At 41.9% G+C, this 70891-nt stretch overlaps 3 protein-coding genes across 22 annotated transcripts in view; 1 reads left to right on the top strand and 2 right to left on the bottom strand.

Moving 5' to 3' along the window:
• Positions 1 to 13956: 13956 nt before the first annotated feature.
• On the top strand, positions 13957 to 58784 carry LOC138111713 (rap1 GTPase-activating protein 1-like). Of its 20 annotated transcripts, none has more exons than XM_069017988.1 (24): positions 13957 to 14128; positions 22339 to 22432; positions 22887 to 22922; positions 28132 to 28179; positions 29291 to 29329; positions 29445 to 29636; positions 34616 to 34719; positions 36808 to 36886; positions 37175 to 37228; positions 37319 to 37402; positions 37951 to 38051; positions 38680 to 38809; positions 39066 to 39221; positions 41448 to 41519; positions 41708 to 41794; positions 42464 to 42598; positions 43978 to 44124; positions 45327 to 45430; positions 47703 to 47819; positions 52517 to 52643; positions 52732 to 52834; positions 55788 to 55873; positions 56027 to 56097; positions 58075 to 58784. In XM_069017988.1, exons 3-23 carry the CDS (start codon positions 22905 to 22907, stop codon positions 56048 to 56050), a joined length of 2007 nt encoding a protein of 668 aa, XP_068874089.1. In that variant the 5' UTR covers positions 13957 to 14128; positions 22339 to 22432; positions 22887 to 22904; the 3' UTR covers positions 56051 to 56097; positions 58075 to 58784. The 20 variants fall into 20 exon arrangements, 14 of the variants coding, with proteins under 14 accessions (XP_068874089.1, XP_068874173.1, XP_068874119.1 ...); XM_069018072.1 differs by lacking the exon at positions 13957 to 14128 and adding an exon at positions 14214 to 14276; XM_069017954.1 differs by lacking the exon at positions 13957 to 14128 and adding an exon at positions 17139 to 17442 and having other exon boundaries at positions 47706 to 47819.
• Positions 58785 to 58918: 134 nt separating this feature from the next.
• GSTK1 (glutathione S-transferase kappa 1) lies at positions 58919 to 66519 on the bottom strand. The gene is made up of 8 exons (XM_069018096.1): positions 66346 to 66519; positions 65704 to 65785; positions 64832 to 64960; positions 64378 to 64478; positions 63926 to 63961; positions 61139 to 61255; positions 60529 to 60622; positions 58919 to 59225 (listed from the first exon to the last, which is right to left on the bottom strand). Exons 1-8 carry the CDS (start codon positions 66409 to 66411, stop codon positions 59185 to 59187), a joined length of 666 nt encoding a protein of 221 aa, XP_068874197.1. The 5' UTR covers positions 66412 to 66519; the 3' UTR covers positions 58919 to 59184.
• A 4045-nt stretch (positions 66520 to 70564) lies between these two features.
• Positions 70565 to 70891, bottom strand: part of LOC138119444 (antigen WC1.1-like) — a 16315-nt gene continuing 15988 nt past the window's right edge. Inside the window, exon 15 of the mRNA XM_069031339.1 lies at positions 70565 to 70891. This exon is cut by the window's right edge and continues 5 nt beyond it. Coding sequence (XP_068887440.1) covers positions 70664 to 70891 — 228 coding nt within the window. The 3' untranslated portion in view covers positions 70565 to 70663.

Here is a 70891-nt window from a genome sequence, read left to right as displayed (position 1 = left end):
TGCTATTACTTGCCCAGAGAAATGGAGGAATCCTCTTGACTGGAAATATTCAAGACAGAGCTGAGTCCAGGCCCCAGCTTTCAGTAAGAGGTTGGATCAGATCATCTGCCCTTCCAGCCTAGACTTGTCAATGTTTCTATGTTTTGAATATTTTCTCCTTATAATTGCCTTTTTGGCTGCTGACAGATAAAGGACCTTTAGCTTTGATTGTTATCCATTCTTTGCTTTCAAGAGAATTCTTTCGAAGATGGCAGACTTAACACCCACATAAAGGGGAGAAAGTCAGGATTCTAGTGTGTAGCATGTCATTTTGCAAGGCTATTATTTAGATGGAAAATATGATTTCCATTTTGGGTTGGCTGGTGTTGAGAACACCTTAACTGCTAAGGAAGATTTGAGAAAACTGTTTTGACAGCCTCTTTACACAGGCATCATGACTGACCCATGGTGGAATCTGCACGTGTCGGTACAAACAGCGACTACCTTCTAATCAGTGTAGCTGGTGGTTGTTAGAAACATTCCTCAGAGAGAAAAGATTTATATCCTACTGATTTGAGGAGGTAATTAAAGTTATTCCTCCTGCCTGTTCTCTATTTCCTCCTGTCCTCCTTGCAGTGATTCAGTGCTCAGGTGATGTCTTGCTGAACCAGCCCAGCCATCTCAGCTAGTGGGAAAGTACTTACATTTTTCCAAAGTGCATTTACTGGACTTAATCTAGTCCTTGTATCATCTAACCATTAGTTCCCCATTAAAGGGAAGCAATAGGAATGCATAGCCAGAGTGGTGGAGGAGAAGGGAGGAAGAGTGGGAATAATTTCCAGGGCTGTAGTGGCTGTCATTTGATTGACTTGACCCAAACCATTGGAGCAGAAGGAAATTCCTTTTGGATGGAGTAAGCCCATAGAAAGGTGTAGAATCTAAGACTCATTTTTTACTCAGCAAAGCCTGTTAGATATATCATGGATTACCAGCTCAGCCTGATGACTTTAGACAACTCCTAGCTCTGGTATGTACACTGACTACTGTCCAAAGGCCCCAGCAGTCTGACCATTGTTGAATCCCCCTTGTTAGTTCCTACAGAAGGCACGTCAGCTGTGTGGAGGGAGCTGAGGCACTTTGGTTGTCTGTACATTCTCCTGTGGGGAGTAGGCACTGCTTTGGGGCTAGATCTTTTTGCTAAGTTAGTAGAAAGTCAGAAAGGTGAATAAATGCTTCATTATTTGGTGGAAGACTATTTCTGTGATTGGAAAAGCTGTATTTGATTTGTGGATAGGTAGAAAGATGTTGGTTTTGCTGACAATCTGTATAGTAGTTTTGATTAGTGCACCATTTTTAAAAATACTCCTAGTTATGAAATATCAGGATGAAAAAGGCTAGAAATGGTAGGTCTCTGTTGAATTGGTTGTTGTTCGTATTGATTGCATGGGTTTATTTCTGTTGAAGTTCAGAGTTCAGTAACTCCTGTAGAGTTTACCCATGCAGTTCATGGATGACTGTGCTAAATCTTTAGGAATTATTTTTATTTATTTACAAGCACGCATAAAACAACAGTACTTTATGATGCAGCTGTGTGTGCATTAGTTGAACATGTTTATAATGTGACACATACTGCTTTATTGGTTTAAGGATACAAAGCAGAATAAATTCCTGTGAACTAACCTTTGCAATATGTTTTCTAGCAGAAAAGTGTTTCTACATGAGGCCTTTTAGCATTTCTGAAGGACTTCGGAAATTTTTATCTGTCTGCTGTTATGGTTCTCTCCATAGTCTGGTTCAGACTGTCACTGGGATCCCTAACAAAGAAAAATTGACCACACAGCTGCATCAAGAAGTTTCTGGTGATTAAAAGGCACAGAAAATGTAGTGGGGCTTGGGTAAGGCCTGAGAGATATCACTCTGCAGGGTTTGTTAAACAAGGTGTTGAAGCCTGGGAGAGTAAACAAGGACATTTATCCTGCCATCCTAAACTGTCTCCCTTTCATGTGCAGTAGAGATTTTTTTTTTTTTTTTCAGAAAGCTTTCTGTTCTTTGTTGTTTGGTCATACTGTGGGAACCTTCATTTAACAGAATATTTCTTCAGTTAGGATCGTGAATTTATTTTTTTTATTCTTTCTTTGTTTCTTCCAGTATCTTGTTGTCAGCCTCTAGGAAGCATTTCACCTTTCCCCTGTTTCATCTCACTATCTACTCAACCTTCTGCCCCAACTGCTACTAATTAACTTAGTACCTACAGTAAGCTCAGTTATCAGCTTGGTATGCAGAGAAGCTTGCTTTATTCCCAAGGGCTTGTGACGTGCACGATTAATCTGACTGTAATCGCTAAGTCTGTTCTTCCCCATAACCTTGTCCTGAGCAATTTCTGAGAACCTAAGCAAGTACTGGGGACAAAGTGTTACTGAACCACCTTTTCCAGTCTTGTCTGTCTATTCTTTTGTCCCCCAGGTTTTGCATAGTCACTTTTGTGACTAAGCAAATTGCATCACTGCATTTTATCTAGAGAGATCATGGGGCAGTCATAAACTCTGGTTGATGTTTCTGGTCAGTTAAATGTTTTAGGCAGGAGAAAGCAAAACCCCAAGGAAAGCAAAATGCCTATGCTTGGATATTCAAAATATGTATGTAGCTTTGGAAAAACTATTTGTGTTTGACCTGCCAGAGCTTAATGGTCATACACTTCTTGGGAACTGGCAATCTCTGTTTCCTTCCAGCTTATTCCAGTTCTTACAGGACAGTGATTGGAAGTTATATGCGTAGTCACTGTGTGGTGGGTTTTTTTTTGGCATGGCTGTCTTCTACCTGCAGTGGCTTTTCTCTGTAGACCAGGGATGAGATGTGGTCACGGAAGGACTGATATTACACAAAGAGCTTCTACTGCTACTATTAATTCCTCAGCTGTCTTAAGGATGCCTGAAGAGCATAAATGTACAGAGATTTATTACCACCGTTCTAGGCCCTAGGGTATATCACTGTGTCCCGCAGCCGTAGGGAGGAGGAGGAGAGAAGATCCAGCAGGCAGGAATTGTGCAGCAAGATTGATTTATTTAATTATTTTACAAACTCTTTTATAAACTTTTTTCTTCATAGTCTAATTGGAAAAAGGATCAGCCACCCCTTGGGGGTGATTGGTTAAAATCCTAAAACATCCATTGTCAAAATATTTTCCTACTGTACTGTAAAAAAGACTTTTCAAGGGTGCAGGTGTTTGGTTGTTTACATAACTCTGCTACCTCTTCTGTGAGAGAGAAAAGTCTCTCACGGGCTTAGAAAATAGCAAGAAAATCCTTGCTAGCAGAATTCTTGTATCCACAGAGATTGAGTCAGAGACATCTGTTATGTTGTGCAGAACTAAAGGATTTCTCTTTTCTGAAAGTGGGGAGTCACATTTAAGATGTGAAGTGTTTTCAGGGCTGTCTGCACACCTTACATTCCTAAGTATTTAAAATTAACAAAGCAGCACCTCCTTTTCCTGCCGGGAGAGGAACAGAAAAGAAACAAGCATTTACCAAGATGATATGAGGGGTTTTATATCCTCTTACAGACTTTTAAACTCATTTACATCAGGTTTTGCTTTTTCTCTGGGAAAAAAAAAAAGTGAAGTCTAGAAACTTCCTCATCTTTTTGTTCTGAGTTCTCCTTAGGGCAAGCACTTTAAAATTGCGAGGTTTCATTAGCACTGGTAAAACTTTCTGCAGCTGGTTTAGTTTAATGGTAGAGCCCCGCCTGATCTAAATTATTTACTTTTTGCTGGAAGACTTTGTACACTTGTGTAGAATCTCTGCACACTGCAGTACTTCTACTGAGATGTTACTGTATGTGGGATGTAAATTAGCAGTATGCACTTCTCTGAAGGAATCCACCCTGGTGACTGAAATGCTACTAAATGGGACACTACAGTGACCTTTCCTCTCTTGCTAATTTAGAGATCCTAATGTGGATCAGACAGAGGACGAAATGGCTGTGACTAAATGTCAAGAAGGAGGGCAGTTAAGATCCTACTGCCACAATATGGTGAAAGAATCACGTGGAAATACTGTGGAAATTTCCATAGTGTGGAAAGAGCAAGTGAGCAGAAAGAAATAGTTGTAAGATTAAACTAATGACTCAATTGAGAATAGTTAAAAGAACACAGGAAGATAATTTGCTGTCATTCTAGACTGTACTAGGTGTCTCTGGAAAGAAGAGAAAATAAAACCTGTGTGTGCTGAGCAGCTTTACTGTGGAACATTCCTTTTCTCCAGACGTAATTTCACCATTCTAAAATAGGAAAGTTTTCAGCCAAAGGACATGAGATGCAGTGAGAAAAGTTAATGTGTAATTGCCACAGAGTTTCTGTTCCTTATCTTCCTCCCTGGTCCTAGCGACATGTTCTTGCTGCGTATGTTGCCAAACCTGTTATACGCTGGAGCCCTCCCTGACATGTTCGGAATTGCTAACAGGGCATAAACAAGTAAAAAGGGAAAAAATGCTATTTTCTCTTGTGTCAATACACTAACAGTCACAAAAACGTGCAGAAAACGCCAGTATGGCCACAGGAGAGGAGAAAGGACCTCATAGCCTATTTCTGTGTTGAAGAAAGGGGGATGCCCTTTTCCTTTCAACAGCATTAGATGGTTTTGCTAGGGAACCACACATGAAATATTTGGGAATTACCACCCAACAGTAAAACACAGTATACTTGGGTTGGAATTCAGCGACTATGCAACTCACTGTGGACTAAAACATAATAGACATGAGAAGATGAGAAAGAGGTTGAAGTGCCTGTTGCAGAATGTAGATTCTTGAGCAGGAATTTGGCATTGTTTCCTGTCACTAGTGGGGCCCACAGTGTCTCTCCATAAGGTGCTCCTACATTCCTATTGTATAATGTTGCACTTTCTTCAGATTTTTTCAGTAAATAGTGGGGTGGGAGAATGGGGAAAGTGTTGCCAGACAGAGAAATCACTTAACTATTTTATTGATGAGTTGTGCTTTGGAGAAGAAGAGTACACTGCTGTTATTGGTACTGGTCCCTCTCTGAGTGCTGTGCTTTGTAGCAAATGCAGCACAGAATCCCACATGCTCCTTGATGCCTGTTCTCAGCCTAAGGTGCTCATAGTCTAAAGCAAGTGTGACAAAGCCACAGAATAATTTACCTATGGAAGACCAGACAAAGATTACTTAGTATGAAAAGAAACTCTAAGAAAGAAAAGAAAAATGAATAAAATCTAGTTTAGTAAAGATAGGTTTTGCCTGAAAACTAGATCTATAACTGGAATCCTTTTTTTTTTCTTCATTAGATATTCTCCACTCAAGGGCAACACTGTTTCAGCCTAGTTTTACCACTAGTTTTCACTGCACTTCGATCCAGCCACGTACCATAAAGGCAGCACACCTCAGAGAGAGGAAACTCAATCTGGTTCCTTTTCCTGCCTCAGGAAAAATGGGTGTTATATTTCAGTTACATCCCTGCAAATAGGCATTCACAGGGGTCAGTGAAAGAGCAAATATGTAATTTTATGAAAGCAAATAGTCACATGAGCTGAAAGGAACACAGTTTTTATCTTGGCATGGTTCTCATTCTGAGCTGTCAGTTTATTTAGTGATACAGCCAGGTTTTGTCCAGTTCTGGCATGAATTTGCATTCCTAATGGACACTGCCAAATTAGCAAGAGCACGTGATAATGCATTTCTGGTATGTGCCATTGTCATGCCTTGTAGTGTTGCAGTTTGTATGGCATCTGCATTGTCACTCTGGTACATTCTAGAATGTCATTGTGACAATGTTTCAGATGTTTGTTCTTGTGGGGGCAAACGACTGTTTCCAAGGTCAACCATCAGCTGCAGGGACAGTGTCATAAAAGCAGCATACCACATCACTGCCAGTCCAGCCTGCTCCTTGTAAATTAGCACTGTGAAAGCAAGACACCACCTTTTGCTTTCTCCTGAGGCGGCAGCAGTAGTGATCCTGCAACTCCTATTGTTTGTGAAGGGGAACTCTGCATTATCAAGGCTTCTGTTGCTGAGAGATAGCTTTCTAGTTCACTGTAGGCAACAAAAAACCAGGACACTCAATATGCGGAATCAACTGTATACCTGGTTGAAGTGAGGGCTTTGAGAATTTATTAATGGTGATGAGTGTGCAAGTCTGCTTGTTCCACACTGTACCGGTTTCATGAGAAAGCGTTGACTGGTTGCAAAGGGTCTTTCTGTGAAAATGAGAAGATTGCCATGGAAGGGAGAATTTCAGGGTGGAGTGGTCATAGTTTGTGGATATTTGTGTTGAAGTGAAGTCATAGTGAAGTCATATTTGATGCTGAAGATGATCCTTGTGATGGTGCCTCTGTTTCTTGAGAAGAGTTGCTACATTTACTGGCTATTGGCAACCTCTGATTCATAGAACTATTCTGTGAAATCCCTTGCAGATGAAAGATGTCAGAGTGAGTCATGAGAAGGTGATAACTATTTGAAAAGCTCTCATTGACATTTGGTGTATGAGAGATGTAGTCTTGGCTGAAGATTTCTTTGACTATATTGGCAGTACTGATGAGGTATATATCCTCCTTCACTGCCTGCTCTGTTCCTCCCTGCTTCCTCCAAATATTGTCTTGTTTGATTAAAAAAAAAAGGATAATAGTCTTTTATCAGAATCACCATTATATGACCCTTTACTTCTCACACTTGAATGTGTGCCAGTATGTGACACCCAGAGCTCTCACAAGTTTCCAGCCTACACCTGCTTGAGATCCATTGATATTGACAAAATCCCCAGGTTCCATTAATATTGATGAAGTTTCCAAGTTTCTGATACATGGTAGTGCTCCTTTTACTCAGATTCTCCTGCTGATGAAGCTACTCAGCAACAACTTTCACTATCCCCAAGACTTCCTAAATTTGTACTTCAGGCACTGTTATGGCACGAACATTTGGCCATCTGAAGAAAAGATAAAAGGCCTCCATGATGAGAGCTGACTCCTCTGCTTCCTTGGCAATATTATGTTCACCTGCTGTTTTTAAATGATATTTGCAAATTAGGGGACAGGGCAGAATGAGGATTGTATGGAGATGAACTGATTTTCAATTTCCTATGAGCACTGTAAAGGCCAGATGATTTTTATTTATGCAAAATCCCTGACAATTGTTTGCTTGTATTGAGGACTATAGCTTTCTGCATGTCTTGCTTCTGCTTGCTGCTTTCCTCTTGCAATCCTACCCTGAAGTGTTGTTCCACGGCAGCCCAGCTATGGTGAACTTCATTAAGCTTGCCTCACAATTTCTAAAATTCTGAACTTCAAGTACATGAAACTGGTACCATCAGTATCTACCATGTCAACACACTTCCATTACGGGGCTGGAGAAGGCAGAGATACGTTCATTTCCAAAGAAGGGCTTGATTCAGAGATTATGCTCCTATTTTATATTTCATTAATTTGGAGGGTGAATATTTTTTCTTACAAGTTGTGCTGAAACTAATAGGTCAAACAAGCAGTGTGAAATTTGGCTGTAAACATGTTTCCAAACAAAACAAAGACAAAATCAAGGCTTGTTGTGAATTGTGGCTCTCTAAATGGAGAAGTTTTGGCTAGAAGTTGCCATAGTAAGAGGTTTTTGTGGTAGGTCAGTAAGAAACAGTGGAAATGGAACAGCTTGAAGAACATACACAAAATGGTGAAAAATCAAACCTGACATTCTCCAGATTAATACTGGATGTATGCTCTTGAATGAGCCAAAGGGAAAAGAAATTACTATTTTGGGGTGATAGATGAGAGACTGGTATTAAAACCAACAAGGCTGTGGTTAGGTGATCTCCCACATTTGACATGCCTATGCAAAAGTCTTCAGGATGAGAGAGTTGCTGTTGCTGATCCTAAACTCTCTGGTCTGGCTGTTGACCCTTCCGAGTTATCTCCATAGCATTCACACCAAGCCAGCTGGGCTGGTTAGTTGAGCACTAACAAAGTGTAAATATTTACTGCCTAACAAATCTAACTTCTCTCTTTTTGGTAGAGTCCCACAATTGATTATAGCTCTGCCTTTCATTCCACAAATATATTTATATCAGTATATATAAATATATTTATCAATTCTTAATATTCTTTGAGAAGGAAGGAAATATATTCCCCTCCTTTAATTACCTTTTAGTTTGTGCAGCTCTACTTGCTGTTAAAAGATTGCTGTATTTTCCCTGTTCCCTGTATTCTGTCACCAAAGCATTGCTGGCATTCTTTATTTCAGGTCTACAATTTATTGAAGACCACTTGCTCGCTGAGAATGCCTCAATGCCTTTTATCCCATACTCTGCTGGTTTGGGCTGTGGTAGAGTTAATTTTCTTCAAAGTAACCATGACACATGATGGAGCCTGCTGTCCTGGGAATGGTTGAACACCTGCTTGCCCATGGAAAGCAGTGAATTAATTCCTTGTTTTGCTTTGCTTGTGTGTGCAGACTCTTTACCTATTAACTGTCTTTATCTCAACCCATGTGTTTTCTCACTCTTACCCTTTTGATTCTCTCCCCCATCCTGCCACAGGAAAGTAAGTGAGCTGATTTCACTGCAATCTACTAGGATTATTTTTACTGTAGCAGTTCAGCTCCCTGCAGTCTGGGAATTCTATTGGATTCTTACTAACCAAGGTGCTCTATGCAGGCTGATTTTCCAGTGGTGCTTGTCCTCTTAATGCTATCCAGGCCACTGATGTGCTTAACAAACTGGCCATAGAATATATATATATTTTTTTTTTTTTGTCATTTAAGTTTGATGTGGAAACACTGTTTTGTGAGACATGTTGTTTGATAGTACTCCTAAATGTTTAGGGGGCACTTGTCTGTAACAAGTAAACTTGAAGCCATAGATTCCATTTTTACTGCTTGGCTGACACACAGAATATATGTATTTGATAAATGTATGTGTACCTATAATGCACAGCCCACACATGCCACGTAGAACTGTATCCTAGTGTGATATGTACTGTGCAAACACATTAGGACACATATTTAACCATTCACAGAAGCAAAATGTCCCCCACATTCCTAATTAATAGATTTTCTAGGTATTTAGGGTTAGTGTATGGTTCCTAAATGTAGACACTTTCTTACTGCATCTCATGAAGTGATTCTTTTTAAGTAGTTACATATTCCAAGTATTTGTCAAAGCAAGTATCACCTGTTCTCTGCTGTTGTACATACTTACACTACTGGACCCTCCTTATTCTCTGTGTGTCCTTATTGATTAAGAAATAAATGATTCATTATTTTGTGTCCTAATGCTCTGCATAAACCACCCTGACTGCTTTCCAGGTGGCTTGTTGATGTGGAATAATTGCTAGGTGCTTTCCAGTGAAATTCTAGTTAGTAATTAATTGTGAACAGTCTGCACATTGTTTGTTTACTATCCTGATTCCTGTAAGTAACGATGTCCTTCCCTTGCCCTGACTGGAGAAAGGCACTGTATCACAGGCTTTTCTTCGATTGTCGAATAGTGGGAAGGAAGAGGGAAACAAGGAGATTGTTCCTGTAACTGGCACTGACTTCTGATTCGGGTAACCTCAGATCAAATTCCAGTTGCTACAAAGCCTTCAGCCGTGACTTTATGCAAATCCTTTCACTCATTGCAGGTCTCTCTTTTAAAATGGGGACTGACTCTTATTTTGTGCCTTGGAAATAGGGCCAAGATTTTCCTGAGCTAGCTCGCATCCTCCTTCAATGAAAAAAAAAAAAGAATAGAAATGTTTCACTGAAGTACAAATGTTTCACTGAAATAGATAATTTCTCGGTATTTCAGGTGTTGATCATGTCTAAGAAATTGTCAGCACGACCCCCGCCTGTATAACTGCGCCGGGGGTGTAAGTCCTGTTGAGCGTCCCTGTTAGGGCACAGCAGCCGGTTGGCGGGCGCCCCGCTCCCGCTCCCGCTCCCGCTCCCGCTCCCGCTCCCGCTCCCGCTCCGCAGTGGATCGTGCCGTCCACACTAATCAGCACCGGCTCCCGTTATTAAAGGGGCCGCCGCACCGTTCTCATTTCCCAGAGGAGGGGGCCCGCGTGCTCTGTCCCCGGGGATTCCGCAGCTCGACGTGGTCTGACGGGGCCGCTGCCGCCACCCTTTGTGATGCAGGCAGCTTTAACCCCTTCTGCGCCCTTCAGAGTTGCAGGAGATGTATGTGGGGAATAATCCCAGCTGGTCCAGATTATCTGGACAGAGGGAAATTGCACCTTTATCCCTAAGTCTGCAAAAGAAGCATATTTGTCTGATTGCCTTTTCATACAGGCATTCCTCTGTTGTCCTCATCTGCACTGCATCCCGTTCTGACCTCCCTTCCTTCTCATCCTATGTGTCTTTCTAGCAGTCAGTGCCACAAAAAATCTTTGTGCTTCCTGTCCTTTTGTTTGGATTAAGCAGCTCTTATTCCCCATGTTTGAATACCATTTCATCACTACAAATTGTTAAACTTGTTGATCCCACCCTTGTGCTTTCCAGCCTTTCCTCAGTCTAATGACTTGCCTCTCTGCTGTCCATCAATCGGTTTTAACATGACCTTGGCAATCCTTTCACTTCTCTGCCTTGATTTCATATGTCATTCACGGATGTGAACTGTCTTTGTATATTCAGATATCACTGCTTTTGAAGAACTGGGCTTACTGAGAGTGTAGAGAGTTTTCCTTTGTTAAATGTATTAGTTAAAGCCAATTATGAAGTTAATGGTGCAGTAAAGCCTAGAAGTAAGTCCTTTCTCTTAACCATGATTATTATATAGATATTGGAGTACTGTTTGCAAAATATGGTCTTTTAATTAGAGTGCGTTCCTTTGCTAGAGCTGTCCTCACATCTTGTGTTTTCCATCTCCCTGAGTTATCCTCTTGTTGCACCCCTGTGATATATGTCCAGGGCAAGACTTGCTGGATGATACGAACTCTGATTATCCAAGTACTTTCACATATGCCAAGAAAATTTTTACCTGCTGAATGATTAGAGAACTTGATTTCTGGGTGGAAGACATCAGTGAAGAATTTTGACTTGGTTACGATCTGATACACTGCAGAACTTGAAGCTCTTACATATTGTGCTGAAATGATGAACTCTGAGCTTTTGAACGCTTTATGCCATGGATTTTCTAACATGCAGTGAATAAAACCATAGAATAAATTAGTATGAAAAGGTCTCATTTAGGTCAACTACTGTGCACAAAATGGTCAACTTCAAAGCTAGAAGGGCCTTGTATATACATCTTCTGAAGATCTCCAAGAATGATATTACTCAGTCTCTCTTAGCACTTTTTAGTACTGAATCACCTTCATAGGAAGAACAAAATTTTCCTTGAATACAGCTGAAATTTTCCTTGGTGCAACCTGAATGTTGTCACTTGTCCTTCTGCTGTGCCTACAGTGATGAGCGTAGATGTCACTTCTGTGGAGGAGCTGTTTCATCTTTTCTGAATTGTGGCCATTCCAGTCATCTCTGAAATCAGCAAATAATCCCATAATTTCCTTCCTAATGAATTTCCCCTGTTGACAAATATCCAAAGTTATACTGTCAAAATCCCCCCAATTCATACAGTACTGACAGACAGATAAACTGATAAATATTTCTCATATAATTAAGTTTTAATAGCAGGCAACTTTGCTCAAAGCTTGAAAATAAACTGAGTTGTTATCTAAGGGCTCTGCTGAGAGATTCATGCTGCACTGTCATGGGCCAGTTTAAAATTCAGTTGCTTGCAAAGGAGTCCTGCCATATCCCTTTTCCATCACTAGCCACTTGTTCCAGTCCCGTTAATTGCACCAGCACTGGCATTCAGGATATCATCTGGATCCACTGGCTGATCAGAGTGGGCCTCTCCTCTGTCAGCATGGCATGCAGGCAGCTCAAGCTGTTTATATAACTGTACTGATGGACTCAGAGCTCTGTTTCCTTTTTCTGACCCTGGGCGATAGTGAGGGTCAGTATTTCTGTGCCAGTTTATTCTTATGGGGAACACTGGTAATAATGGGAACCAGTATCAGTAATGTATTGTGAGATACTCAAATAAAGGTGGCAAGGAAATGGGAAGACTCAATCAGTTTATAATCTAAGGGTGATTTAAAGATTTGTATAAATGGCAGGATGTTATAATTGTATTGATTAGGTTATGAATAATACTAATTTTATATAATACTAATAATACTAAATCATATATAGTATATGAATTGTATATATATGTAGTATATAAATTGTATATTGTATATAATACAAATAATACTAAATTGTAAGATACCAAAATAGTCATACAATTAGTCCAAATATGAGTCTAATATTCAGAAAAAAATGTGTAAATCTATGTTCCTATATCTGTAGGTAGATGCACAGGTATTGATATTTGCTGCTTACTGAAAAGCCAAAAATGACTGCTTTTCTAATATTTACAATGCTGATTTTCTTACTTTTATTGAGTTTTACCATGTCTTGTTCTTAGTCTACTTTTCTGGAAATAAAGCATACTTTAGACAGTTTGTCTGTGCATGTATTACATTATCCCTTTGTAACTTCCATAATAGTTACCTTCTACCAAAATGAGGGTATCAAGGTCTCAAAGATAATCTGTTGATTTGATTTTTCTTAAAATTATGTTCTGATAATTTGATAATTATCTCTTTGATAATTATATCAAAGAGAATTTTTTTCCTATTACTTCAGAGAAAAGGTTCCTATAAATTTAATTAAAATAGTCAACTGGGAAAAAAGATCCAAAGGAGGTAAAGGTATCAAAGTGAACCTCATCAAAGATTCAGCACAAGAGAAGGGTCTTGTAAGTGCTCCAGCAGACTGAATTGGAGTTCTTGGACCTGGAACAACTGCACAAAACAAATCTTTGGAAAATTTGTTGTGGTTCCATCTGTAGAACTTGGTGGTTCCAATGCTCACATGAAAACAAAAAGGTGATGACTTTTTCTTTATCTAAAATTAAATATTTCCAGCCTGCAGAATTGTGGAGAAATGCTTGACAAAGCTTGATCTGTAGAGTTTTGAAAACAAGAAGATAATTAAAAACAATCACAGTGCCCTCTTAAAAAGAGTTGCTGGTTTTCAGGAGTTTTACTCACAATTGTGGTTTCAATACCAACATTTTCTATTAGGCATTTTATTTTTAATGCCATTTCAGGAAACTCTTTACTACTTCTGGTAAAATTCCTGCAGACTTTTTTTTTTCAAAAGATGGGAAAAGTTAAATAGGGCAGAAAAGCCTTGATGACCTACTATTTGAGCATCCTAGTGTGGTGGGGTTTTTATTTGTGGTGATTCTGCCACAGCTATGGTCGTGGGAAGAATTGACAGAACAAATTACTGTGACATGTGAGATGACACAGCAGGAGGGTCCCCCAGCAGACTGATGGGACCAGGATGATTCAGGGTGAGTTACTCCTGTGCATAATGGAGTGGTTAATTTGTCCTGGGACTTGAACCTAATTTTGCTGTGAGGCAGATCTAGAACATTCACCCAGTTGTGGGTAGTAGCCCTCTACAAAGGCAAAATGCTTTAAACACCCTGACCTAGGTCTGCCAGAACTCATTTTACCTTTGCCGAAGACTGGTACCACGTAAGAATCCTTTAATTATCAACAACAATTGTGACTGAACAATCATTCCAACCCACAGGTCCATCTCATGACTCATGATTTCCAAAAGCATTTACAGAAAGTACCATGTCATCCTGTCCCCTTAAATTATCCTCTCCCAGTGCCTTTGCTATGGGACTACATCAGTACTACGTAATCATGTTTCAGATTTTTCCAGTCTTCTACTTTCCCTTCCTACTCTGACCTTATACACATGAATTCGCATAACCCAGTTCACTGTCACCAAATAACTGTGATTATACTTGAGAGGACTAGAAAAATGTGCTTTTCTATGGTAAAAAAAACACCAAAAAACAAAACAAAAACCCTCTCTCAGTTTTAAAGGTCATCCCTGCAGGTCTGGGATTAGAAGCACAGGGAGCAGGATGTGGATGTACAGAGCTGCCTGTCTTCCACCTCTGGAGCTGCCAGTCTGTCCCCTTCTGCCAGGGCAAATCTTCTCTGCTTAAGAGCACAGCTGCTCCACAGGCTGGCTGTTCAATCGACAATGATCTCTAGTTTCAAGTGTGACAGCACCGACCTGCTCGATCTCCATTCAGCTGCAGGTGGGGGCAGCGGAAGAGAAAGGGAGGGAGGGAGGGAGAGGGAGGACACTGCAACCTACGTGAATAATTGATAGTGCAAGGAAAGGAGAGCAGCTGGGTTCCCTGTCTCCATCTGCTCACCAGCTGGGGATGAGAGATCCTTGCTCAGGTAGGGGATGAACAGCTTAGCTGCTTTTATTCTCATCTTGCTTGCAATGCCAATTAAAAATATTTTGCATCTAGAAGGAATGGGAGCAAAGATAGGTGGGGGAGGGTTGATCCAGATCTTCTCTGCTGCTTGCGTGGCGTTGTGTAATGGATAGAGTTTGGGGCAGTTTCAGCCTCATCAGGGAAAGTGTCTGTGTGCTTTTTAAAAGACATTGTGCTATTCTGCATTGTGTAGAGAAGCAGTTGCAGAGAGAGAAAGGGAGAGTGGAGGTGGGGAGAGCGGATGTCTGTGTAGGAAATGAAACAAACTAAAGGGATAGAGGGGCATGAAACAGGGTCTGCCCAGACTCAAAGGAATCCCACCCTGATTATGTCAGTCCTGGACATAAAATGAGGAGTCCAAGTGCACTGCGGGAGGTGCTGTCTGTGCACACCCGGTGCTATATTTAGAAGCTGTGTGCACAGATCTGTGGAAACAGCTGATGTGAAAACATGTATGTTTCTGTCTGTGGATGCAGCTATGAGTTTGTGTAATATTGAAATAAAACTTAAGAAATTACAGGTTTTGCCCTGAAGAGTTTACCCTTGAAGGATATACTGCTGTGTTTATGTGGTACTGCGCAGCTTCCATGGAGCTGCTGATGTTCTTACAATGACTCAATTAACAGAATTGCAGGGACCAGTTTCTGTGTTACAGCTAAGACAGGCTTTTCCTATGAGAGCAAGATAAAATGCTCATAAAATTAAACACATGGAAAAAATCTGCTAACAAAATTTGGGAAAATACATAGCAAAAGGTATAGACACCAATTACTGTAATACATATATTAATGTGCCTACAAGGATACCTGAAAGAACAAAAACTTATATGCCAGTCCCTGAAACATGCAATAACTATAAAATGTATAATAATCTATGCAAGTATGGACACATATAGGGATTAAAATCTGAGACTGTGAGTACACTGAATTAGTCATATAAGAATGCAAGTATCAATAGGAGCCGATTCTACTTAGTACAACTCCAGGCTTACATTAGGTGATATTTTTGCATCAGCAGGGTAAATAGTAACAGTAGTTACCTTGATTGTAAGTTGAGGAACAGAAAGGGGTCCTGTGATTTGCCTACATATGATTTATTCATATTGTTATTGCTAAAGGAGGCTAATTAGAGCAGTAATTAGAGTATTTAGTAATTGTTTGCTGTTTTGCTTATGCATGTTGAGGGCTTTGTACACAACTGGAGTTAGACAGAAGGTTAGGTAAAGCTGTGCGACAGTTAAATGAAAGCTGGGCTCAGTGTGGTTTTGTATGTGAACAAAGTTGGCTCTTGTCTGTCGTGGCAAGCTGCCGAAGAATAAGAATGGCAGAAAGACCTGAGCCTCTCTGTGTGCTTTGATTTCACCATGGCCAGGCTTGATAGTGCTGCTGATAATGACCCTGAGATGGGGGAGGGCAGTAGTTACTGCTGGCAGCTCTCTCTAACAGCAAAAAATAATGTCTCTTCCTCCTTCCTAGATGCAGCAGAAATGGCAAGCTTGGCTCTTTGCCTTGGTCCAGTCACATCTCTGCTCAGAGATTCAGGTGAATGAGTAAGACCTGCTTGCTCAGAGGGCAGCTGCTGTACTTAGTGCCCTGGGCCCATCTGTGAGGCATTTGGGTTGGAGTGAGGGTGTATTAATTGGCCCATGCTCCAGCATCAGATCTTCTGGGGAATTAAAAGAGGTAGACAAGAGGAAATTGAGTCACCTGGACTTCATGCAAGTTACTAAAAACAGCAAGTGGGCCCTTTCTTTGTCCATTCAAAGTTGTGATCTATTTTGATTCCTTGCTCCTTACAGTCTCTTTGCCCACCCACAGACCCTTGGAGTCCTCATAATCATTTCCATGCAGGTCTTTCATGAGTACAATTTATAGGAAGCATTATTATAAAAATGCTGCATTCATCCCTAAAACTTTGATATAACTCCTTGCTCTCTGCATTTTCATTTTCTTCCCCATCTCTATCTGCTATCTCATATTTTCTGTCTGGTCTGTCTGCATACTGTTTGCACTCTTCTTTTGCATCTTTCCTAGCTTTCTGGCAAATTCTGTCTCCTGTTCTGTGTTTCCTTATGTCCCCTTCGTGAGTTAGAACAAACCCAGTGCGAGGCTGACATTTGGCGTAAGGTTGTAGCTGCTGCTTTTTTAGGTCTTGATGTAAAGAGAAAACATGACATCATCCTGTGGAATTAAACTGACAAGCACAGGAAAAAATACGTGTCCAGAAGAACTCCGTGTTCTCATTTAAACACAGGTACATGCATATTCTTGCTGTGACAGACCATGTTCTCATGCTCAGTTTGTCAGGAATGATGATCTATTGATGAGTCAATGCAAATACATGTGGTTAAGGGGTTTGTGACCCCTGAAAATTTGAGCTTCCCTAGTTTTCACGTTGGATCAGTGTGCTATTTCATAAGGGGTGCAGAGCCAAATCTCTGTGGTACTTGATGTATGTCAGCTCCAAATGCCAAGGATTTGGATTTAGTGGATCTAATATCTTCCTAGCCTTCCCTTGAAGAGAATGGAGATTTCTGGAGAACTGCTTTGATGCTCACTTTCCTCACTGGACACTGAGAGCCTGGAGATATGAATTTGTTCTACAGCAGAGTTGAATAAGGGACCGCTCTGCTGTCCCTGTCTAGGCTGTGCTTGTGCTACCCTCACGGACAGCCCGGAGAGCAGCGTCCCTGGCTCGGCTGTCCCACCAGCTGCTCCTGCATGCTGTGCGCCATCCATGGGCTCCCACAACGGGGGGCTCCAGGGGGAACCGCTCTGCCACAGCGGAGGAGGGGCAGAAGTCATCACCCCATCCCCCCTTGTCTCCTCTTCTTCCATCCCTCCTCCTCCTCCCCTCCGTCCTCTCCAGAGCCGCTGCCCGCCGGGCCCGGTCCCGGCCGTGCGGGTCCCTTCCCTGTCTATCCGGTGAATCCCGGCCCGGGAGGAAGAGGAGGGGTGGGGGCGGGAGCCGCGGCTTCGCAGGGGGCCGGCAGGCAGCCTGTGCCCTTCTTCATGGCGAGGCCGGGGGAGAGCAGGCTCCCGAGGAGGGAACCCGGGAGCTGACTCAGCGGAGCAGTCCAGCATGTTTTCCCGGGAGCACGGCTTCCCTGCCGGAGCCAGCGGAGGGTAGGTACCGGGACCGGTGCCGGCGGCCGCGGGGCCTGGGGCCCTGCCTTTCCCGGGCAGCCCGGGGACGGGGCAGGGCAGCGGCTGCCGGCGTTTGGAGCGCAGTGCTGGAGCAGCAGGAAGAGTCCTTGCGGGTTGGCTGGAAGGGCGGAGAGCCGGGGAGGGGAGAAGGCGATGGCCGTACCCAGCCAGCAGGTCCGGCTCTGGCTGTGGGCCCGGCCCTCGCTCCCTCCCTCCGTCCCTCCCGGCCCCGCTCCGGCCGGGGGAGGCGGGCCATGGGGCGGCATCGGGTGCTCCTCTCCCGGGAGGGAAAGAGGGAGGCTCGGCGGGCTTTCTTCTGCCGTCGTGGAAGTGGGGGATCTCTCCGATTGGGACTTCTTAATTAAGATTAGTTTCTCTCTGGAGTTCTCCTTTCTCTTGCCCCGTAGGGCAGTACCTGGCAGGCAGGAAGAGCTGGCGGGGTTCTCCGGGCCCTCCCGGTACTCTGCCCACCTCTTTGTGGGTGCACGAAGTCCTTAGCACAGGCTGCCCACGAATGGGAGCGGTGGCCTCCACGGGAGAGCAGCCAGAGAGGAGTTCGGGTGGAAGAGAGGTTCCTTACTGGAAGTCAAAGTCTGCGGGCAAAAAGTTTGTGACCAGCTGAGAGCAAAACGCCTTTCATCTGTAGTGGTTGCGTCCTTTTCCTAGTTCTGCTTCAGTAATTAATTCTCTTGAGTTCTAGGAATCTATGTGTAAGCAAATTTCAAAGCTGTACGGGTGTTCTGAGAGTAGGGCTATTCGTGTCATGTTTTCAGCTGTCTCCACCAAATACCTAGCAATTGTATTTGGTAAAGCAAACGGATGTCTAAGGCAGGAACAAGGGAGTGAAACAACAGAAGGTGTTGCTCAAGAGAAGTGGTTGTCCAGAATTTTCATTACGAGCATTTCAGGCCTGTTCTTCTCTCACATTACCTTCAGTTCTTTAGAATTGCCTGTCCCTTCTAGTGAAGGATTTAAAAAATGTATTAGTATCTCCCTGCAAGAAACTCTTATCAGGCTGGGACACCAGTTATTATACTGATTGTTGTTCCATAGATAGCTGCAAATCATGCTGTGGTGTTTCTCCTATTGGAAGGCTTCCAGATTAGCAGAAGTATTTACAACAGCTGTACACCTGCTTCCCTGTGAACTTTCAGGAAAACACTTACCTGAGGATTTGGGGCACTTGTCTTTTAGAGTTCAACAAAACCCCGTGTGCTCTGGAATATTTATGAAAGAATGTATGAAATTCTGTCCAATTTGTGTTTTTCTTAGAGCAAATATTAGCATTGACTATGTTATTGAACTGGCTCAGCTACAGCAGATAGCAATGATTTTGGAAGCTGGGTAGAGAGATCCCATGACTGAAATAGCAGACGATGCTGCAAGACAGGAATAGAAGGCGTGAGAAGAGTTGTAGTGGCTTAGAGATCTGCACAGGTTCTTCTTGTTCTATTTCAGAATTGAGAGTGGAATTTATCAGTGGATCAGCATTACCTACATTTAGTTTGACTGCCTGATTGAAACTGATGCACTGGCTACTGTCAATAGTAAAATCCCAATTTAGCCTTCTGCGTTTTCTAGGCCTTATGCTTCCCCTTGTTGCCGTGTCCTAAGAATAAAGCTTCAGCAAGTATACATTTGCACATAAATATTCCTCTCCCAATCTGCAGAATTGCTTTCCTTTTTCAGAAGGATGATGTTCTTCTTTTCTGTGATCAAAGAGTTTGAAGTTCCAATTTTAAAAGAAGTATGTTCCCTTTCTGTAATACAGTCTAGTGCTTTTCATTCCAGAAATTAAAAATTCCAGAAATTGAATGTGAACTTTAAAGCAATAATTATAATAGCCCAAATTTTTTGTGATATTTTATTAAAGATAATGTGAAATCTAAGGTATTCTCTTGAATTTTTAAAGGTCCAAGGCATATTCCTAATTTGGGATAATTACAGAATTGTGAACATCTCTAAATGTATGGTAAGACTGATGAATTTGGCATCTTCTGGACTCAACTGGACAATAGAACTGTACTAGGATTCAATGGTAAGGAACAGTTTCTGCCCAAAGTTTTCCAGTCAGTCCAAAGTGTTGAGATGAATTCATGGTGAGAGGACAGGGGCAGGACTGGCCACACACCTCATGTAGGAGCCGCCAGATTTCCGTGATGCAGGTGTGTATTTAACTCCTCTGTATTTAACTCCTCTGAATGATTCAGCATTCAACTCAGCAACAAAAACACTAGCATGCAACAAGGCCCCAGGACATCCAGTTGCACAAAAGGTTCTATTGTTGCACTTCTTTCTGAAAACAAGAATTTATCAAATTAAGCTCTTACCTTTTTAGGGCTCACAGAACAGAAGCTTAAGAGACAGTGAAAATGTTTCATCTACTGCTTTGGACATAAATTTTGCTCATCCCAAACATTCTTCAAGTAAATGAATAAGATGATAAATAAAGCATGTATTAGTATAGTATTAATATTAATTTAAAATACATTTGCCATCAAACTATTTCAATATTTATTTTAGGTTGTCAAGACTAACTCCTACATCTTCCCTCCCAGGTATTTTATGGCATTAATTTCTAGGTGCATTACACAGATCTCTCTCATTCAAATTTCAGGAGAAAACTGTGGGATGGAAGCATTGTGTTACTTTGTGTGGAGGAGCCTATATGCAAGTTACATGATGCCATTGGGCCACTAGAATGAATTGTGAATTGTCAGAGAGCTGGTGAGCGTTATGATTCTAAGAGCTTGTGATAGAGTAGTTTCAAGATTACAGAAATATGTTGTACCTCCATCCGTACAAGAGGGAGTGTAGCCACTGCTTTCAAAGCAAGGGTCTGCATGACCAGTCTCAGCATGGAAGCAGTAGCAGTCGTGCACCTGATAGCTACAGGACAGCAATTCTTGATTGCATTATAGGATTATTATATGTATTGTGTGATGGTTGTATGGCCAGTGATGAATGGTGTCTCTCGGGCTCTGTCTTGGGACTGGTGATCTTTAATATCTTTTATCAATGACAGTGGTACTGAGTGCACCCTCAGCAAGTCTGCAGATGACACAGAGCTGAGGGGTGTGGTTGACACAACAGAAGAAGGGACCATCCAGAGGGACCTGGACAAGCTTGACAAGTGGTCCTGTGAGAATCTCGTGAAGTTCGACAAGTCCAAGTGCAGTGTGCTGCACCTGGTTCAGAGCAATCCCAGACATGGGCACAGACTGGGAGATGAACTCATTGAGAGTATCCCTGTGGAGAAGGACTTGGGGGTTCTGGTAGAGGAAAAGCTAGACCTGAGCCTGCAGAGTGCACTTACAGCCCAGAAAGCCAAGCATATCCTGGGCTGTATCAGAAGAGGAGTGGCCAGCAGGTTGAGAGAGGTGATTTTCCCTCTCTACTCTGCTATTGTGAGACCCCACGTGGAATACTTCACCAGCTCTGGGGTCTCCAGCACAAGAGAGATGTGGACCTGTTAGAGTAGGTCTAGAGGAGGCCACAAATATGATCTGAGGGCTGGAGCTCCTCTCCTACAAATACAGGCTGAGAGAGCTGGGGTTGTTCAGCATGGAGAAGAGAAGGACCAGGGCAGACCTTCCTTCTAGTACTTAAGAAGGGCTTATTAAAAAGGAAGAGCGACTTTTTCCCGGGCAGGTAGTGACAGGACAAGGGGGAACAGTTTTAAACTAAAAGAAAAGAGATTTATATTATGTGTTAGGAAGAAATTCTTTACTCAGAGGATAGCGATGCATTGGAACAAGTTGCCCAGAGAAGCTGTGGATGGCCCATCTCTGGAAGCGTTCAAGACCAGGTTGGATGGGGCCCTGAGTGATCTGATGAAGTAGGTGACATCTGGTAGAGGGGTTGGAACTAGATGATCTTTAAGGTTGCTTCCAACCCAAACCCTTCTGTGATTCTATGACTACATAAAAATCACATTCATGATTGCATTACAAAGTAAATGAGTCCTGTCTCTTGTAAACCTGTGCTTAGTTCCCAGCCTCACCTATGTGGCCTTCACCATGGCTTAACCTCAGTTTGTGACTGCTAGTAAAAACTGTGAGTGGCATGGAATGTTTATTAAGTAACAGTAGGAGAGGTGCAGCTGGCAGTGAGACTGTAGTGCCGTGGGCAATGCTATATATGTCTTCTAAACTACAGCATATTGTTTGTATGGCTTTTTATTTTCTCTTCTATGAATGTACACACTTCTCTGTTTGTACACACTGCTGCTCCAGCAGGGACCATAGTAATAACATATTTTCCATAGCAGATGTGCAAACAAAAGCTCACCTAATCTCCATGCTGGCTGTACCAGCAGTGGTAACACAAAACTGTGTCTGCATCTCTGTGGGGTGTTACCAGTTCTGTTCTAGTGCCATCTCTGTTATGCTCCTGTCTTTGAGACTAATACCCAGGCTGTGGCAGCTGGGGCTGTCCTTTAGGTGTTGATTTCAGTGGTGGTTCAGAACTACTTTCATCCTTTTTGATATGGTTCTGTTGTGAGATCTGATTACAAAGCTTCTCGTGAGACATGTCTTTATTGTGCTCCAAATCCATGATGGAAGAGGAACTTGGCAGAGAAAGATCATTCAGCACTTACATGACAGTTGTGAGGAAAATATTGTATGTGAGCAGAGACAGAGCAGTCAGAAGCCAGAAAATTTTTGCTGCTACATCCAGGATGTTTGCAAGTTCAGCTGCCTCTGGGATTCTCACAGGGAATGACAGCTTCCTTATAGGCAAGAAATGGCCTGGGGAGAAGAATGGTAAGCAGAAGGCAAAGGAGACACTGCAGGCAAGCACTGACATGTTGAATTCTCTTAAGAGTTAACTTTATCTTTCTTTTTTATCCTTTTCTGCCTCTGTCTCTTGCAGGAGGTCTGAGGAGGCAGTGCAGGGTTTCAGTGATGTTATAGACTCTCCCACTGAAGGCTTTCCATGTGTCCTCACTCCTGCTGTCCCCAACAAGGTAAAAGCAGACCACGTTTGGCCCAGGGTTGGTGTGTGCTTTGAGCAGAAGTTACGTGTGCTGAAGAAATGACTGAAACCAAGCTTGTGTGCATGCATGTCTTACAGCTATAGTTGCCTCCTTCTGTGAGAATCCTAAACTTGCTAATTTGATCAGTTCTTATGCCATACTGTGTCAAGTCAATCTGACCTATTGAAATAGAGAAATTCCTGATACCTAACTGACCGGGCATCAGGTCAAGCTTTTGCAACACATACTGAAGACAATTTGGCCACTTGTTTTGTCCATGCTGCCAATTACGGAAGAACAATTCCATCATGTCTTCAGCAAACAAGTAGTTCCTTTGTTATATGGAAGGAACTGTTGGCTCCTTCAGTATCCGAGTCACCAGAAGATAATGTTAGCTTCTGCAAATGTCTAATTACTTTTCCCTGTTGTCTTTCCCTTTTCACAGACTGCGGACTTGTTTGAGATGATTGAAAAAATGCAGGTAAGGAGAAGTAATTCTGTCAAACTTTGGGATCTCTTAATTTTTTGTGGCAAACAAATAATCAGCTACTGTTTGTCCTGTCACTTCACTCAGAATACCCTTTGATGCGGGCTTGCAGAATTTTTAGGTCTTCTAGGCTCAATCTCTTACTCTTCAATGGGATTTCAAAAACATTTTTCTGTGTTCATTTTTCCAGTCAGCATGATGGAAGCATTAGACACAGGTTATTATAATTCTGTCTGTTCTTTGCAGAAGTGTGATTCTGAGAGAAAATCAAAGTTGCAATAAGGTATATCTGGCATCTTCTTCAGGAAACTCTGTTCTTCTGGGTAGCAGGTATAATGACAGGTGATTAATGGGATGTTAACCTAACTGCATTTAGCAAGGTCAGACAGTTTAAAAAATAACTACTATAGGTCCTGCCTTTAACTTGTGCAAGAAAGAAGGACTTTGGCTTAATTCTTACACATTAATACGTGCATTTAGCTGCATATATAATGTTCTAAATTTAAAATAGGGCCGAGTTGGTTTTTTCCACTTTTCTGTATCAGATAAAGAAATAGTAATATAATGATATGTTTGTTATATGTGTTAAATATCTAACAATGAAGTCGTCAAATTTTTCAGATTATGTGTTCTCAGAGCATCCTTGCCAGGTTACCAATAGTTTCCCTGAGTGGTGCACCTTCTTTAAAGTGCTGTGCTTAACCTTGACCTAACATAACACATAGCATGGCACATAACTCCTGCCTTTTATTACGTGCAGAAATTAAACTTACCAAAACCAATTAACTTCTTTTCTGGAATTTGGGTAATCAGATTATGAATATGAGGAAAATGCCAGACTTTAGTGGGACTATAAAGGTGAGGAGGTAGAAGGTAGCAGCAAAATGCTGAGTATGGAGTTATGAGGCTGAAGTCCCATTTGGCAGACTGGGCAGGAGGAGTGTGGGAGGGAGGGGCTGAAGGTGTATCTGCCATGTATTCATGTGTAGACAGACACAGACCTTGCAACCAATTTACTGACATCCAGACTATGTTTGGGATGTATTCTCACTGCTTTAGAGTAGCAAGCTCTGTAAGTGTGCCTGGCTCATTTAACTCTATGCAGGGAAGTAAAGCTTGAGCATGTAGGGCTGCTTCAGTTCAAGCACATATTGAAAGGTTATGACAGTCCTTCCCAGGCCTTTTGAAATATGGATAAGAGAGAGTCACTACCGTGTGTCCCACAGGGGAAGACTGTTGCTTAAGATTGTCAGTGTTTCTCAGCTCCCAGTTTACCATATGGAAAATCTGACTGGATTTGCACCTCTTTAGTTAGAGAGATAACAGGGAGGTGATGAGAATTTCCAAGGCATGCAGACTGCCTGATTTTGCATCTATGATGTTTTCTTAGCTGCCCGTTGTTAAGCCTTTATAGCATTTGTGTTTTTCTAGTTAAGCTTGTTTTGTCACCTGACTTTCACTAGGAGAATCAGTAACTGTTGTTTAACAGATTTTTTGAAAGTTAAATGTTTTCCAAAAGAAAAAATTATCCTAATATTTCTTTCTAATATTTTTATTATCTTTTTAAAGATTTTTACTAATTATTCATTCTCTTTTGTTTGTTTTGCTTTTCCTTTCCTTCCATATGACTGTGACTATCCTTTAGATTTGTTGAACCATTCTTGAAAACGAAATATGGGATTTTCATAAGCAATCAAAGTGAGTAAAAGACGAAGCAGGAGACTTGAACATTTCTCCTATAAAATAATAACAAAAAAGCCTCAGGGTAGAATTGATTTTTGAGTACTTTAACAATTGGATTGGAGTATAATTGTTCAACTGAAAACTAGGATAGCCATTTCACATTTTGTGTGATGAATTAACAGGTAAAGTTGTGCTCTCTTTTTGCACTGAAACCAACCCCGAGATCTGGGAAAGAAGTTTGCCCTTTTTTTTTTTTTTTCTCTTTTTTTCTTCTCTTCAATTTTATTATACATTTCTTGGAAATAAATGAGCTACTGGTCACTTTCTTCTGTGCTTACAGACATAGTGCAGTCACAACAAATACTGTGTTAAGGACACTTAGTAATATGTTGTTCCTGGATTGCTTTGCAGTGCAGGCAATTGGAAAACAAGGAAATTTTATTTCATCCAGTAAGCTCATATATTTCAGATCTTCGTATGTTTGCATAGCCAATGCCTCTTCACTTGACTGCTTTTGTTCACTACCTCTGTTCTGCATTCTTATGGTTTCTTCATGTTCTTTAGTCTTGTTTTCTCACAACTACTTTCATTGTTCTTTTTCCGGTATCCCCTTTTGTATCCAAGTTGCCTATTTTGAACTAGGCTGCCTCAAGGCACTGCTCTTTCCCCATAAAATATGTGCATTATCTTGTATTGTTATGCCACGTTGGACCCTGACTCTGGGTCTGGACACTTTTTCTCTGTCATTCATTCTTCCATCCTGCTCAGGCCAGGTGTTTCCCCTGTACAAGACCTTGGGAATATGAGATTCCCAGACTGGTGCTGTCTCCAGTAAGCTACCCAGGGAAACAGTGAGGGAAGGCTTTTCCTTAAAGGCAGTGCTGCAAGCCAAACCAGATCCAACCAGAAGGATATCTCAAGGGGTGGCTGAGACTGCTGCAGTTTATTCCTCTCCCTTTTGAGGAATGACAGTGTTCATCCAGCAGTTGTTCTCCCCATGCTTTGACTCTTCCAACAACTTGTGCTGTAAGTTTCCTGCGGTCCTGGTTAACCTTTAAAATAAAGCTTTGGACTGTACAGCCCAGGGCTGCATTATTCTTACCTTAAGCTTCACTCCAGAGGAGAGGTTGGTAGATTTGAACTTATGTCTTCTGCTTCCAGGCTACCAGGAGCTTCCTTAACAGTGCAGAGTCATGGAATGTGCTGGTACATTCCTGTGCTCTCTATAGAGGCTCTGATACAGAGCTCCTTTACAGCAGCCCAGAAAGTTTTTCCTCAGGCCTTGCTGAGATACTGGTCTCCTACCAGGACCTCCTTTGAAACTGGAAAATTCTTGCCATTATCAGATCTGCCAAAAATGCCAAGGAAGGAGAGAGAAATATTAGAAAATTGCAATTTCCCAATCTCCATTTTCAAGTGCAGAAAGCTCACTGTGCACAGCAAGTGTGTCCCAGTACTTCCCACAGTTTGTTGCTGCTTTGTACCTATGTGCCCCTCCTGTCTCAGTCCTGTTTTGACAGTGCAGAGGACTTTCTGTCTGTTTTCCAGATCCCTGTTTCAGAACCTGGTCTTCCTTGTGAACCTCAGCTCAGAAGGTTGACAACTGAAACTCGAGACCACATCAACAAAACACTCTTTAGCACTTACATTCCATGGACTACACTTTTTCACCTTCACAACTTCCCTAAATGCAAAATGGTTACTACCTCTGCAAAATATAAAGATCTCTTGTCACCCTGTGTTCCATCTTAATTTCACAACTCACCACATCCTAATAGTTGGTTGTTCATTTTGTCAGTGCTCTGTACTGACATCACAATTCAAAACATATATTCTAAAGTTTTGCTATGAAGAGTATTTCCAGCCTGGTATTTGTTTAGTCTCCACTGCTGAAAACACAAAAGAAAAACAATTTTTTTGGGGAGGGTGTGTAACTGTCTCAAAGCTCAACTTTTGTGGTTTGATCTTGTGACACCCTGTAGATAACATGTGAAGCCTCCTTCTCCTATTATAGCTAAGGAAAATAATTTGGTTTTTTGTTATCTGCTCATTGTTCCTTCCTTGCTTTACTGTGTTTCTATATTTAACCAATTGAAATTTGTTGTTACTGCTACTTTTTGGGATTGAACTCAACCTCAGACTTCTGAAGAATAACCTCATGCATCTACAACTAGTCTCCCTTACCCTGAAGTTTAGCCATACTGGTTTAATTCTGATGTTTTTAAGAGTTTTTTAAAGGTGTTAAGCATTTGTTGTGTACTCAAGGTCTGGCTCTTCATGATTTCATGAAAGTTTAGGTTTTCTTATGGCTTCTTCTTAGGTTTTTTTTAATAAACTTTCTCATTTTCCTAAAACCTTGTTTTTATGTGAAGTAGATGTTGGGTTTCTTTCTTTTTTTTTTTTTTTTTCTTTGTTGCTCCTGCAAAGAGCATCCTGATTATTATGAATCCTCAATAGTGAGATTGCTGTTGCTCAGTGTTAGTGGTGCTATGGTAGCAGTTTTTGCACCCTGTACAGCTGGAGCATTGTCCAAAAGTTTTATTCCTGAGCCTCCTACCTCTCCACTGTAGAGCTCCTCTGAGATTTACCTATTTTTACCAGAATCTAGTTGACAAGCTAGTTCCACTGTAGAATATGTGCACAGGCATGGCTGTTATCAATCCAATCCTGCTCATTTCACAACAAAGTCAAGAGCTGCTTATCCTGTCTGGAATCCCTGGTTAGCCACTCCATTAAGCAGTCACTGATGGTATATAGAAATGTAGTCTCAGCATCATGTTCCAGTATGAGAGTTCCAAGATTTAGGTGACAGTAGTTGAATACTCACGTACTGCGTGTAAGAGAAACCTACATTTTAAATCCTGGTCCTCACCTTCCTACCTGATGATGCAAATTCTGCTTCTTACTCTTCTGTCTGTGAGGCTCACTTGGACTATGGCCTGTTGACCCTCATATATTTGGGTCTGGGCCTCTGCTCAGTCTGTGTTGGGGCTCTCTTCACTAAAATTGTCCTATTCTTGTGTGATTCTGCTGCAGAGGTGTGGTGGAAGTGAGCTGCTTTGCCGTGGTGAGAAGGCAGAGGATGGAATAGCCTTAAGAAGGAAAATCAAGTCTGGATGCCAACTCTTGATTCAGGAAGAAACTAGGCAGCCTTTTCCCCTGTTGTAGCAACCCACCTTGTAGTCATTCCATTTTTTTTTCCCCCTTGGGATAGGAAGGAAGGTGGCTAGAAGAGATTAGAGAATCAGTGTGGGAGATTGTTTTTAATATCTGCCAGTTGTCTGCTTTTTAAGAGGTGTAAGCTTGGGGGTAGCTTTTCAGTTTTAATGCCAGATTAGGGGACTGGCCAAGTTCCAGCTTCACTTTTCATTTTTATACCGATCTTCCAACTTCACTTAAAATGGAAGATTTTGTAGAGGGACAAAATATGTGTATTGAGGATATGAAGAAGGACACAGAGGGTAAGTGAAACAAACTTGCTAAAATACAGGATTCACTGTCTGTGACTTTATGTTTCCAGGGGAGTCGTCTGGATGAACAAAGGTGTTCCCTTCCAGCTCCTCTCAAGGTCAGGCCAAGTCGTTGTTGCCTCTTAAATTGATGAGAATGGCAGATATTTACTGACCTGGCTTGCAGTATACTTTCATACTGGAATGAACAGGGAGTCTACAAACATCCCAAGAACACTTCTACGCTTGCCTTTTTTTATTTTCTTTTTTTTTCCTAGTTGCAGCACAGGAGGGTGAAACTATGTAGCTGAAGTAGAATTAGCACTTCCCTTTTTCTAATTTGAGTGGTTCCAGTAAGAGTTTATTCTTATTAAAAGTGTTAGTTTTGATTAAGTAGTTTCTTAAATTTATTCAATTTAAGAGCTGCAATAATATTTATAAAACCACATAGTACTTATTTCAGTAGTCTGCTGGATGACTCATAGAGATGCTACTAGAAAGTTGACCTGTTTTGCCCAATATTAAGGCAATAAGGACAGATTCCCATCCTAAATCCTCAATGCTTCCTCTCCATTTCTTCAGTCTCAGCTCAGGCCCACTAACCTTAAAATCAAACTTGACTTTGATCTTGGGATGACATATAAAAAAGCCACAGAGAGAATTGACATAGCTTTATTCTGACAGAGATAGTCAGTGCTCTTTGTGGTGATGGAGGGAGCATCCAACTGGCAGAAATTGGCTCAGATACTGCTTCTGTTCTCTGAGTCACACCTCAGCATTGCTCGGATGCATACCACAGATCAGCCATGGAGATGACACAGCCTCAATCTCACTGTATATAACAGCACTTTTTCTACCATTCCTACTGTCATCCCTGTCTGCAGGAGAGCAGCTGTCTTCCTGTGTGGAAGGAAAGGAGAGAGGCTGTCACTCCTAACCACATCCAATTTGTCTGTAGTTTGCCTGCTTCCTTCTTTTGCATGCCTATATTCTGTGTAGTTTCAAGGAGGAGGGTGGGTAAAATCTGACTCCTAAATTTATTGTTCTCAGAGTTTTATATGATAATGCTGAGACCTTGGAAATGTAGTAGTCAGACCTTAAGTCCTAAAGTAAAACGCTAAGGATGACCTAGGGCAGAATGGAAGCTGAGGGCACAGCTTGCACAATCATGAGAGCATAATACTTTAAAAGATGTCACATGTTTTTGCTAATGGCCTGTTCTGATTTCAGACAGAAGAGGAGTATATTCCTTACCCCAGCATCCATGAGGTGGGTTAGTACTGCTCTCTTCTCTCTCTGTCCTTTGACTTCATTGGTTTTTCAGCTTATTGGCTTTCCAGCTTACAGACTTGTCAGTTTTAATGTTCTCTGTCCTTCTGAATAGGTATTACAGAAAGGGTGGCCATATCCTCTCATTATCCTTCCCCAGTTTGGGGGCTACTGGATTGAAGGGACCAGCCACAACCTCTCCAGCTTGAGTCCAGCTCTGTCTGAGGTACCCTTTTCCTGGAGTGGTAAAGTGAAACTGGAAAGTGACCCTACAGCCAAGCTGTACCGCAAGCATTTTCTGGGAAAGGTAAGGGTGACCTTCTTTGCCCACCCAGCCACAAGGCTGAAAAGTTTCTCAGACTTTTTCTGGTGGACTTAAAAATGTCTGCACTGCTGCTGCATTTCAGTTCCTTATGATGCCTTGAACTGATGTAAATGAGGTGCACACTACAATATGGTCCGTGGTGTTTTAAATTGGTCATGTCCCATTGTGAAATGTGCCTCATCCTGTGCATTAATAGAAAGATTTGCACAGGAAATGCTTTTATTTAGTTAAGAAGGTCTTTTGAGGCTCCTATACAGATACCAACCTTGGGATACCAAGTGGAAAAAAGTGTAATAGTATTGGAAATGGCGTTGTTTTTAGAGGGGACTTCAGCACTGACAGTGCACGCTCCTCACTAGGAAGCAGAACAGTCCATTTCCCTCCGTGTATAGTCATTACAGAATGTATATGATGAAACTGGACCATGTGTTTTATAGTTGTTGATTTAAGTAAGTTTGGTGCTAAATGTTCCATGACTTTAAAAATTCCAACTTGGCACATAGGGAAACAGAGCTAGATTTCATAAAGTGAATGTTAAGTTAAGGTCCATCTGGGCAGGCCTGTTTAGGGATTCGGTTGATTACCAGATTGAATCTCAGGAGGATACTAGCCATAAAGAACAAGTGAGAAGAACCCATGATCTTTTCTGAGATTTGGTTCATGGCATAAGGAGGTAAGAAAGCCTGACAAGGATGCTCACGCTGCATCTTATTCGGTGATCTCCCTCAGTGACTGCTCAGTAAGTTCAAAACCAGAAATAGGTGGTGCTTTGCACAGTGCTGGAGACCTGTTCTACAGTATTTGGGCTTGTCAGAGTGATCTTCTGTAGCAGATCTTGTTCCACAGCAGTGAAAAATGATATTAATATGATCTATAAATAATTAGGGCAAAAAAAGAAGCCTTCCTGGAGGTTTCCCCTCAAGACTGACAGATCTGCTGTGCAATTTGTTCATGGACATTTATCCTGTAACCTTCTGGAAGCTTTCAGTATGCTACCTGTAATTATTTTTCTGTCATGGTAAATTTAGGGTTGTACTTGAAGGCTTCCAGAGCCAGATAGGATGAGAGGCAAATTTGGATATGATTTTTTCAGTCTGATTGTAGGATTCACTGCTGACCTGGTATCACAAAACAGTTGAGGTTGGGTGGGACCTCTGGGGCTCATCTTGTCCATAGTCCTGCTCAAGGAAGGTCATAGGAAGGTCATCACTGTTCCTTCTGAGTTAGATCCAGGACTTCCTCTGTCATCGGGCTTCACATTTGCGAAGTGCCCAACCATCGGTGCCTCAGTACTACAGAAAAACTCTTCCTATGTTCTTCCTTTTCTGGTGTCCAGTGTTTTATTCTTTGCCTTAACTGACATGAATGTGTGTCCATATTCAATTAGACATGCAAGTTTTGTAGCAAGCCACTGTCAGAAAAGAACAAGGTGAACAGGACTCTTGTCACAAAAAACTCTACCCATGATGAGAAAACTTTGCCCATGGTTTAAAAGCTTAATTAAGGTGAGAGCTCAGTGCTTTTCCACTAGAAGAGTATTTCTTCAGTGCAGAGTTAGTGATAGCAGTGATTTTGATGCTGTCTGTGTTGGGTCCTTTTTTTGCTGATAACATGGGAAGATTATTTCAGCAATGTCAGGAAAGGTCTCATGGTTTGAATAATGGCAAACAGTTCTTAGCTGAAGAAGAGTCTGAAAGCATCATGTGGTGGGGGAGGCATAGACAATGGTTTAAGGAGTATCTTTTAAGCAAGATGGGAGATCAAAATATTGTGTGGTACTACAGACTTAATATGCATGTCTGTGTTGTGGGTGTGCATATGTAGATCGCTCAGACTTGGTCAATTCTGTGATACTTTTTGCAGAACATCTTACAGCAGACCCTATAAAACAAGCACCAAAAAAAGTGCTGGAACATTCAAGCCATAGCTCAGTTCCTTTTCTTTACCTCATGTATTTTATATGACGATTACACAGTAATTACACAGTAATTTAGCCTTTAAGGAAGAAGGCTATAAAATCTTATGTCTTATACTGTGAAAATTATTCAATGTCTATGTTGTTTTTGAAGGCTGCAATAAAGAGAAGTAGCTTGAAGCCATGAAGGATTTAGTAAAGGTACACCGTGGAACTGCCAGTCAAATAAACTTAGGGTGCAGTTTCACAAGCACTTGTAGCTCCCAGTGCTGATGAGAGAAGCTTTCTGCTATGCATTCATATGTGATCATGTATTTCTGCTTTATGCTGTCCTCTCTTTGTGCTGGTTAAAGCTGCTGCAGATGGCAGATGTCTTACTGGCTTTAAAACTTCTTGGGCAAACTGTCAGCATTCCTTGCATGTTCTGTTAGTCTTTTCCCTTGGCTCATGGAAGATACTCAATTGTTTTAACAGAGATCTATTTGAAATCTAAAACTCCCTTTCAGACTATATTAAATGTTACAGAAACTGCTTCTGGGGCTGAACAAATTTGTTCTTACTACATAGGTCATCTCAGCTCCAGGGTATCTTGTCATCACTGACTTGCAATCTTCAGTATCAACTGTAGAGGCTTTTGATGGTTCCTCTCTAACTCCAGGACAGCTAACAATAAAGGCTGCTGTCCACTGAAGGAATCTGAGTCTGACTTCTGTTGCCTATGTGTTTTTACAGAAAAAGAAAATCATAAGGAATACATTATAGGTTTATTCATCCATACAATTGCTCAGATCTCAGTTTAAACCCCAGGCTTACATTCAGGATCAAGCTACATAGCCAGAGTGGCTTTGACAAAAATTCAGTTATTTTAAGACTTCCACTAATTCTGGTGCCCATTCCACTGTGAGGATTGCACCCATTTGTGCAGCTCTGTCTGGCTATGTCAGCTGCAGAGCTGATAGCCCAGTCTCCAAAGCAGCAGAGATTCCTCTCTATCAAATCTGCTGGGGTCTGGCTTAGAAATCTCATCAAAAGGCATCTTGATTTCTGGTCTTTGCAACTCAGTTTTACTTTTTAGCTGCAGCTAACCTCAGGCTTTGGTTCCTCTTCTTTTGCTTTGCCTTCTAGTTCTGTTTTTTTTTGTTGGCATTGTGCCATCTTTTTCCTTAACAGCCTGTCTTGGGCATCCACTTGGGCATCCAGCCTGGCATTTGACTTCTTTGGTTTATAAATTTTGATTCTGGACTTCAACTGACTGTGGGACATGGTCTTGCTTTGCTCCTTGAATCTGTCTCTGTTCCTTAGCTGCTCTGTCTTTCTGCCCTTGATCACAGTGAATTACTGCACCTGATTCTCGTTCACAGTCCAAAAATCTGTTAGTATCCTGAAAGTCATGGTCAGGAGAAATAAACTGTCCTTTGTGGCTTCCTTTGATTTCAGCTTTTCTTCCCATGTACTGTTTTTGACCAGTGTGACAGATCACACTGGACTTCTGTGATTTGAGCACTGCAGCTAGAGGCCATATTATTCTGTTTGCATCTTGGCTGCTCTTAGACCTTACCTTTTTCAGACTGTCTCGTTTGATCAGCCATGGAACCTCTTGTCCATAAGTCAGTAACAGGGCAGTTCTGGTGTTGGTTTTTTTCTGTCTCAAAGAGGAGGTGAGGACAATGGCGTCTTTAATACTTAAAAAAGTTAGATAGCAACATCTTCACATTTTGGTTTAGGATAGTGACTATAGTCTTACTTATTCCTGTTTTTTGTTTCAAGGAGAGGATTGGTTTATGTCTGTTAACTTCAAATTGGCTGTGTTCACAGATATCAGAGTATTTCACTAGATGTATCTTTATTTCTGACAGTGAGTCAGAACTATGACTAATACAAAAAATTGAGACAGCAAAAGACAATCTTACCAGTGTGTTGAGAGAGGTTGTGATCCATCAGAGCCAGAGCAGACCTTCTAGGCATATATATATGTATATTCTATATATTCTAGGCAAAAGACTGAGGAAGGAACTGACATTTTTTACCAAATTACACTTTGCTCCCAGTGAGTTCTTCTCTAATTTATTGTGCCTGGAGTATTCCTTTCACAGAATATATTCCAAATTGTGCAAGTTTTGACTGTACAACTGAATCCAACTTACTGTCCCACTTCTGTGTCATGCATGAGGATGGTTTTCCATTAGGATGATGGGAGCGATCAAGGCATTTCTGCACGATTTCACCTAAATAGTATTTTCGTTGTGCTGGAGGTTTCCATTCATATCCTGTGTCAAAAGGCTTTAGCCTTTTGAGGTTAGAGATGATATAGCAATATATATGATATAGCACTATACAAAATACATATTGCTATACCTAGGCCACTGGAACTTGGCTGTATACCCAGGAGAAATGTATGGCCACAGCCACTTGTGTATAGAGACTGTGAAAATGTTTGCAGTATGTTTCATTGTTTGACTGAGTGACACTGTTCCAGGCACACTCCGCTAAAGCCCAGGCAGTGTTAGTGGCGCTGTGGAGAACAGTCTTCATCTGCAAAACCTCTTTGCTTACTGACTGTATCCTTCCTGAGATGTGAGCACTCTTGGAGGTCAACCATATACCATATTGATCCTGCAATCATTACTCTTTAGACAGAAAATTCCCACAACCACATCCAGCTGAATGTGTGGGAGACACTGCTTAGTCATGCAGAATCTGAATGGATACAGGGAGAGTCCACGAAAGATACGATTTTATTTACAAGAAACTCAATTTCTTCAAAATGTGTTGCTGAATGTTCTAATACTATTCCTTCTCAGGAGCTCTCCTGATGTTGGACAGGTGAGGAGGAACTGAACTGACTGGATGCACTTTGACTGATATGCTCATGCACTGATGGTCAAGTGGTCTGGAAGACAACACATGTACATTTTAAAGCATGCTATTGCTAATTAAATTTAAAATTAGCTAATCTTGAGTGACAGGTTGTACGCAAAAAAAATAACCTGGTGAACTTCTCCAGGAAGTGTGTTGGGAATAATACATTTTGGTTTCCTGTTTGCAGGAGCACCAGAACTTCTACTCCAGTGACATGTCCTTGGGGTACCTAGTACTTTCTGTGAAGTATGAACAGATAGAGAAGCAGGAAAATCTACGCCTGTTGCTGAGGTAACAGTGCCTGTTATTGATGTGCATGTTACTGTGCTGTGTCTCTTGTCTTACCTTGAGCTTCCTCTGCATAGCTGTGGGTGTGAGTTTCATGTCCTTCTTCTGGAGAGAAAAGAAACTGCAAAGAAACCTTTGAGCCCTTTTTCCTTGCCTCCTGCTCTTGAGTTGCTCTCAGCAGCTTCCTTAAGGAAGCTGGTGTGGTGCTTACAGGTGCATCTTTGTAGTACTGTGTGAAAAATACCTGTTCTTCCTCAAATGGAAAGTTTTTGTGTTTATTCTGTGTACTTAAGGACGTGAGTACTCTCTAGGAAAATATGGATTGCCTAATGGAGGACAGCCTAGCCCAGGCTTTGTACTTGAGATCACCTTGAAGATGATCTAGAACATTCCCTAGATTCCCAGGGCAGTCTATGAAGCCATAACCCTTAGAGAGGGTTATATTACCTAGAGAGAGCTGCTGAATGAGCTAGAAGGAGAACAGAGAAGGATCTTGGATACATGAGAGGCCGCTGCAGAGAAGCTTTTTACCACACTACAGTCTGGGTGCACTCCCAGTAGGCAATATGCTACTGGAACCAAGTGATGTACAGTTGCCACTGACAAGGATTTGTCCAGGACTGAGGGAAAAAAATGGTTGCATAGTGACACTGAACCGTGCCGTAAATCAAATCCCTCCTGATGGGAGAGAATTTTCTAAAAGTCCTTGCAAGGAGTTTCAAAGAATAAACCGAGACTTTTCCTGGAGTTTCAATGCTGCTGGATAGTTGTTTATTAAGTCTTATCAGAGGAACAGAGCCACTAGCGTGACCCAGGCATAACACAGAGCACAGAAAGCAGGAGAGAAGTCCAATTATCAAGATTTACATGGCCTTTTAAAGATAATTTAACCAATACTTACTAAAAACGTATATTATTTTCACTTTCCTACCAATTATTCAGTAACATGGGCAGGAACTGCGGAATTCTCTATCCAATCATCCCAAACACTTTTACTGCAGAACATGGAGTAGTAGAAGAAGGAGAAGAAGGTTTAGAGAACAACAACAATCCTCCATGTTGATATTTTTTACTCTTATCTATTTACTACAAAGAGAAGCCCAAAACCTCTGAATTTTTCACCCTGTGACAATCTTATATAGTAGTCTATCACCTAATTCACACCACTGTATTTTTTAGTTGTTGTCTGACTGTTGGTAACTTTTTCCAAGGTTGGAGGTTAAAACAGTGTTGTTCAGGGGGGTAAGAACCCTTAAAAACAGGCTGAGAAATATTCTCGGCACTCTGGGTTCCTACAGCATAGGAATTAGCTGTAAGACAATCACTGGTGGGTTTCCTTGAGTGCCTGCAGAGAATGCTCCAGACTGCCAGCAATAATCTGGGAATAAAGAGAGAGCCCGTTTGTGAGCTGTGCCTGGGAATGTTTATCTTCTTATGTGGAAGACACCAGGAAGGAACAAAAGGGTAGTTATTGCTCTATTAAGATATTTTATTATATGCAGTACTTTTTGCTCAATAGCTTGTTTATAATGGTCTGAAGAGGCTTTTGACAGCCCAATATTTCTTCTTCCTTAGAAAGATATCTCTCCTTAAATACACATATAAAGAGGAAGGCAGCTTTCCTCTGTCAGCTTTCTGGAGCAATGCTACACCAGTTTCTACCTCCTTTACTCTGCTTTCCTAGGCTGTTTCTAACAGACCTTTTAACAATCTTTCAAGCCTTCATTGATCATGGGAATCCCTTATTATTCTATGACCATGAATTGTGTTTGGATATTTAGATTTCTGTGAGTGAAAATGGTGTGTGTGGGAAAGCAAAATATTTCTTCGAGGTAGACAAGAGTGCAAAGGAGCAAAGAGGCTAAGGGCTCCTGTTTTGTCTTCCTCTGCTCACCACAACAAGTGATGGGCAGTAAGGACTGAAAATACCTTGCTTTTCCAGTGATTTTATGCACCAGGGTTTAAATTAATTCTCTGGAATTAACTGCTTTAATGATACTCTGAAGAAATGGCTACTCTTTCTTTAAAGAGCCAGTGTTGCTTGTGTCTCCCTTCAGCCATGTCTCTAATGCCTTTTTTGTTTTGTGTCAGGACTCGTACTGGCACCAAACATGACCTAATTCCCATTTCCTGTCTGAATGAGTTTCCCAATGCTGTTCAGATGGCAAAGGTGAGATTCATGCCTGCCTGTTTGTCTTAAGGCCTCATTCTTCAAGTTACTTTCACCTCTGTCTTCCCATTTCCCTCTTCTTCTACTACTCCCCAGTAGAACTATCATATAGTTCCCTTTTATCCTTCCATTTACCTTCTCTTCTTTCTCTTCTAATTTTACCTCAGAATTTTTGCCTGAAGGGGCTCCTGTCAGATAGTTACAAGCAGTGCCTACACTCTCATGTCTGCAGCAAGCCAGGGCACATGATAATCACACTTCTGTTTCCCTGTCTCTCTCACTCAACAGCTACTGTGTGAGGATGTGAATGTTGAACGCTTCTTCCCTGTCCTCTATCCCAAGGTACAGTGTTTTGATATGTCTGTATATCACTTTCCCATCAAGCTATGGCTAATGGCATCCAGTTGATAATTTCTGTTTTCATTACCTCAGGCTTCTCAGCTTATTGTTGCATTTGATGAACATGTCATAAGCAATAACTTCAAATTTGGGGTCATCTACCAGAAACCTGGACAGGTAAGATCCATCAGATCCCATGGTACTTGAGGAGAAATGCAGAGTCAGTTTTCTTAGCTTAAAGAATGTAATAGCAAGGTCTGCACTGCCCAGGAGCAGTGGCCTGGAGGCAGCAGTGTTTGTGCAGTGCTGTGGTTCCTTTGGCATGCCTCTTCCACTTGCAATGTCTGTGACAGTGTAGGCTTTGTGGATCTCTAAACCCTAAGTCTAACCCTAATGCCAGCTTGGGGCTGAGGTGGAAGTCCCCAGCATCATAGGTGGGCCAGGTGAAGGTTGTGAAGGCAGTGATGTTGGTCCAGTGCTGTGCTTCCCTCGGCATGCCTCTTCCACCCCCAGTGTCCCTGAGGCTGTAGGCTTTGTGGATCTCTGAGCCCTAACTCTAACCCTCATAGCAGCTTGGGGCTGAGGCAGAGGACCCCAGGACCACGGGTGGCCCAGACTGCAAATGTATTCAAGCAGAGATGTTTGTTGGTTGAACTGCCTATAGAAATTACTGCCTGTTCTTTGTACTCCTTGTGCTTCTTACTACTTCTGCTTTCCTTCTGTAGACAACTGAAGAAGAAGTCTTCAGTAACACAGTAGAGAGTCAGGGTTTCCTGGAGTTCCTGGATTTCCTTGGTGACAAGATTCAGCTGCAGGATTTCCGTGGGTGCGTACCCCGTGCAGCTGGAAAGCCAGATTAAGTTAGGGAACATCATGTGTTCTGAGGCTGGGACTCTTGTTACAGCCCAGCTTCTAGAAAAGTGCTGTCTTCTAAATCCCAGTGCAGGTGAAGAAGCCCCGGATGCTTTTGTGAGCCATCATGTCTGGGAACTAGTTGGAGCTTAGGGCTCTGCTGGTATTTTGATTTAAAGGTCTCCCGGTGTGTCAATCTGACCCACAGTGTCAGCAAAGAATAATTTTATTTGGCAGTGCAAATACAAGATGGTTTCACAGTGGTGTGGGGCAGTATTGTTGCAGGCTCTTTCTGTGGGGCAGCCCATGCCTTCTGTAGTTCTAAGACACGGAGTGTGTTTCTCAGAAGAATGCCAAAGAAAGTAGCTACCTTGAGGATCCCTGGTTTAGCTTCATAGCTTTTAGCAAGCTGGTATGTTCACCAGCACAAACATGGTGTGGCTTCAGTCAGTGCACTGGTTTGGGGAAGATTTGTGCCTCGCTATCACTGATTTCCTAAAAAGTACCTTTGATAGTCCTGATGTGCTAGTTACTGATACTGTCTGTCTTTTCTCTGCTCTCTCATTTCTCTACTGCCTGACCTATGGCGTGGATTTGCTCAGGTTCCGGGGAGGCTTGGATGTTACCAGAGGTCAAACAGGCACCGAGTCAGTCTACACAAATTTCCGGGGGAAGGAGATCATGTTTCATGTGTCCACAAAGCTGCCCTTCACAGAGGGAGATTCCCAGCAGGTATCAGGAGGAGGAGTAAGGATTACAACAGCATGGCTGGGAGAGGAGAGGTGTTTGAAGAAGGATTGCATAGAGGGGAGAATGACTAACTGTATAATGTTGGGAATTATGGCTGGAGTAATGGCAAAAGTAGTGATGAGGGGTTTGGTGGAACAGATGGGTTTGAGATGTTGGGCAGACTGGTGCTTGAGGTCCCAGCTCACTGTTCTGCTCTTTTTCACCTGCCTTCTCTCTTCATTATTTCTTTCCTCTCCAGCTTCAGCGGAAGCGTCACATTGGGAATGACATTGTAGCCATCATTTTCCAGGATGAAAGTACACCTTTTGTCCCTGATATGATTGCTTCTAATTTCCTACATGCTTATGTGGTAGTTCAGCTCACTCATAGCACCACTGGGGACACTCTCTACAAGGTAACCAGGATCAATAGATTAACCTGTACTGATTTTGATCCTTGCAGTGGAAACTGGTTCTTGGGCCTTTAGGAGAGGTGCAGGTTCAGCCAGATGTCTTCCTGATTTCTTGAGTGTCTACACCTGAAAGCAGAATGTAGTTGTATGCTTTACAAAGCAGCTGATGAATTTCTGAAGCTTAAGGCTTTGGAATTGAAGCAGAAAGAATTGAGATAAAAAATTTTGTTTACATCAAAGAGCACAAGGCACAATTGATCCCATTTTGGGGGTTGTCTTGCTTACATTATATATATTAGTCAAGTAAAATTCATGTTTGCATTTCTCGTGCTGCGCAGCACAGTGGTTGCAGCTTGCACTGCCTGAGGCTGCAGGTCAGATACAGCTGGTTGGCCTAACTATGGAACCCAAGCCAGCTACACCTGCTTCTGAGCATTCCAGAACTGATGCCCATCTGACAAGGAAGTGTTACCTGTTAGGGCCCTCCAGCTGAAAGAAGCCCTGCTACAGCCCACATTAATCATCTGCAGCCTTTGGACACAACTCGTTCTCTGACATGACTGTATGGATGTCTGTATAACTTTATGTTCAACTTTCAGTCATGCTGAGAGAGCAGAAAATGTAAAGAAACTTGGATTTGTGATGAATTTTCCATTGTAGAAGCATTTTAAGCCTAGCGCTATGTGTTGTATTATGTAGGGATTTGATTTGGTGATGGTGAATCCTTATGCCTTGGAGGTCTACAGGAACACCAAGAATATCAAAATTAGGACAGGATCCCCATCTCCTCTTCCACCAGAGGGTGTTGGTGGTGGAGCAGCCACCTTCCCTCCTTCCCTATGCTTTGGGCAGCTGGTTTGTAGTGAAAGCCTTGTGTTGATCAGGCCATGGGGTTCCATTTCTCCTCTTGCTCTCTGTTTTACAGAGCACAAAAATTCAGTGGACTTTTTAATGGCAGGAAAATAGCTGGGAAAGCTTGCTATTTGTCATGTGTCTTCCTGCCATTGTTTTCATCTTTGCCTGTCTGCAGTACTTTTTTTTTTTATTAGTGTAATAGGACTGCTTCATTCCATGAAGAAGAAATCATGCTAGTAGTCACCCTAGAATCAATGCAGAGTTTTCTGTAAAGGCTTTTCTAAAGGGGCTTTAACTGATGCTGCCTTGAGAGCACTGTAGTACAGAAAAGACTGCCACCTGGAAGATTTCTTTGCCATCCCTTACTTCCGTTTACTTAAGCTCTAGTGCCTACTGTTAAATTGGAATATTAATGGAATTTATTTCACAGAATTAATTTTTGCAATCAGAAAATTAAAAATGCAAAGCAGGATTTTAACTGGCAGATATCTATTAGGAGAGAGATGGAGGCTTTGTAATTAGGGGAGGTGGCCTAAAATATGAGACATCTGAATTAAATCAAGAGGCTATTTCCTTCTTCTTCTCATTAAACTCACACCTCTCATTGGCTCTGTGACATTTGTTATTTTGAGGCAGTTGTGGTTGTTATGACATTGTTCCCTCTTGTAGGAAACAACAAATAATGGTCTTGTTTCATCTCAAACATGACAAAAAAAATAACAGTGAAATATTGGGAAGTACTGGATGTATTTGGTAAGATAGCTACATGCAATTATAGGAAGGTGCTGTGAAGAAACAAGTGGCTGTGTAAAAACTGGACTGTGTTTCAGTTATGTCTTTAGACATTGGTATGTCAGGTAGGAGCATGCTAAAAATGAAACAAATGAAACTTATCTCTTCCTGGGAAAATGCTTTTGCATGTTTACCACCTATGACTCAGAGAGGCAGTGGCACTGAGATACTCCCCTCAAAGTGCAGTGTATCTCCACCAAGGATTCTCTGTAAAAAAAATAGGTCAGTACAAGCACATTGACAGAGATTCTTCTAGTGGAGGTTAATCTTGCAGGCTGAATAGGAGCATTTTTCTGTTCCTAAATATACTGCTTATACTAGTTATTATTAAAAACAATTTTTTAAAAAGCAGTCAGTTCAGGTTTTTTTTATTGTTCTTATTGTGTGCACATCTAGCTGACTAAATTTCTGGGAGATAAATGAGCAAATCCACTGAGTTCAGGAACAGAGGGGGGATGCACAGGACACTATATTACATCTCTTTTATATGTAAATTATTTAGGAGGAATCATATAGATCATAGTAGTTTGATGGTCTCACTTGTGTTCTGATACTCATTTTTTTCCCCTTGTATTACTTCAGGTTTCAGTCACGGCCCGAGATGATGTCCCCTTCTTTGGACCCCCTCTGCCAAATCCAGCCATATTTAAAAAGGTTTGTGTCTCTGGTCGAGTGTTAGATGGCAAGAGATGTGGTGCATGTGCTTGTGTTCTGAGTCACTATTGTCAGTCTGGCTAGAGGGCTTTGGAGGTCCAAATAGTAGTGAACAGAGCTTTTATAGTGTGATATTTTTATTAGTGTTTTCATCTCCAGTTTAGTCTAGTCTTCATCTTGTCTTGTAGAGTACAGAGTTTCGTGAATTCCTTCTGGTCAAGCTCATCAATGCCGAGTACAGCTGCTATCGAGCTGAGAAATTTGCTAAATTAGAGGTGGGTCTAATTCCTGGCTGCTTCCATTAAAAATTATAATTATATACGTATATAGTAAATACATTATTATCAGATAAAGAAAGCACAGTAAAATTTCTGACTTCTAATTTTGTGTTTTGATGAAATGTGATTATACTCAGTTATGGATACTTCCTTCATATTTCTTAGCAGGTGTGATAGAATATGAACAGGTAGATTTTAATATAAAGATCTAATCCTCAGGTAAGGATGGGAATATGAAACATAGATTTTGCTGGAGGAGATTCTGTATTAGCTGAAATTCAGTATTATGCTACAGGATGCATGCTGGTATCACTAATTTTTGGTTCAAGGTACCAAAATTCTGTTCCAGACTCTGCTCTTGCCTGATCTAGAAAAAAAACATGTCCCTGTTTCATGAGCTCTAAAGAAGTGTCCTTTATGCCTTGCTTCAGAATGAGTTTAAAAGGGCTGGGTGTTACTGCAATATATTCTGTAACTATGCAGTTAAAACCCCTTCATATTGTTTAAAGTAATTTTCATGGGGTTTTGATGTTGTCATGGTTAGTCTTTTGGCTTTTTGTTTGTTTGTTGGGGTTTTTTTAAGAAGGATGTGAGACACTGAAAAAACAGGGAAAAAAATATCTCTGCTCCCAATCAAAGCTGTTCTCATTCCCAATGTTGGTGCAGGAAAGAACACGGAGTGCCCTCTTGGAGAGCCTTTTTGAGGAGCTGCAGCTTCGCAGCCGCAGCATGATGGGATTACCTGTGGGGGAGGATGACAAGATAGAGAATGGCAGCGGGGGCTTCCTCGAGAACTTCAAGGTGAGCCTTTCTACAGACCTACAGTGTGGTCCAGAATTCCATACTGGCCCTTAGAAGTCAAACACTTTATGCTTTGTGCTGGTGTCAAGTGTCAGATGTGGTTTTATTCCATGACTTACAGAAAAAGGAGTCAGTGTTTTCAAGAGGAACTGTAATAACTAGTAGCAAGGGGCTTTCAGTTCCTACAGCAGCTCTCTTTCAATTCATTTTCTTTATAACTGAAAGAATTGCAGGAGCCACTTCAGGAGTTTCCAAGCTATCTGTGAGTGTACTGTCTAGAAAAACTGTGATGCTTAATTACCCTCTAAAAGCCAGAGTTAATTTCCCTTTTTCAGTGTAAATGACATGTTGGGGTTTTTTTTTGTTGATTTTTTGATAAACTAGGTGACAGAACTTTCTTTTAGAAGTGATCAAGATGATTGAAATGAGAAAGCAAAGCTTTTGTGTGAATTGGTAAACTTAGTTTTGAACTGGTTATGTAGAGAAAATCCTATATCCTCTTTCCTATCTTATCTAGTTGCCCTTTTCCACTTCTGTGGCAGGTGCCTTGCCACTTGTTTTATATCATAAGTTATCTGTCTGGAAAGAGAGATGTGTTATAAATAGCATTTCTTCAGATGACTTTATGGCTTTATATGGTGGGCTAATTAGACCACCATAATGGTTAAGGTCTGTAAAACTAACCTGTTCACATATAGGTTTGGTAGCTGTGGGCGTAGCTTTGGTCAGGTCTGGGTTGCTTTGGTGAGGGGTATTTTTACACACAAACTGCCTTTGCTGCTAACCATGAATTTTAACCCATCCATGTCTTACACTAACTCTCCCAAAATGTCCTTTTCTGACTTCTAGCAGATGCTGTGATTTGCATGTCATGTACACAGATGACATTTGTAAAAGGCTGGAAGAGGCTGAGTTAAGTCAGAAAATGGCTTTTTCAGATGCTGCAGATTTTGATATGGCTGTTTTCTCCTTGAAACCAGAACTCAAGTTCATATGAGACTGAACCTTACAGCCTTGAACAGGAGTTTGATTTTGTATTTTATGGCCTGTATTGGATAGGAGTGCTCTAGGTGACACTGGTTTATCCAGTATGCAGGGATACTGGGAGGAATTCTCTATTCATTGCAATAGGAGAAGGGAAGCAAAACTAGAGAATATACTTGAGGAGGAGCTCTTCCCAGAGCTCCATGAATCAGCTAGGACCAAAACTGGGCAGTATCTAAGGTGCTGCCTTCTAGGAGTTAGGATCTGTGTGGTTCTGGTGTCGGTCTGTCACAACTTCCCACTCAATCTGTGGTGCTTCTCATACTACCCTACCATGTGCTTGTCTCTATGTGTATATCTGTGTTTGTCTGTTTCCCTGCCTCCCTCCTGTTCAGCGGGTGATCAGAGGCCGCAGCCAGAGCCTGGATACCATGGGGATATCCATGAGAAAGCAGCAGCCAGCCACCCTGCCCAGCCGCCCAGCTACAGCTGGCCTTGCCCTCAGCCAGAGTGTCGCCGAGGGCCCTAAGGCCATTGCTGCGGTAAGGTATTCGGGTGGGCTGTAAGAAGAGAACCCGGCATACCTTTGTAACCACTCATACATTTTATTTCTCTTTCCCTATTAGTTTGTCCTCTTGTCCCACTGTGAATCTTTTTGTTGTATCATCCCATTTCACAAGTGGTGACAGCATGTGTTGCAGTCTGTTTTGTCTGTGCCCATCTCTAGCCCCAGTTCATGTGTAAACTAGAGCTGAGATTGATGCAGACTGGGAGAAGAAAGCCAAACATGGTTCTACATCAGACATCTATCTCTGCTGTCCTGGATTAGATCCTGTAAGGTGCCATGTGTTAAAAAATGCATGCACTGTGGTTTGGCTGGAATGGTACTGTATTGCCATATGGCAAGAGCTGAGGATGTAAGGACACTAGAACTGTTTCATTTTCTTCGATTTCACCAATCAGACTATTTTCTGTAATATAAACAGGTGCACAAGATATTCAAGGTGCTGTTTTGCTGTAAATAGAATTTGCATGTTGGGGACAAACAGCAGAATTAATAAAGTTTGGGGTGAGAAAAAGAATGAATATTTCTAGTCACTATCAAAGCCTTTCTTATTTGATAGGGATACTAAACATATGTGACCAATGAATTAAAAATCTGTAACAAATCTTTCCAGAAGAGGATCCATATTTCTGATATTGAAAATATGGTTACCTTCACCAAAATGCATCCAGCTGGTTGTGATCTCTGCACTAGTGATGTCAATACAGGCAAACTACAAAAAAACTATCTCTGAGTAAGCCAAGAAGGTGCCCTTCAGTGTGAAGGTTTCTTGGTGACAGTTTACTTGGTTGCATGTTTATGTCAATACAACAAAGTCACAGCGTACTAATGACTTGGGTTTGCTGCCTACTTTGCTCCTTTAACTTCTGGTTTTCATTACCTTTCTGGTTCTGCCTCTCCTCTCACCATATGGGGATACCTCCCTTCCCAAGCCCATTTCTCTGCTTACTGGCTGTGTTCTGCCTTTGTTTCTTACCTTTCTCACACCACCTTTGTAAGCCCTGGCTGCTCTTGCTTGCTGACAGAAAGTACTCCTTGCACAGGTGGAGCTGAGCTCTTGTATTGCAGAGTAAAGGAGAAGATCTGGATCCAGGTTGCAAACTCTTCTCCTGTGCTTTCAGTTCTCCAGTTTTTCCTGCCTTGTTCCTCTCCTTTCTGTCACGCTTTCCTTTTTTCTAGTCTTTTGCCTTGCCTGGTAGGAGCCCCTCACGTACTCGAGCCAGCCGCTTCCATGGGCGACGGAGTAGTGCCATTGGCATTGAAAACATACAGGAGGAAAAGAGGTATGAGCTGTGGGAAGATGAGACAAAGAGGGTAAAAAATCCAAGAGCTGATGAGAAAAGGAACATAGAAAGGCACATACAGGCAGAAGGGGAACCATCAGGAAAGAGAACTGAAATGGAAATGGGATGGGAAGAAAAGGGACTGATTACTGACTGATGGAAAAATGGACAAATAGCAGAATCAGACAAAATTAAAAGAGGATGTTTGGAATTGGAGATAATCAGTATTGAAGGAAGAATGGAGAAAATGGGTGGAGGAACATTATAAGACACTCCTAAATATTGTGCAGTATGATCCAGGACTCTTTGAGTTTCCTGTTCTTTACTCACCACTTTTAGAAGAGAGTTAGATGAAAGGCTGGTATTTAGGAAGGGGATGCTTGATAGTTTGTTTTCATGTTAAAGTATTCAAATAGGCAAAACTTCTGGTAACTTAAAGGATTTTTTAAGAAAAGCTTTAAGTCAAAATGACTAGTGTTTAAGTTAGATCATCTGAGAAATAATTATAATTAATGGATACTATACAGCTTCAAGGAGTGATTTGGCATATTTGACAGAATTATAACCATTCAAAAGTTGTCTACTGGTCACAAAAGATTATTTAGTTAAATTATAAATTCCTCTCAGCTCTAGCTGAGACACCTTTTGAAGATTATACGAGTCTCAAAAGTCACATGAATGCCCTGCATCTAATATGCAGTTTTCCCAGTTGCAAGAATTCCAGGAAACAGCTTAAAGACTGGGGGCAAAAGGGGGAAAGTCATTTCTAATGTGGAAACTAGTTCATTTAGGAGAAAATTACTGTATTTTCCCTTCTTTCTTAATGAGGTGCCTATGACCTAATCTGAATAAAAATAGAACTTTTTTTGAGAAAAATTAAATCTTCAGAGACAACTGCCCTGTAACAGTCTAAGCCAACATAGTAGCCACAATTCCTCACTACTTTAAATACTTTTGTACCTTAGGCAGCTGTGTCCCTCACTCCATTACTTTGTGTACAACAATCTTCTCTATCCCCTTGAAGGATCTGTAAAACTTTCCTACTGCAAGGAAAACCCCTGGATTTCTTTTCTTTTTTTTTTTTTTTCCCCTGCTCTTTGCTTGGAGGGATCTGATGAACTACTTGGCTTATTTAGCTTTTCTTTTGCTTACTTGCAAACTTAGATGTGAGGAACAGGGAGCTTTAGCTTGTATTTTCTGAAAGACTTCTTGGGTCGTTCTTGAAAGTGCAGTTTCACAAGCGACTGCTTTAACAGTTCATTGTTACTGAAAGCAGATGTTCCCCTCTGTCCCTTTCAACTACCCAGTCCTGACTATTCCTTGTGATGATTGCTCAGATCCCTAGTGGGTCTTTCATGGAACAGAGTCAGCCCATTAATCAAATAGAAAAAGTATCAACTTTCTTTCCCTGATTAATTGTCTGCCAGGTTTTGCCATGAACTGGCTCGTGGAGAAGTTTGATAGGTACTAGGACTGGTGGAAAGTGCACTCAGCAAGAATGAAAGAGGCTGGAGCATGCTCCCTTTCTGGGAGCAGTGAGCTCAAAGTGTCACATGTGACTTCACCCTGAAGCTGTAACTCAATAATATGCAGGCTTTGCTGACAGAGCTGACCCAGTCCATCCCGCTCGTTAGTGTGTCATAGGAGTTTCAGGGTTGTTTTAATTTTGGAATTACTTTTTGTCAGGGTACTTTCCAATCTCACAAACAATTGTCTTAGCATAAGTGAGGGTATCATACACTCTGATTTGAGGGGCACAGATAGGATCAATTGACCAAGAGAGCAGAGGAAGAACTTCGTGACAAACTCTATCACTGAAGCCCTAAAAAATACCCCAAAATCCTTTAGTTTTCCTTTCCTTAATTAAATGTACCCTTCATTTCAGTTACTCACACAGCTTTCTTCAGAGGTATCTTGACAAGTCCTAGTAGCAATAACACTTTTGTAACCATCATATTTACACTCTCTAGTAAATCCTATAGCTTCTTAAGGCCAGTGAAATGGGGAGGATAGAAAAAAAAGTTTAAAAATTAAAGGTGAATACTGAAACCAATTTAGGCTTTTATATAAATTCAAAAGGAGCTTAAAGTTGGCCATTTCTAGATGTCACATGTCACAGTCTAAGGAGTCTGCCCTTTTCAGCACAACTGTTGTTTGCTTCCCTTTTACATGTATGTAGGAGGTACAGCTTTGTACTGGGTCTTGTAAGGGAGTGTTAGAATAGATGGTTAACTCTGGCCCTGGAGTATAGCTGGTTTCTCTTTTCTCCCAGCAGAGACACCGCAGAGAGGATACAGAGGGTGTTGGACAGTCCAGGAACTTTCTTTGACTTGAAGTCTGATGGATCATCCAGTCCCAGCTCTCCAGAGTTCCCCAGCAGGAAGAGCAAGTGAGTTGAAAATAAATGTCAGTATTTGAAAGATGCTCACTGTCTCTGGTATTGGCTTAAGTGTGGTGCATGTCTCGCTCTGTTGGAGGCTGTACTGAAATTGTCCACATCAGGCGTTGTAGCATCTCAAAAGTTGGATGTCTGGCTGTGGCACAGTAATTCAGAGCCTGTCAGGAACTCAGCTTTCTTAAAAAGACTGTGATAAAAGATTGGACCACTTGATTTTGGTTGTATCTTTACTGTAATGTTAGCTTGCATCCAACAGGATACACAAAGTCCTAGCTGTCCAATTATCCATGTTTACTCATGTGTATGTTTCCTCTATAGTTTGCTGTGGAGTGATTTTGGAGCTTCATGGAGAAGCTTGGACAAGGGTATGTTGGGATGTTGGGTTGTATTCAAGTTCTGCCCCTTTAAGCAGGATTCATGCCGCTGCTCCCAACCAGCGTGAACTAACCTGTCTCCAGTCTTCCCAAAGTGTTACAGCAGGATTCCAGCACGGTCCCATGTATTGCACCTATGTTTCATTGCTAAAGCACGCCATACCACACCCAGTGGTATGTGCAAAACACTTCATGCAGTAGTCTGCAAGTTAATTCTCCAGTTTCTGGTTGTCAAAAACGGGAAAAATGCAATTTCCTGGTAGTGGAGCTTTGCTGCTGCTAAGCCATATTATACTGGGATGTGATCATACCTAGAATACTTCAGGGAAACCACCCATTTACATTTCCATGACTCCAGAACACCCTGTCTAAACCGAAGGCTGCAGCTGACTTTCTGGAACAGTTTGCCACACCTAATTTTTTTCAAGAGAACTTGGATGAGACCTGTGGCAAAAAAGATACCAAGTTCTTTGTATTAGGGCATTTCTCTTTCTCATGACTGTGGAGACTCCTAATAAAATTTCAGGAGGTGCCCTAGAACCAGGTGTCTATGGTTATAGTTGCTACAGGTGCCAAATTTGACAAGGAAGGGCCTCCCTTCCAACTAGACCCAATGCTCCCTAGGAATTACAAGCTGGTGACCATCTGCAGCAGTTCAGCTACCCAGTTGTATGCTGTCCTGAATTTTGTCACAGCTAAGGTGCAGAGTTCTGGTATGTTTTTGTTTGTGTACTAATTTTTGGGTTGGATACGTGCCCAGAATTTTGACGTGGAGGAGGATGGGAGCACATCTAGGAGATACAGACCATTTAAGGTGCTAGGGACTAGAGGGAATGCAGGACATGGAACTGCTGATTGGTCAGCACCCCCCATCTTCCAGCATTACCCCATCATTCCACCTTCCCTTCCTCATCCTGCCTGGGACCTTGTTAGTGAACTAGAAGTTCCTGACAGGCATGTGCGAGGGACTCTTGCTCTGATTCGATAGCTGATTACCTTGTATAATCACCAAGAACTCTGCTTCCCCACTTCCCAGCCCCCATTCTCCATCAGCTGAGGAGGTGAGCTGCTGCAGTGGCTGTTTCAATTTGGTATCCACATGCTTTCAGAGAGCAAACACAGCATGGGATTTTACTAACAATACTTGCATGAATATTGTTTATGCACATGAGGCATGACCTGTATGATTTGCCAGTCTGTCTAGTTCTGTCCCCAGGATTCTTTTCCCAGTCATGGACTCAAAACCACTTAGGATCACCAGAAAAAAAAGAAGTATTTTCATAGCTGTGGTGGTTTAGCCCATTCCTGTAAAGTTCATTTACAAGGTGGGATGCAGCATGGAATTTTGCACAGTGATTAGTCAGAGTTGTGATCTCAGTTAGGGATTAGCCCATGTGCAGCCATGCTTTTTGCATGACACCTGGGACAGGGAATTAAGAACATGTAATTCCACCATGTAAAGCCCACCATTTTCAGCAAGACAGTATTAGCACAATATTGCAGGAAAAGGCTGGGAGTGTAAAATCTGTCTTGGAGACAGTTTACTGGCATTCTGCTGAAATAGCCTACCTGTTGTTCATCAGTTATGAAACCAGGATCAAGATGTAGGCATACTTCCAATGCAAAAGAGTTCTGCCTGGTTCTAGAATAATTTATGTAGTCCCTATTAGATAACAGAATGGGCTATCCCTGGTAGTGTGTCATCAATCCACTCCTGGTTTTCTCCATAGAGTCACAAGAAATTTCTGTTACCACAGAAATGTCCAGCATGTTGCTACTGGTCTTAAGTAATCATTTCAGATTCAAGCTTGGAATGATCAACCTCTTCACCTGTGTTTTACTAAAACCAACCTGGAAATAAATGCAAAGGGAACACATTAGTAATAGATTAATTATTTTACAGTAGAGGCAAAGCAGCACTTACTTTCTCGCATGCTGAGTTTAACACACGTTTATGCAGTGATCAGCCAGCAATTCATTAAACTGCATTTTTCACTTGAGCTAACGGTGTCTTCTCTCCCACATACAGGGACAATTGCCCTTAGTTTTTCTGCTTTACTGCCCAGGTAGCCTTCCAAATAATCCTTCTTCCCAAGGGACAGACTCAAAAGAATGAACCCAGCCTATGTAACCAAGTAGTAGAACTCTTGAGGATCAGACGACTTTCTGGGTTGCATCTGAGAAATCAAGCACTGTACTGTGTATGTCCATATCCTAGGAAGAGTACATGGGTTTTTTGTATGTGTGTTTTCCCTCCTCAGACACATCTGAGTGGGGACATCAAGCCAATCAGGAGTGGACCGGATGCTACTCAGTCATTGGGTACCTCACTGAAGACACTGGCAAGACTTTTGGGGTGAAATCAGAGTCCTGGCTAAGAGGAGCATGAATGTACTTAGAGGACCTCAAGGACTGTGGAGAGACCGAGTGGCACCAAGTAACGCTCCACTGGCAGTTCCTGGAGCAGGAATTCTGTGAGAGGGAGATGGACAGATAGCTCCTGTTGGAGCATTTTGGCTCTATGCCCTTCCCATTGCCCAATCAGCAGCCACTGAACCAACCTCTACTAATGATGGGGAATGGAGGCCACCTTGAGTGCGACCCCTTCTCTTCCCTTCTCTCCCCTCAGATGAGTGAGAATAGTTTGGCCTGCAGAAGGCCAGAGCAGAAGAACACAATTCCACCTCTGTCTCTAGTGCCTTGACACAGGTCAAGAAATGCAGTGCAGAGAAGGAGGATGGAGAAACCTGCTGAGGAAGGGTGCTGAGGAGGAGATACTTTGTGGAAATCTAGATCCCAGTTCACTTAGGTTCATGTTATTGATTTGCTCTGCTGAGGGAGAAGCATGTTGGCCTTCATTTCCTCCAAAATATATTTCCTAATCTCTTGAGGAAATATCTTTGGCCTATATTGGCCCTGTCTTTACTGTTCTCCCTGTTGCATGCTGGCATGTAATATGCCTGGGACTTTAGGTTTCATTACTGCTTGTAGGTCAAGACTGGCCACATTTTGCAGTGTTTCTGAAGGAATAAATATATTTAGTATGTTAAAGGTGTCTTATCTTTCTTGCCTCTCTGTTTTTTTTGTTCCTTAACATTTTTAAGCACTTCATCTCTCTCTTACTAGCTGGTCTCTTATGCAGACAGTGAGTATTTCACCGTAAATTTGAGGCTCACATGCACAGTGCACCTTCTACTATATAAGCATGTCAGCCTCATGGACTGCTATATCTCCTGGATGACTGTAAGCAATGGATCCCAAATTCAGCTGGGAAGAGCTGACCTTAAAGGGTCTTTTCTGATAGATCTGAAACATGCACTAGGCTACCTCAGTGTCTGTTCTATTTGAGAGAGTGGTGGTAAAGTGATCCAATACAGTTTGCTTTGAATGTCCCCTTTAAATGGCCTTGTGGGAGCTAAATTTTAGTGGGATGAACCTACAGGAGTCAGTCTACCAGCAGCTGGGCACATGGAAAATCACTGGGATGGGAACACTGTCCTAGGTGTGTTCCTTTCTGTAAGCATCAGGAAGGCTCTGACTTGTCTGTGCAAGAGCTTGGCACTTGATCCTAAATAGTTTGACACTGAGACATCCTGCAATAATGCAGATCTCAGTAATGTGTTTCTACCTCCCCATTGCTTCCTTAAACTTTCTTATTTAACTGTTATTTAACTGTTCTTATTTACACTGGTTAATGTCTGTATGCTTTCCTGCCTCCTCCTGTTAACACCTGTACAGAAAACAGCAGTAACAATTTATAAGCTTTATGACATGAAAAGTATGCTTTTTATGGGCCCTTTGTTCTGTCTGGAATTTCACATAAGACCAAACAGGACAGCCTGAGAGTGGCTGTGGGAATGGGTGGCCCAGACTAGGTTGCACTTGCCCTTTATACTCAGTTTAAAACCTCTTCATACTTTATTTAAGGGTCTTAAAATCTCTGATCTCCAAAATAAGGCATCGGTTGATTTTAATGAATGTCTAGATGTATTTAGTACTTAAATGCAGGTGGTTTGACTCACTCTGCTTTATTACACTTAGGTCTGTGACTTAAAGATTCATTTAGACTTGTCTTTTCATACAGTTATCTAGAATGGAGACAGAGAATTGGTGTTTCTCCTAAGTGATGTAGCAATTAGAAATTAAGGTATGCCTGCCAGTTCACCTGAATTCTGTTCCTAGGTGGAAAAACTAGCTGTGGATGAATACTTCATTCTTACTGTTTCTGACTGCTGTATAATAAAGCTATGCCTCAAAAAGTTAAGCCTGTGTGTAACAATAAGCATGATGATGTTGAATGCTTGCATTTCACAGAATGCTCAGGAGTCAGACTTCAGGATACTGTGTGATGCAGCCACTCTCACGTTCATCATCCAGTGTAAGCAGTTGTTGTAGTGGATTGAGGGAAAATGGAACATCTGAGGAAGAGGAGAATGACAGGGTGGGTGTATGATCTCTAACAAACAGAGACTACCCTCCCTGATTTTACCAGGTGCATTATTAAAACACGTCTTCTTTGCCCTCTCCAGGAGCTGATGTGCTCACTTAAGGGCCCTCCAAAACAGGATTCAATGGTTCAGAGTATGTGGCTGGATGACAGTGACTGCACACCCAGTACTTCTAGCTCACCAGGTAAAAAAGAAAGAAAAATAGAAAAAACCCTCTACTTATGCTTCTAGAAGCACATGAGAGGTTGAGCCAAATCTTTTGTATGCTGTACTTAATATTTTAGAAGCACAGGTAGATGATAGTCCAGGAAAATGGGGAGAGAAGCTGCCATGCAAAGTTTAATGGGGAAAGAATGTTTCAGGGGCATGAATAAAAAGCGCTGTACGTACTGCAAAAGGAGTTACAGTAGACTGCAAAGAATTAAAGTGTTTATGTGTTTTCTGTGGAGAGCTGTGGTTGCATTTCTGAATGCAGTTCACATATAAACTAGATAGTTTGGATATGGGATTATAGGAACTGCTTCCTGAACAAAGCAGTATGCTCCTGAGAAGGTGGGTAATCAGGGAGCTAACCTGCACTGTGAGTTTTTTGCCATGGCTAGGTTCTTAGTCTAATACTTGATTAAAGCTGATATAGTTGATTAAAGTCAGCTTGAATCCATTCACAGTGCAGAGATGGTTATAGTCCTTAGCAGTTCTCTTCAGTCCCATAGCAGGGACAGCTGTTGCATTTCCTGCTGTGGAGCTGGATCACCTGCCCTGATCTCAGATTCTGTTTGCAGTTGTGTTTCACTTCGTTAAAATGAACTGGTTTGAGTTGAAGCACTTCTTGTTGAGCATCAGCCTTAAGCTAAAATTAGGGAAGGTTTAAATGAGTTTGTCTGTTTCTGAGAATGAGGCTGTGTAAGGTTTTGGGAAAGTATGATTGAAAAGACTAATCTTTTGAGTTTGGAGAGTCAGTAGAAACTGTGAAAGGCAAAACTTAACATTTGTTGCTGAAAGACTGGAATAGGAGCATGTTGAGGTCGTAAGAGATACTAGGGATTATGTGTATGGCAAGGAAGAGAGTTGGTTGGAAGGAACTGTGAGATCTTTATAGGAATTGTGTGAAAAAGTATTGTTTGTAAAGATTACAAGGGCCAGACAGTGGAGCCAATTTACTTTGAAGAGAGAGTTAGGTCTCAGGCTCCACAGCTGCTGTATATGAGATATCAGGAGTGGCCATGAGATAGATCCCTGCTTAAAATTGTCTGTATCTTAGCAACAGCCCTGAAGATGTGATACTGTCAGATACTCTGCAGAAACCTCTGTTCCTCTTTTATTGTGGATGCTGGAGGCAGGGATGCTTTCCAGTGGCCTCTGCTGCTCTTCACAGATAGTTTGCCTGTCTGCTCACTCCTTATTGTCTCACAGTATATAAATCATTAATGTGCATCACTGAGAATAATCATTACAGAGAATGCAATGTAAAGTTCAACATAATTTTTAGGTTTTACAAGCCTGGGGACAGAGAGCAGTATCCTGGTGTTTTAGTTTTGCCCTTTATTGAGCTATCCAGGAACTATTCAGCCACAGTTAATGCACTGTGTTAAATCAGTCTGAACTGACTTTTTTTTTAATGGAAGCCCACTGTGAGTCCAGGTCTTACACTGAATGATTCAAGCATTCCTAACCCATGCACACATTCTTGGGTTCTCCAATTTGCCTTTCAGATTGAGAGGGCAAAGTTACAGGAAAAGGAAAAGAAATTGTCAGCAGTCTGTGGTCATCATGCTCCCAGATCAAGACATAGGGAACTGCCATTGCCAAAATATTTTCTGAGTTGGCTTTGAAGCACCAACATGTCTCATGTGCCAGTGCATATCACATGAGGCAGACGTGACTTTCCCCCTAGCCTCAAGGGCAGGATAAAAATTCAGCTATAACTCTCCTTAAACCCTTAGATACTTCCAGTAGTGTTAGATGTGTTTTTATTCAGTTACTTGGCCTATTAGTCACTTCCTACAAAAAACATGTATCATAATTAAATTTCAGCATAGTGGACCTGGGACATACACAAAATACAGAAGAACCCTCATACTGTAAATTCATGTTGTTTAAAACCAGAGTTTAGCAACATTTGGCAGTGATTTACCAGTTTAGTTTTTAAATCTCAGTTTTAAATTACATAATGAAACTGGGAAAGGGGATAGTCTACCTTGGAAAAAATGCTGAAAAAATAGTTGCATCTCATCTGTTTCCTAGAAAATACTGGTGTGACATATAAGTCAAAAAGAAAAAAGTGTTCCTGGGAAAAGCATTTTAGCTTACCATCTTACTGCAGGAATCCCTCATTTGCTTTCTTCACTTTCCTGATTGAAAGACAGCTAGATATGCCATCAGAGGTATTCACCTGCTCATTCTACCCCTTAGCACATTCCACACTGATATAAATTCTTTAATTCAAACTCTTTCCATTTTCCTCTGATTTAAAGAAAAGAGTTATGATACAGATTTACTGTTGTGACGCATTTATGCATAAACTCCCACAAATTTTACTGGTTATGAAATTACCATATTTAGTAGTTTTAACCATAGAATGAATAGAATGGAGAGTCACCTAAGAATAAATTTAGAATGGTTTAAGAAGGCTGTTGTGTTATGGTGAATATAAGCTGATTACAGAAAACAAAAGAATGCTTTTAATTTGTGAGTTTTGTGGAGTATTTAATCCCTGGTTTTGCCGTGGTGTTGATATGTGATGAGAGGCAAATTCCTTAAACCCTGAGGTCAGATGTGGGAATCTCAAGGGAGGGGTCAGAGGGAAAAGGAAGACAAACACTGTGAGAGCGTAAGATTAGAGTCTGCTTCACAAATGTGTCTCCTTGGGAATAAGGCATTCAGATTGTCTGGAACCAGTGGCTGATGATTTTTTTTTAAATGAAATGAAAGCAGTCACTTTCCTCATGTTTCAAGCTGGAATGATAAATAGGTCAAGGTAACACTAGTCAGTCTGGGCACAGGTACATTCCTTTCACTCTTACCTGTGGATGAGCCACAGATCTGTGAAAACTTTGGGGTAAAACCAGCTATGTGTGCAGCTCCTGGGATACCCTCTTGATTATTTCTGTATTGTTCTGTGCTTGGTTCCCTTCTAGGAAGCAGGTTGCTTCCTTCCAGCAGTGTTGCTGGCTCCACTGGAAAAGGAAAAGGCAGCAAAGCAGATGCTCAGCACCATAATCCAGTAAGTGCTTTAATAAAATGTTTCCTTCTCACTTGCCCAGGGATAAGGATGGGAGAAAAGAGAGAGGCTTTTTTAGGAGTTGCACACTGGGGGTTGAAAGAGCAGTAGGAAGGCACTTTCAGAGGGAGGCTAAAGCAGTGCCTTGTTCTGCAGGCCTCCATTTTGTGCTGTGTGTGATGTCAGCGCTGGAGGACTGTCTGCTGCACGCGGGGTGAGGAGCACAGGTAATGGACACAGGGGGTGGAGAGCCACGGGCCCCTGGCCATCCCTGCCTCACTGAAACAGTGCAGCAAATGCTCTACAGCTGCTCAGGAAACAGAATTAGTCCTTTACCTTCTTCCCCAAGTGCTCTTCCTTGGCCAGCCACTCTGGCCTGTCTGATTTACCTAAGCTCTCCCTTTCTTGGTTGCCTCATCCCTCAGGGAACAGCATTTCCCATTGAGATTCTTCTCTTTGCCCTAATCTAGGCACAGTTTTTTTCTCTTCTTTGTCTTTGATTGTTCAGTTTCCTTTGCTCAGATGCACCCTACCTTTCTCTGTGCCTAACCTCTGCTTTTTATAGTTTCATTACTTTACAGACCCCCTTTCTGTTGCTCGTTTTCTGATGATGTGCCTATCTGTACACTTGCTTATTTGCTTTCAGCCTAGCATTGTTGGGACCTACTTGTTCATGCCAGTTTCACAGCTTTTCCAGACATGGGAAGTGGGACTTGATTTCCTGGTGAGGTCTGTAATAGAGAAAAGGGGAACACAACTGCAGGTTTGTTCCCTAGAATTCATAGTCCAGTTTTTCCTGTTTTGCTGAGAGTCTCCTTTTGCTCAATGTCCCTTTCCTTGCCCAGTATCTTCTCTGGCCCGACAGCTAAACAGCTGCCTTGAAAGTGGTGAGCCTCTCAGGAACTAGTTTGGTATATAGCTGAGTAGAAGAGATACCATCTTTATGGAAGAAAATTCTTCCAGCTATTCCTAAATATTCCTAAATAGCTTGTAGTTTTTATTATTGCTGTTTAGATCCTCACTGCTCAAGTTTTAGCTGGCCTGCCACCTTGTGGCATTCAGAGCAGTCAGGTGAACAGTTCAGCTCCATGTGGTGATGGCCACTGGTGCAACAGCAGATCAGAGAGGGGAGCTGGTACTCACCACTGAGACTGCTTCAGTGTGTGCTACGACAAAGATCAGAACTGAGCATGACAGTGCAGCTGCCAGCCAGAGTTTACTGGGGTCACCCCCAGAGTGTCTGCCAAGAGCTTGTGCTCACATCATGTCTGTAACACAGGAGCAAGGTTGTCTAAACAAGGGGCAGAACTCCCTCAAAGTTCTGCTCCCAAACAGGCAAATTTTGCTCAAAATAGGTATGGAGTCAGAATTGCAACAACATGCAAACTCACTGATACCAACACAAAGACTCTGGTTTTGCATTTACTGGTGGCTATTACAGGCAATAAACAATGTATCTCAGTAGTGCTTAAATGCCTTAAATGCTTAAGGGTTTTGAGCATTTAATTTCCAGATTTGAAGTAGGTTGAAGAGCATTTAAGATCATTTTGTGAAATATATTTCAGTCTGTAGGATCCATCTCTTTTGGTCCTTCTGCCAGATGAACAACGTTCTGCCACCAAGGCTGTTTATTTTTCAATCGATCTGGTTCAAATAACAAAGTTTCATGAGACCCTGGTTTTCACTGTGAGATTATTTCCAGATGTTCTTTGAATTCTCTCCAGCTCCTTAACAGAGTTCATTATTTCCACAAAAGGGCATTTTACCCATGTCTGAGACAGCACTACTGGCTTGAAGTGATGTTTTCATCATTCCATTTATCACAACCTCTGAATCAGTTTGATAGCAGATTGGAGGCTAGCAAGTTTCAGGGGAGAAATGGTAAAAAATTTCTTTAACATGGCTACAAGGGACTCAAAGAAACCTACATACATGGCACCCACATACATGGTAACTTCCCTGTCATTCTAACTCCTCTTACCTCTCACAAAGATTTCCTTAAGTTCAGGCTGGATTTGCCCAAAGACTAACAGGTGCACTGGTAGAAAGGAGGAAGGAGGAAGGACTCCTCCAGTCCTAGGGTATTTCCTGAAGAGCTGAAAGAAGTAAAAATTGTGGATGGGGAAACAAATGATACTCCCACAACACTTAGAGCTGTAAGAACATGAAGGATACAGATTTTTTTTTCTGATGCTTTGTTCCAGGATTTGCTGTTAAAGTGAAAACACCTGAATATGCTTTACCTTGAAGTTCAGAAAAAGACAAAAGACAAAAAAGGGAATTCCAGCTGCTGCTGTTTCATTCAGTGATGCATCAGAGATAGTGTGGAATTATTGAGAAATCAAACTTCATATGAACCAAATTTCCATGTGTTATTCCAATTCAGCCAATACAGGGCCAGGCTCAAACTGTTTCCATGTGAAATTTCTTAATTTTACTGTTTGCATACCTTTCCCTCTGCAGACTACATGATGGGAAGTCCCTCTCAGCCATATCCAAATCACCTTTGGATAGGCAGCAATTAGGGCATCCTTGAGGAAGCAAAACAGAGTCTAGTTCAGTTACCAGCTGAACCTACAATGGTGCTCACCATCGTCCTCCAAAGACATTACTGTAAAACTTTGATTAATTAAAAACCTCTGCAAGGTTTGGGGTTGGTGCCCAAGAATGCACGTGTGTGATGGTTTCCTCAAATGTCAGTCACTGCAGAGCAAGGTGTATCAAGTATTCTCCAGGATGGGGACAGTTCCTTTTGAAATACTTGATTGGTTCCCTAGACTCTTCTTTGGGCTTGAATTGTGTCCTTTCCAGCTGCCATGATGCAAAGTAAAAGGAAGCATTAATACCTTAGCCTGTGCTGCTTCTGTCTATGTAGTACACTGGACTTAAAATAAAAGTGGAATGTGGCCAGCTTTTCTTAGGTTGTGTGTGTGTGTTTATAAAGGACAAGCAGGAAGACATGAGAAATCCAGAGATTGCCGTCCAGTAACTATGTAATCCTCATGTTTTTAGGGTAAGGGAAAGAAAATCAACCAGGAAAGAAGAATGTTCACTCTGCAAGAAGTTAAATCTTTAATCTCTAATGTTAATCTTTGATCTGTTGAAAGAAAGGAAGCACATTTGTATTGGCAAACACGTCACCTGGCTGGTAATACTGGCAAACCTTGAAACTCTTCAAAATTAGAGATGCAACCAAGCTGTAAAGTTAACTGTTAAGGATGAGAAAGCCATCTCTCCATAAAATTGAATACATTCAGATAATCACTGAGGATTGTCATATATATTTTCCTTCCTATATATTTCCCCAGGACTTTTCACAGCTTGGAGCTTGGAACTGGTCCCAGCCATTTTTCACCTGCAAGACAAACCAGCACAAAAGAGACAGTTAAAATGTATTCCATAGAAGTGATTGGCTGGTCATTTTTCTGCAGCAGGATTACTGTTCCTACTCTTTTGAAGAGTAACTACTGGTGATGGGATACAGATTTATATCTTGTTTGGCATGCTTCAGCCAGCTCCATAAATCTTTCATTGTCTAGTCACAATTGAAACTGTACAGAAGAATTCTTTTCCTCTATGACAGATGAGACATTCTGCAGGTCTGGGGTATTCCATGAGGGTCAAATCAGTTCTTTTTAGGACTCGTTTTTGGGGGGGCTGGGAGTTATAAAAAAAGCAAAAAAAGGGTGCAAGGCTGGGGAGTCAGAGAATCAAAAGGAAAATCTGATTAAGTCCTTGGAGTTGAGATGAGAAACCAGGCCACAAGATTCCAGTCAGTATTAGTGACTACTGTAGTGGGTGCTGGGTACTCTTCTTCCTCACTCTCATGTTCATCTAGAATATTTTATAGAATCAGAAAGTCATCCAGAAGGTTAAAAAAAAACAAACCTCAAAAAATTTCCCTTCTGTTTAAGCCTATGACTAATACTAATTTGCATGAATTAATACTTTCTGCTGAATGTTTTCCACAAATGCATCAGAGCTAATTATGTGCATAATTCTTTCTAGAGACATACTCTCTCAAGTGCCAAATCTGGAGCTCAATAGTCAAATGTCCTCTAACTCATAAAAACAGGTGACTTTAGTTTTATTATTTATCACAACCTACTTCAATCCCTTAAAGAATTTAGTGTGTATTCTGTTAATAGAAAAATGAAAAGAAGGATGGCCACCATATGAATAGCTTTTAAAAAGTTGTGTAGGTAGACACAAGTTATGGATTGGGGAGCTGTAATAATGTACTTTTACTAAGAAGGAACAGCTGTGATGTGAAAATGTTAGAACTACAAAAAAAAAAAAAAAGTAGCACCAGCCATAGTCTTAATCTTAGCCAAGGCCTACTGTCCAGTACCAAAAGGTTAAATACGAATATTTTGAGAACTGAAGAGTTTCAGTAGCAGTTTGAGAATGGCACATGGAGCACAAAGCATTGAAACATACCAAGAGAGGATGGAGAACTCAAGTTACTTCTGGTCTGGAAAATTTGGTCACTCTAAGTGTACTGAGACAGATTTCAGTCAGCAAGTTTCATTCCACGAGAAGGATAACCATATTTAACATTTGAAAGCCCTTAAGAGTGTTTTACTCAGCTGCATTACATATTTCATTACAAGAGGGTGAAATCATGAAACCAAAGTGATGTTATGAGGTAGACTCACCTATAACACTGCCTAGCAGCTCTAAACGATCGGAGCCAAAAAAGAGATGAGGTTTCCCATCATAATGTGCCACAACAGCAGGCATCCCAAATGCCTATTGACACCATGGAGATGAAACAGAGAATGTTATAATGAGAGAATTTCTTGCAGACACATCATCAATCTCCAGCAATAAATCCCAATAACTTCTACTTGTTTTCCTCCCCTTCTTTTCACCTTCTTCATTCTTAAAGATAAGTCTAATGAAGCCATTTGGAAGTAGATGACTCTCCAGAGCCTGTGTGCCCCTTTTGAAGGAGCATGAAAAACAACCTGATTAATCCACAGTTCTGTTTCAAGTAGCAATAAATGGTATCTCTTAGTACTGGTCCTGTCCTTGCTGTCCAGCTGGAATGAGCTGAGTGGGTCAACCTTGTTTTCCCAGATGACAGCGAGATAAACCACCAACAACAGTGAGATGGCTTTCACACACTGAAATACAAGGAGCACCCTGAAGGGATGGTCTATATAGTGCTTTCTAATCATCACCCTCACTGTTCCTTGCTTCCCTGTATTCTTAATAGGGAGGAATGCATAGCTGTGAAGCCCATTGCCATTGGAAGCATCTCACCCCATATTTAATCGCTTCAGCTGTTGTCTCTTTCAGTCGGTCCTTCACTGCAGGGGATGAAATCATTTCAAGTGCCTTCTGGGAGAGCTCTGCTGAGAGCCCAGCCTGTCGGGCAACCTGAGAAAAGATTATATAATTAAGAATACTCTAATAGTAAATATTCTCTATCCTGGTCTAATTAATTTAATCTTCAGTATTATCACCTAAGGTCTACTGCCAAAAAAATTCAAAATACTCTTGAAGCACTTCTTGCACAATTGTCTTGCTGTATTCCCAACCTATTCATCATTTAACAACTCTCAGATACAAAGCAGAAGAGACATTTTAAACTTCCAAGCCCCAAATCTGCACTTTTTCCCCCAGTAGTTCTGAAATCGAAGAGGAAAAAAAAAAAAAAAAAGAACCTTTGATACAATGACTCATCAGATAACTTACAAAAAAACTCAAGCTGGTGTTACGAAAAATAAAATCTCACTGTACAAGCTTACCCAGACAGAAACAGTTTGTGTGACAAATGTGGCCACATGGGATCTGTAAGGGACACTACATGAAGGACACTGTAAATCACAGAAGTTAAACAGTTGCTGGTGTTACTGCTGTATCTTTTTCACCTCCCCTGTGCCTCTGCCACACAGGAATGAGACTAAGTAGCCAAATTCAAAGGTACAATGTTTGTCTGGTAACACAACTATAAGTACCCCTGTTAATAAAGTGTTTCACACACACAAAAAAAGGTAAAAAGAAAAAAAATAAATACAATATTGCACATAAGCCTGCACATGCAGGTGTTAATGACTTTCTTTCTTTCAATCACTATTTTTGTTTAGCACCCACATTTTCTTGTACCTTCTCCCACTTACACATCAGGGAAATGGGGAGGTCTTTTTGACTGTGCTTGAGCAGGAGGTTAAACAAGTGTAGCCCTGGACTAGAACAAAATGCTTGGTAGCCACACGGTTTAGACTGCAATATTTACACAGTGACGTAGTATCTGGTCCTCACCATTTCAGGGCAGAAGGAGTGTGGAAGTGGACTGGGGCAGAATTCAGACTGTACATTGCTGCTATAGCAATTTATGTGAAGCTACTGCTGACTGAATAAAGAAGTGAAAAAAACCTAAGGAATTATTACCAAGTAAAAAAAGTTCCATTTTCTTGACTGATGTGTAAAATAAATTCACCTATAAAGACTCAGATGATTGGGTTGGGCCCTCTTATCCACCTTTGGCTGACAAATTTCCAGAAGAGAGGAAAGTTTAGTACTTGCTGCAGAAGTGAATGAAGACAGACACAAGCAGACAAGGGGACACCTCCCTCTGCCTTGATGAATGGGGGGGATACTCACTGGCTGCCAAACTGTGACTAAATTAGAGATCTTTCTGAGTATGGAGTTTGTGGCGCTGAAGTTCTGCATGTCCTTGCTTTATTTAAATAATGATGGATTCAGAGGCTATGTGACAACATCCTGTATATAATTATGTGCTGAGTCTAGCTGGGATGGAGATGCTTTTCTTCACAGCAGCTGGTATGGTTTTGTGTTTCAGATCTGTGACCAAAACAATGCTGATAACATCCTAATTATTTTAGCTATTGATGAATGGTGTTTGCACAGTGTTGAGGCAGTCTCTGGTTCTCACTTTGCCCCCACAGTGAATAAACTGGGGCTTCACCAGAGACTGGGAGATGACCTGAACTAACCAAAGAGATATACCATGCTCAGCAGTAATTGGTGAGGAGGTGGTTTAGGGAGTTTAACCCTTTTTTTGGGAACTGTCTGAGCATCAGTCTGCATGTAGGAGGTGGTTCTTTGTTTTCTTTCACTCTGCTTCCACTTCTCTTTTTCTTATTAAGCAATTTTATCTCAACCCACAAGTTTTCTGTCTTCTATTCTTCTTTTCCTCTCCCCTTGTCCTCCTGGGCAGTGGGAGGAAGCAAGTGAGCACCTCTGTGGTGCTTAGCTGCCTACCACAGTGAAAGTACCACACTTTAATTTTATCCTTCAAATCTTGCTTCTTAAAAAAGCAAAATGCAAACATTTGCTGAAGTGTTGGTAAAAAAGCTACATTAAGATGAAGCTGAAGTGCAAGGACTAGATTTGGGGGTAACAGTTAGACTGCAAGTTTCAGATTTCAACTAGGGACCTTGGATAGGAGAGATTAGTCATGGACAATTCCTCTCTTTTCTTCATATTCCAAGACTTATAATGTAGAAAGGAGAGCCCTTCAAGAGGATCTCCTGATATACTAACTTACCTGCCATCACAGCTTTTACTGTAATAAACAAAATCGAAACAGCAAAAGAAAGTACATCAAGAGTATAATTTCCAGGCATATAAGAGGGAAATATAGCACTGAGCTTAATAGAAAACCTGACTCCATCACTCCAAGGAAAGTCAACTTCCCCAAGTGTTCCATTTCACCTGGAAATTTCATATAGCAGCAATACCTCAATGCATTCTACAGAAACTGTTCATACTTTCATGACTGTTAATAAAACAGTATCAACAGATAACTCATTGTCCAGCCTGGGTATCTTGCACATGAATTAACCAAAAAAAAAGTGGCTTCTGGTTCTGAGTGTCATACAAAGCATGACAGGAAAAAAACCCCCAAAACATTCCAAACAGAGCTGCTAGGGAAATTAAATCAATTTCTTTCTACCTGAAATTTTCCAGTACTCCAAGTGTTCATTTTGACTAAGCTGTGTTTATGTCTATTACTGATCCAAGTCATCAATAAGAGTCTCTATCAAAAATGCAGAAGCACCAAGAAAAAGGAGACACACTTACAGCCAATATATCCTCTGGCTGACTGATATCTTCATGCTGGTGAAAGAAGAAAATAAGTAAATCAGCATTTACGAAACAAAAGCTCAGCTCTGGACTTAAAAGCAAGTTTTCTAAGAAAACAGGAACAAACCTAATACTAGTTGCTGGAGAAATGACCTCAGAAAAGGTCTTAAGTCAGCTAATCTAGGAATGTGTTAAAGTGTTTTCTGATATGAACCACTGATCCACACAGCCCATTGAACCCACCATATAGACCCAAAAGAAGGCACATTAAGCTGACTATAAGCTTGTTCTTTTCATAGTGGCTCCTGAACCATTGTGACTTTAAGTTCCTGCTATGACTTTTCATTAAAAGACATTTTCTTCCTCTTGCTGAAATTCCACATTTGAATGATGTGGGACAGGAAAGGTGACAAGAAAAGGTCAAGAAGTTGGCCACATAAAATACTGACCTGTGACCAAAACCGCATCCAGAACTCCCTAGATAAGGGTTCCAGGTACTGTGGGTTTGTCATGTCAATGGCTGTGACAAAGCGCATGGCCGCCAGACTGCCTGGATTTGTGGGGAGACAGAGAACACTGAGACAAGGCACAGGATCAGGAGCAGGGGTGGTCTGCATGAGTGCCACCTAGGAACAGTGTGATCTCCCCTGTTAACAGTCCTGAGAAACCCACAGTCTGTAGTAGCTCATGTTGATCCACAGTTATCTCCCACGCTGGTATCATTCACAGCCATATTTCCCCAGAGATTTCTTTCATGGCTTAGAATGTACAGACTTCATACTGCTCACAGGTTCAGGAAAAGGCTGCACACAGGGAATTCATCTCCACCTTTACTGGTAGGGAGAACTCGAACCAGAAGTGCTAGGGATGAGAAATACCAGCTAAGCTAAGACTCTTTCTTACTTGTAGCAAGGATACGCTGGAAGTCATCTCCGGACATGTGTACAGGCACCTGGTAGTATTTTCCCATCCTTTTTATATCCTTCAGCATGTATTCAGCACGCTTTGGTAACATTGCTGGTGGCTTGTTACCTTTTAGGAAAAAGTTCTGTTGAGATTTCCAACTGTATTATAATAACACTGAACAAATTATGCCTCATGCATATATGTACCTAAGGAAAAATCTAAGTTCATAGTCAAATTTCATATTGGCTTACTGAAACATACTCAGCTTTTCCAAATATAATGCTATGATTTAAACATGGTTTATTTCAGTTTTGCACTGATCAAACCTTTAAGATAGCTGAATCAGTTTTAAACTAAGGTACAAACGTCCTAGCAGGGATTTATGTTGCTTCAGACAGATTACTTTTACGCTTGAGAACTCCTAATGCATGGGCAAACTGATGCAAAGACTTGTTGATTGATAAGTCTTGGTGATCTAATTAAGGCCATGAGTACTGTTTCAGGACATCCTTGTATCCTTCCTGTGTATTACAAAGTGCAAGTGTTCCACAAATTAGTTCTGGTTTAAAATCTAACTCTAGGAAAACATATATTATTATTATTATTATTACTATTATTGTTATTGTATTTTAGAACTGATGAACTTTAGCACAGACTGTCAGTGTAGTTGCAACAGTGTGAAATTCCTTGTGACTTATTTCTCAATCCCTCTGGAGCTCCACAGTCCTATAGTTAATTAGTTACTGGTGCCAAAAGGTAGTTCAGAGCTGGCTCTGTGTGGGCTCTGCACACACCAAGGGCCTGCACACTAGTGCTGTGCTAGTGAAAAAGGTATCTCCCTGCAGTGCTAACCTCCCTATACTCCATACCGGTTTGTTGCATTATGCCAGCAAGGAAAGCTGGACGGAAACGCAAGTCAATATTCCAGATGGGCTGGTACCGGCAGAGAACCTGCAACGTGAAAGAGAAGCGATGGATTCACAGTCAGAGACGTCGATAGAGCTGTGTGCAGCTACGGCAGTAAACAAACACCGCAGATAAATCTTTTCCCATTGTATTAGGGCTAGTCCTAAAGCCTTTTCTGGATGCTGCCAGAGAACTCTGATCTCAGAAAAACTGAGGAGTCTCTATTCGTGCCACGGCTATATAAGTCTAAGCAGGGTTAAGTAAGGGCAAGATCAAGCTCATGAATGGAGGCTCGCACTTGTTAAACATGAAAACTATCCCCGAAGCAGAATGTTCAGCACTAACTCCTACACTGCCGTTTGGCTCGGACACGCTTCCCCGGTGTCCCTGGACTTCAACACGCAAGGGAGAAGCCCAGGCACCCCTAAGAGGTGAGAGAAAAAGTAACTGCGGGCCGGGAAGGGCACTGCCTGCAGCCGGCCGGGAGAGCTGCCCTTGAACGGCCCTGCCGAAGGGGAGGCGGCGACGGGACCGGCCGGGCGCCAGAGCCGCTCAGGCACCGCGGAGACCCGGGAGGGGCCTCTCGCCCTCTGCCGCCCCCTCACCTCAAACCCCAGCCAGGAGTACGGGGAGATCACATCGTAAAACAGCTCCACGAGCGTCCGGCCCATGCTGGCCCCGTCCCGTGCCGCGCCTCAGCTCCCCAGCGCCCAGCGGCCGCGGCACCGCCCCGGGCAGGGAGCGGGAGCGGGGCGGCCCTTCCGCCCTGCGGGATGGATCCTCCCCCGCCGCCCCTCCGGCTCCGCCGCCCCTCCGGCTCCGCCGCCCCTCCGGCTCCGCCGCCCCTCCGGCTCCGCCGCCCCTCCGGCTCCGCCGCCCCTCCGGCTCCGCCGCCCCTCCGGCTCCGCCGCCCCTCCGGCTCCGCCTCCCCGCAGCTGCTGCTCGCTCGGCCCCGCCGTGCGGCTCGATTCCGGCGAATCCCGGCCCGGGAGGGCGAGGAGGGCTAGGATCGCAGGGGGACCGGAGGCAGCCTGTGCCCTTGTCCATGGCGAGGCCGGGGGAGAGCAGGGAGGAGGGAACCCGGGAGCTGACTCAGCGGAGCAGTCCAGCATGTTTTCCCGGGAGCACGGCTTCCCTGCCGGATCAGCAAGCGATTTACGTGTCCCTGGTCCTTTTATCCCCCTACCCTCTATGTTCCCACACTTGTTCCTCCTCCATTCACAGAAGCCCTTCCCTTTCCTCGCCTTTGGTCCCTCCCTTGCCCATCCCACAGGAAGTCCTGTGCGATCCCAAGCCGCTCTCCTTCTGCCCGGCTTCCCTCCGCCGCGCAGCAGCCCCCGTAAGTTCTGGATGTGATCTGGATGTGATCTGGAACGTACTCCTGGATCCCTCCTCTGTCTGTAATCTTGATTTTTTAACAAAGCAGCTTTTTGAATTATGAGTAACTTTAACTCAAGAATGAAAAATCTGAACTGCCAACAACAGTTTGTGACCCCTCACTGAAGTCTTTATTAACGCCTGAGTGCCGGGCAGTGAGCCAATCGTTAAGGAAAGATTTTGGAGAGCGATGGGAAGTGTGAAGTCTTTACCAGGCATATTGGTGGCAAAAAAAAAAAAAAAAAAAAAGAAAAAAAGAAAAGAAAAAAAAAAGGAGTAAGTCACTGAATAAAAATTCTATTTAGGATAATTGGTAGGGCTTCTCCAAAGGGAAATCCTGCCTTACATTTTTCTGAAGTGGTCAGAAATACTGCAGAGTGTGACTTTAAAGAGCTGGTATAAGTCACTGCCTCAGGCATTCTCTGAGGTCTGTGGGCTCCTCTCTTCAGGCCACTGGAGCCTATGGATGTGACTGCTGCTTTCCCAAGTGCTGGTTCAGCCAGTAGTGAGGCTGAGTGTGTGTCCCAGAGGGATAAATATATACACACAGAGATGACTCCAACACAGCCGGCTACACAGACTGCAACAAGCACTGCTGCCTGTAACCCCACTCACAAACAATTTCCTTTCGTAGCTGTTTTTTTCAAAAGTTTGAAAGATGGATTTGTGATGAGCTCAGCTGTAGCCTGATTCTCTTGGGTTTCATCCTGTAAGCATCTGTTTTCATCCCTTCAGACAGAAATTTTGCCTGATAGATCCCACAGTTAAGCCATTTTACATCTTTTATTAATCTTGTGCTGTTAATATGCTTTCAATCCAATTCCTCCAATTATCCTAAATATTTCCTTGTGCAGATCCCATTCAGGGGCAGACAGAATGCTGCAAGAGTTTGGCTACAAATTTTAACACATTTCCAATATCAGTCCACTTGTCGCATTGAGGATTATATACCCCAGTTACCTGGGAAGCACTCAGCTGAACTGGATCATTCCAATGACATCAGATGTTGCCATCTCTGAGTCCCTAGGGATCCCTTCTTCGTTGTCACTGCCTGGTGCACCTGGAGAGAAGTTCTGTCCTGTGTAGATAGTTCTGACAGGGGTAAATAGCCTGCTACGCCTTTTTCTGGCATAGAATCAGTTGCCCCTGTCAGTTTCTGCTGCCTTTTCCTGTTCCTTGCAAACATTTCCTACTTTCCCAGTTTTCCTGTTAGTGAGCCAGGAAAAGTAGATTGCATGATGCAGTTAAATCCCATGGGTGTATGTGTTTCCCACCTTCTGTGCCTCACAGCATGCCCGCAGCACACCTGTCAGGTCTTGTTGATGTTGCTGCAGAAGCAATCAGCAAGGATTTCTTTCTCAAAGACTTGGCTGAAACAGAATTTTGATGATTTTCTTGCAGTTCAGTCTCCATTCCTAATAATCCCCAGAAAGCTCTCCCATGTATCTGGGAGGAAAAGCACAAATTTGAGATCTTTGGACAACTTCTAATAATAAAATATCATAATTTTAAGAATTAACTCAGTAAAAAAATAATTTAAATGAAGGCATTTAAAAATAAAAGCAAAAAGTGTCCAGTAAGTCTAAGCAACAAGAAATTATAAGAGAAATTTGAAAGATTTTAACAGCCATGCTTGTTTATCTTCTAAGTATGTAATCACTTCTCTACAAACTTATGCAAACTAATCCTAAAAGCAGGTTGTTCTGGTTCTACTAGTGTGGATTAGCATTTTATAAACAGTGGTGTATTTCCAGAAGAAGTCAGTACAGCTCAGCAGTCTCTATCAGTGTCCCAGCTCTTCAATGTCATCATAGCCTGTATCTTCAGGAGCAGGGGATGAAGGTGTCTCAGCCTCAGAGGTCCTGTTCCTAGGAGTCCAGTCTGAAAACATGAAGGGAATAACACTGAGAGATATAAATGCACATCCTGTATGTATTACCTCTGTGGTTGTGCAGCTGTCAGTTGTCTCCTCCAGAAATTAGAACCTAAGTTCTATTTTAGGAGTGACTGTGAAAGACCTGAGAAATGCTTACGTCACTCTGCCTTCCGCTACGTGTACGCATATCCAAGGATCAAGCTTTGTACACAATGTTAAAATGAATATATTCATGGGCTGTTAAAAAAAATCTCTAATGTCTCTCTAGTTACTTGGAGTCCTATATTTTCATTATTTTTCCATGTCCTCAATAGGCCAGAAATATTTATCCCTACCCCAAAAAGTAGAGTTCAGATCAGAAGGTGTTCCGCAGTTATATTAAATGCACAGATAAAGAAAATTTTATCTTAAATATTTTTTGGTAATTCTTTCTGGATTTGATGGACCGACCTGACAAAATTTAGTGCTAGGTTAAAAACCTATCTGAATCCATCCTCCAGGCACTATCCACTGTCCTTAAGAACTCGCAGAGAACAGGCTCTGAAAGACTGGGAAAACTTGAGCAACACATGCTAATTTTTAAGCTGGCATGTGTGGGAGAAGAAAGAGGATTAGGAGTTACAGAAAGTTCAAGTTCAGAAAGATATGAGAACAAATGAACTACTTGTAAGGAGACAGGAGCAAAAGAACAAACAGGCAGATAACAGATTACATGGGTTTATAAAAAATAATCCCCAGCAGCTGAGTCTGATTTTTCTTTTTGATTGTCTAAGAGTCCTCTTATAAGGGAGTAGAACAAATTGTCATTTAACTCACACACATGAAATTTTTGTACATACACTAGAGAAATAAAGTCTAACCCAAACCTCTGTAGACTGGGTACAAATTCAGTCAAAAGTGGTATACCTGGTGTAGCTCACTGCACCTGGTAAGATTCTTGGACATCCCTAAATACAAATAAGTACTTTTATTAAGTCTTAAGATAAAAGACACATATTCTTGTTATGTTTTCCAGATGATAACCTACTATACTATAATCCAAGTGATCCTGGCGAAGTTTTGATGAACATAGAATGAGATCTAATAAGGACACATAGAAGGCTACAGATGAAGGGAGAAACACTCAACTGCATTGTTTGAAAGATCCATGTCTAATGATAGGTAGTATTCTACAGAGCAGGATTTGAAGCTGCATCAGACATTGAGCATTCTCAAGAGTGTCTTCTTGTTGGAAGGAAGTATCACACTGGCATCCATAAACAGAAGGATATGCTGTAAGAAATAAGAGCTGGTCCTTCTGCTCTACTTGACACTAGTAAGATCTCAGTATCATGCTGTAAAGAAATACTGTAAAATTTTGGGTTTGAAACAATTTTTGAAAGATATGGACTGTCTGACACGGACTGAGTGGAGACACATAATGAGCAAAGTGTTGTCAGCAAGGCCTGAGTAGAAAATTGACTAACTTAGGTTGTGGCTGTCTGTAGAAACAAAATACAAAACAGAACTGAGGACAGGTATGTGAACAAAGTGTTATCAGTCTTCAAGTACTTAGAAGGCTGTTACAAAGATGGCTGCCACCCTCGGTCCCCATGGTCATTCTAATAAGAAGTAACAATTTTGACTTGCAGCAGTGAAAACTTCGCTTGGATTGGCCACAGGCAAGAATTTTATGGCTGTAAGGAAAGCAGAGCACGGGTATAGATTAGCTGGCTGTAAGAACAGAACTGCACTGCTCTTCTAGCCTCACCTGTCTGTGAATACTTGTTTCTGTCACTTTCTCCAGGGATCCCAATAATATCCTGTTCATTCTGCCCAGAAAGAGAAGCATCTCTAGGTCTATGAGCTTCTGTTGCATCATCATAACCATCTTCCAGGGCATTTTCAGGCAGTGGAGA

This window comes from Aphelocoma coerulescens, chromosome 1 (genome assembly GCF_041296385.1).
Source record: "Aphelocoma coerulescens isolate FSJ_1873_10779 chromosome 1, UR_Acoe_1.0, whole genome shotgun sequence".
NCBI lineage: Eukaryota > Metazoa > Chordata > Aves > Passeriformes > Corvidae > Aphelocoma > Aphelocoma coerulescens.
This window is presented reverse-complemented; position numbering and strand designations above follow the sequence as displayed.

Coding starts and splice junctions, on each gene's coding strand:
- GSTK1 (XM_069018096.1), bottom strand. CDS start 66,411: ATGGGCCGGACGCTCGTGGAGCTGTTTTACGATGTGATCTCCCCGTAC. Junction 65,786..66,345: donor ACTCCTGGCTGGGGTTTGAG/GTGAGGGGGCGG, acceptor TTCACGTTGCAG/GTTCTCTGCCGGTACCAGCC. Junction 59,226..60,528: donor GCTGCTAGGCAGTGTTATAG/GTGAGTCTACCT, acceptor TTTGTCTTGCAG/GTGAAAAATGGCTGGGACCA.
- LOC138111713 (XM_069017946.1), top strand. CDS start 17,399: ATGTTTTCCCGGGAGCACGGCTTCCCTGCCGGAGCCAGCGGAGG. Junction 28,180..29,290: donor CCCTTCCAGCTCCTCTCAAG/GTCAGGCCAAGT, acceptor TTCTGATTTCAG/ACAGAAGAGGAGTATATTCC. Junction 52,835..55,787: donor CAGTACTTCTAGCTCACCAG/GTAAAAAAGAAA, acceptor GTTCCCTTCTAG/GAAGCAGGTTGCTTCCTTCC.